The 71,615-nt window shown below is 50.0% G+C and overlaps 2 protein-coding genes across 6 annotated transcripts in view; one reads left to right on the top strand and one right to left on the bottom strand.

Annotated features, from left to right (window-relative positions):
- The window catches only part of crim1 (cysteine rich transmembrane BMP regulator 1 (chordin-like)), a 41,551-nt gene extending 19,024 nt beyond the window's left edge, over window positions 1-22,527 (bottom strand). Inside the window, exons 1-5 of the mRNA XM_028984327.1 lie at window positions 21,872-22,527; window positions 17,144-17,317; window positions 5,525-5,767; window positions 4,997-5,117; window positions 4,024-4,145 (exon numbers count right to left, since the gene is read on the bottom strand). Coding sequence (XP_028840160.1) covers window positions 4,024-4,145; window positions 4,997-5,117; window positions 5,525-5,767; window positions 17,144-17,317; window positions 21,872-22,169 — 958 coding nt within the window. The 5' untranslated portion in view covers window positions 22,170-22,527. The remainder of the gene's footprint in view (window positions 1-4,023; window positions 4,146-4,996; window positions 5,118-5,524; window positions 5,768-17,143; window positions 17,318-21,871) is intronic.
- Window positions 22,528-31,750: 9,223 nt separating this feature from the next.
- Window positions 31,751-61,344, top strand: LOC114801418 (proton-coupled folate transporter). Of its 5 annotated transcripts, XM_028999601.1 has the most exons (9): window positions 31,751-33,744; window positions 33,847-34,093; window positions 41,875-42,010; window positions 43,058-43,835; window positions 44,337-44,434; window positions 50,373-50,511; window positions 52,335-52,418; window positions 53,596-53,752; window positions 61,133-61,344. In XM_028999601.1, the coding sequence occupies exons 3-9, from the start codon at window positions 41,894-41,896 to the stop codon at window positions 61,182-61,184; spliced, it is 1,425 nt and encodes a 474-aa protein (XP_028855434.1). In that variant the 5' UTR covers window positions 31,751-33,744; window positions 33,847-34,093; window positions 41,875-41,893; the 3' UTR covers window positions 61,185-61,344. The 5 variants fall into 5 exon arrangements, with proteins under 5 accessions (XP_028855434.1, XP_028855435.1, XP_028855433.1 ...); XM_028999602.1 differs by lacking the exon at window positions 33,847-34,093; XM_028999600.1 differs by lacking the exons at window positions 31,751-33,744; window positions 33,847-34,093 and adding an exon at window positions 40,824-41,598.
- Window positions 61,345-71,615: the final 10,271 nt, after the last annotated feature.

Genomic DNA, 71,615 nt, shown 5'->3' with positions numbered 1-71,615 from the left:
GCTGCGCTGCTTTATGCAAAGAAGGATTTCTGTCCAGACGTGTCGAGTACAACCATCTGTGCTGCTCAGCACATCAGCAATCTTTCCCGCTCATGTAGATTCCTTCTCTACAATATCAGACGAAGCCGCCCTTATCTGTCAACCCAGGCCACCCAACTACTGGTTCAGTCCTTAGTAACCTCACGACTGGACTACTGTAACTCCCTTCTAGCTGGTCTACCACTATATACCATCCGACCTCTACAACTCATACAAAATGCAGCAGCACGACTGATCTTCAACCTTCCCAAGTTCTCCCACACCACCCCTCTGCTACGTTCCCTCCACTGGCTCCCAGTAGCTGCACGCATCAGGTTCAAAATACTGATGCTGGCCTACAAAGCCAAACATGGAGCAGCACCATCCTACCTCACAGCCCTCATTACACCTCGCACTGCACCTCGTCTACTCCGAGCCTCCAGTACTGCTCGCCTGGTCCCTCCATCTCTGAAGGTAAAAGGAAGACGCTCATCTAGACTCTTCTCCATCTTGGCCCCTCGGTGGTGGAATGAACTTCCCCTCGAGGTCAGAACAGCTCAGTCACTGAGCACCTTCAAACGACAGCTCAAGACCTTCCTCTTTAAAGAATATTTAGATTAAATTGTAATTTTCTTGTTGTCGAACTTTGTGTACAGAATCTACAACAGAGTGAATAAAATAGATGTATTCATAGTTGGGGTCCTAGTGAACCGGAATTGATCTCTTCATCGATGGTAACTTGAAAGCACGTTGTAAGTCGTTCTGGATAAGGGCGTCTGCCAAATGCCGTAAATGTAAATGTATGCTGTGAGGAACGTGAGAAGTTCTGGAAGAATGAAAGGGAACTTGAGGGCCCTCTCTTCTCCACCAACTGAGCCCAACTAGCCTCTCCTGCCTCACTTCGTTTCTTTCTTTTCAGCCCTGCAGCCCTCCTCCCTCTCTTCTTCTCCACCTCCTCTTCCTCTCGGCCGCTGGGTTGTTTTGGCTCAGCTGCACAAACGAGACTAAATAATGAGATGAAGAGCCGAGATCTACAGGTGCAGCTCTGCAGGCAACACCAACCCTGTTGACCTCACACACACACACACACACACACACACACACTTCAGTAGTGTCTCCAGTAAACTGGTGCCTCTCAGCTTCAGGTTGATGTTATCCTGCAGCTGCTGGAAAGGCAGCAGCCAATCAGAGAGCAGGAGGAGGACGACCTCCCACCTTCACTGGAAGAACACACACCAAAGGGCTGAAAATACCAAGCTCGCCAAATCCTTAAAATAATTAAAAATAAATACGCCGCGTCTCCTTTTGATCCGAATGCGACTCGCCGTGTTGCCTCTGCAAACTTTCTTTTGATCGTCTTCAGCCACTGGAGACGATTTGACAGTTTAAACAGCAGAAATGTGACAGAAGAGCAAACTAAAAATAACCAACTACACATTGAAAAATAAATAAGAATGAATGCATGAGCAATGAACGTACACACGCACACACGCACACACAGAGTTAAACATACATTTGAATATTTAGTTTAAATTTGACACACACACACACGACTTCACAGCCCCTTGATGTTTCCCCACATTTCAGTGTGATGACGCTGTAAAAATAGATTTAATTGGGTTGAACACAAAGTCGTCAACATCAAACCCACCTGAACTCCAGTAAACACTCCTGAATGCATCTTTATAGCTAATGCAGCAAGGATGAACACACACACCTTATGTGTGTGTGTGTGTGTGTGTGTGAGAGAGAGAGAGAGAGAGAGAGAAGACCCACATACTTTAGAATAAACACACAGACACACACAGAACTGATTGGCTCTGTTAGAGACACTCTTATCGGTCGTGTCTCGCCAGGACAATGACATCACTGTCTCACTGTCCCCACCCCCACGCGTATTCTTCTTATCTTACTGGGCACCAAGTGTTCTCACACAGGCAGGAAACCGGGATGTTTCGTCCAACACGGGGACACCTATTCTGGTCCCCATAAGGCTGCATTTATTCCAACTGATCACACAAAAAAGTTCCGCAGAAACTCCGCGTATGGAGGCTGGAGAGAGAAATGTCTTGTGAGGATGGCCTCGTGCTGACTGCATCAGCGGAGACGTCTGAGGAAAGATCTGGACCTGCAGCAGCAGTGAGAAGCGTGGCCATGTTTAATTCTACTGCGATGCATCGCCAGGCCGTCTACACACGTTCACAGTCGCATCAGACTAGACTGACTGGTGTTTTATTTCAGAGAAGAAAAACGCATCCCTGAAATACATGAGAAGTACGTGCATTTACACTTGTGCAGAGAGTTCCAGAACTTCAGAAACTTGCATGAGGGGCGGAATGTCTTCTGGGAGAAGTGATGAGGGACCCACAATTCATTTGTGAATGGGAAAAATACATTCTTTTTCCTGAACTTAAGTTAAGTCATGATTAATTCATTTCAGCAAACTGGGAATAAACATTTACATTTACAGCATTTACCAGACGCCCTTATCCAGAGCGACTTATTATCAGTAGTTACAGGGACAGTCCCCCCCTGGAGACACTCAGGGTTAAGTGTCCTGCTCAGGGACACGATAATAGTAAGTGGGGTTTGAACCTGGGTCTTCTGGTTCATAGGCGAGTCTGTTACCCGCTAGGCTACCACCACCCAGAGGAGGTGTTGATATCATTAGTAGAGCTGCAACAGAATCCGACTCGACCAAACAAGTACAGCTTTTTAGGGAAAGGAAATGAGCAGGTTTAAAATAATCAAGTCTAGCCTCCGTTTCACCACCTCAGCATCCATTTTCGCATCTCTGTCATGATAATTAAGATGCATCACCTGATGACAGCGGTTGTGAAATACAAATCAAAACAACATTTCATTAAATGTTAAAATTAACATTTAATAAAACAAATTCACAACATGCAAAACACTGTTACCAATTACCGAAGCAAATTTACAAGCAGCGAATCATACGGAAAAGATAGGTACTATAGACCGGAGGTTCGAGACGTTGTCTTCGTTGTCTTTTCTCTCTCTCTCACACACACACACATTGATATTTATAGCATTTACACTTACAGTCAGAAGTTACAGGGACAGTCCCCCGCTGGAGACACTCATCCTTGCTGCATTAGCTATTTACCGCACAATGCCGATTCAACCAAACCCTGACTAAACCGGTAGATATTGAGCCCAAACCCGACTCGAGCCAAGACTTACAGCTCTGATGGTTAGAATGTTTAGATTCTAGGATCACTTCATCTTCTCCATCTCTCGACAGCTGCTGGCCATCAGTTAACATTTTAGACCCTGCAGAATGTTCCTTCTACATGGGCTGAGTGGAATATTCATGTTCGCTCAGAGCTGTGGCAGCCAGATGCTCCGCCAGGCTGCTTTCATGTGGATCCTGCAGCAGAATCGTCGTTCTTGAAAAATCACCAAGAGGACAAAGGGCCATGTTCCTCAGCAGGAGGTGGAGATGACATGGAACTGGGTTCTGCGGCACTTACAGATGTTTTAGTTCAAGCAGCTCTTCCTTCAGAATGGAGTAAAAGAATGTTTTCTGTGTGCAGGTAGGTACATGGTATCCAGAGGTGAAGGATCTTCATGATTAAACCCATATTCTCCCAGTCTCCATGCTGACAGGTGAGCAGTTGATGTTCTGGTTACTGTTTGCCCAGCGTGTTCCGCCTGTTCCGTTTCTGATCTCTGTAACTCTCCAGGAATCAGCTGTGTGCAGCCGTGTTGTTCCTCTGCTCAGTTCCTGCAGGAACCGCCCCTTCATCCACCAGCATCAAGCAGTAAAAACCTTATAAACCAACTAGGTACCAGTGGTTCTACCCCCATGTTCCTCAGACGAACATGCTGAGCACAATGCAACCAGAACAGCGTAAATTCAAGATTTTGATGTGGAGTCACCTGACAGAACCTGGAACCCTGGACTGTCTGGGCCAGGGTGCTGCCCTGAACCAAGAACCAAGAGAGAGAGAGAAGGGTTCCAATCACACGAACGCGACTCACCATTGATGCACTCGAACGCGTCGCAACACCTTCCAGGGGTTCCGTTGCCCCAGGAGACCTGCTGGGGGGAGGTTCCGGCGGCGCACGGCGGCGCGCTGCAGGCCCCCGGTAAACACTCGCACCTGGAGGGGAGCGGAGGAAGAAGAAGCTGCATCACGGTTCTCTCAGCACAGAACGCGGGAGCGGTGCGGTTCCTGCACTCCAAGTTCTCCGTGGAGGCCGAAGACCCCCCCGTCCCCCCCGGAACAGATTTACATTTACATTTCTGCCATTTAGCAGACGCCCTTATCCTTATACTACTTACAGTCAGTAAGGGACAGGGACAGTCCCCCCCTGGAGACACTCAGGGTTAAGTGTCCTGCTCAGGGACACGATGGTAGTAAGTGGGGTTTGAACCTGGGTCTTCTGGTCCATAGGCGAGTGTGTTACCCCCTAGGATACTACCACCCTGCAATGCGGTTCGGTTCTTACGGTGGATTTTACTACTGGCTTGTAAGAGTTGTTTTAGGCAACGAAATGTTTGACGAAATATCTTCATCAACCTGACAAGTGACGTCAAGTGACAATAACTATAATGAAATATATCATGCATTATTGTTGATGAATAAAAATATGTTTCTAAAATAAAAACGAGAGTAAAACGCCTCAACAAGACGTTATTTCCTCTCGGTTTATTGCGTTATTCTTATTTCTGATTCTCCCATCCGGTGGCACCAATGACGTCACGTCCTCAGTTCCGTTCGAGCATTATTAATATTTCAGAATGCTTGTGGTGGGTTATGGATATTTGGTGGTGGGTTATCAGGGAGAGAAAGACGGTTGGGTCGAAAAACTCAGGGAGAAATAGAAATTTATGGATAATAAAAACTAAAAGGACAGTTTGTCACAAAGACTAAACTAAAAGTAAAATTAAGACCAAAAACAACTATACTGAACAGGCCACACCCGCAGGTGCAGGGTCACCGGGTCTCACCTGGTAGGCAGGGTGCAGCAGCCGTCGGCGGTCAGGCGGACCTGCGTCTCGTAGCTGTCCGGCGGACAGTGAACCGGTGGGACCGCGGGACAGTCCACGGTGGTGCAGTCCACGCTGAACACTGGACACACGGGGGAACACACAAGGAGGAAACATGGAGGAAAAACAACGACTAAAAGAACAGACACGCCCACTGCTGATCCGTGCCACGCCCTCGGGGCGGGGTTCATTCAGGTCCCGCGACAGGGAACGGCGTTTTTGGGAACAAAACTCACACAAAATAGCCGCCTCAGACAGGACATTGATTTTGTGAGATGCAAATGCTGAGTAAAGTGAAATATTAATTGGATCATTTTGGTATTTACAGTTGACTGGTTATCGGTGTGGAAACGCATCGATTTCATATGAAGCATTTTGCCCGATTGCCCACAAATAAGAAAAATTGTGTTTTAAAAAAAATCAGCAGTTCCCCGACGTTCGTGATTCAGAAAGCCTGTGTGACCTCTGACCTCCGCGGACCCCACGCACCTGGCTTGCACTCGTACAGGTCGCAGCACTCTCCAGGACGTCCCGAGCCCTTGGACACCAGGATGTTGAGGTATCCGGGCTGACAGACCTTCCGCAGACAGCCGGCGGGGCTGCAGACGCAGCGGCTGGGCGACGGGCAGCACTCGCCCGCGGGGGCGTAGCCCTCGATCAGCACCGAGTCCTCTGGGCAGCGTGGCGAGAACTGGACCTCACAGCGAGCCTTGGAGCAGTCCGGCCTCTCCTCTACACACACACACACACACACACACTTCATCAGCTCAAACTAAAAAAAAAATTCAAAGTGAATTATGATACACAGCAGCACAGCACACGGTGCACACAGTGAAATTTGTCCTCTGCATTTAACCCATCACCCTGAGTGAGCAGTGGGCACCATGACAGGCGCCCGGGGAGCAGTGTGTGGGGACGGTGCTTTGCTCAGTGGCACCTCAGTGGTACCTTGGCAGATCGGGATTCGAACCGACAACCTTCTGATTACGGGGCCGCTTCCTTAACCGCTAGGCCACCACTGGCCCATCCAACTACATCCAGCTGATTAGAAAACAGGGTAAACAGGCAGAATCCTGTTGACTGTCACACACACACACACACACATGCAGAAACACACACACGGTCAGAAATGCGCACACACGCGCGCAGTAGTAAAGCAGTACGAGCAGCTGCTGCATTCTCCCCTTTAATGGCAGAAGCCGCGGCGCCGCGGGCCGCGTGACTAATTAACTCCGGTCTGGAACGAGGAAATACGGGAGTTTCCCCACGAGCAACAACAACACGGCGAGACAGAAGCCCCGTCCACCCGCGTGGACACCGCGTCGGTCGGAATGCGGCGCCGTTTCTGGCTGTTGCTCCGTGTTGGCTCATCTCTCCTCTGGAGTCTCTCCGCAGAACCGCCGCTCATCGAAAGTCACGTTCGCTTCTCTGCGCTCAGGTTGGATGAAGCCGGATCAGGAGAAAGAACCCAGTTCGCCAGAGCAACCCTGAGGTGCTTTAGTGCAGAGAGAAATAAAACCTTCTGTTCTTCGGTGAGTTGGACAGAGTGAAAGTGAAGTGATGGTCATTATGATACACAGCAGCACAGCACACGGTGACACGGTGAAACGTGTCCTCTGTATTTAACCATCACCCTTGGTGAACAGTGTGTGGGGACAGAACCTTCATCAACGGGACCTCAGTGGCACCTCGGCGGATTCGAACCTCCTGATTAAGGGGCCGCTTCTTTAACCGCTAGGCCACCACTGCCCCAGTGGGATGGAGGTTCGCTGGTAGAACCACAGCAAGAAACCGAACCCAGGAGACACATAGACTGCTGGTTATTAAAGATGTGGTTCCTGTGATCTTTTAAAAATGACATCAATCACGTTCGCTGGAATTAAAGCGCCTGATAACCTGCATGTTGGTGTTGGTAGTGGGCGTGGTCACGTACACTAGGAATTAAAGCGCCTGATAACCTGCATGTTGGTGTTGGTAGTGGGCGTGGTCACGTTGACTGGAATTAAAGTGCCTGATAACCTGCATGTGGGTGTTGGTAGTGGGCGTGGTCACGTTGACTGGAATTAAAGCGCCTGATAACCTGCATGTTGGTGTTGGTAGTGGGCGTGGTCACGTACACTAGGAATTAAAGCGCCTGATAACCTGCATGTTGGTGTTGGTAGTGGGCGTGGTCACGTTCGCTGGAATTAAAGCGCCTGATAACCTGCATGTTGGTGTTGGTAGTGGGCGTGGTCACGTTCGCTGGAATTAAAGCGCCTGATAACCTGAATGTTGCTGTCTGTAATGGGCGTGGTCACGTTTGTATACAAGGCGTATTAAGAGTGTAAACAACGGAGGAGAAAGGGAGGAGATGACGTGCAGCTGCCAGCAGAATCTCTCTCTGGGTTTATTTCTGTATTTGAAGGATGAAAACATGATCCATCTTCTTTCCCACCAGTAAAAGCCTCAAACGGTGGTGGTGGTGGTGGTGGTGTGAAATATCCCATAATTCCCCCAGAAGGCGGCGAGCATTGCGCGCCCGTCATTATTCATCCAGCGGCATTTTACAGCCCGCGGGCAAAACCACGAGAAACAACAACGGCGCGCGGTGATGGGGATTTATGGGAAAAACATGAAAATACATGTTCATAATAAACTCTGGAATCAGGAAGATCCCACTTTCAGCCTAGTAGTGGGTAATATTAATTATTATATCATTACGTTTTAAACAGTTATACGTAATTTTATTAATAGTAATATCATCGATTATTTTAATAATATTGTTCATTTTTTTTAAGTATAGACAGTTTTCATGTCTTTAACATGTGAGTGGAGTGCAGAGCCGCCGCAACTCTGCCGCGGGTCCATCATTCTTCTCCACTTCAGATCCACCCTTCATCCTGCACCGCGCTGCCATTCTTCCAGAAGAACGGTTCCGTCGGAAACGTTCCATCGGGCGCCGCTGAAGCCCCGTCTTCCCCGTCCGTTCTCGTATAAACGCAGGAACCAGGAGTCCTGCTCAACTTTTTATCCTCCACGGACACCCGCATCCCGTTACCATGGCTACGTACCGATCAGGAGATCGACTGTAATCTGGCGTACACGCGGTGATCAGGCGGTTTATTTGGAAGGATAACCAGCGCTGCGGCCATCATCATCATCATCACCATCATCATCATCATCATCATCAGCGGCGCGACACACACCGCAGGTGATTTACTGAAAATCCCGGTTCCTGCTCCATAAAACACACACACACACACACACACACACACACACACACACTGTAAACACGTGTACACACATCGTAAATACACACTCACAGACACACACACACACACACTGTAAACACATGCGCGCGCACACACACACCGTAAACACACACCTACACACACACACTGTAAACACACACACACACACACACACACACAGCGTAAACACGCGCGCACACACACACGCCATAAACACACACCTACACACACACCGTAAACACACACACACGCGCCGAAAACACGCAGACACACAGCATAAACACACACACACACACACACACCATTAACCTGCACGCACAAACACACCATAAACACACGCACAGACACACACACCAGCATAAACACGCACAGCACGTAATAACTAATGTACTTGTTAATCTGCAGGCCACACCCCTGACCCCGCCCCCCTCCGGTCAGAGCTCATATCAAGCAGAATCTTTATTAGATAAAATCAACACTGTTCATGTTTTCTACTTGATTAAACACAATTATTTTTGTCAAGAGAACAATGAATAAGTGATGGATGGAGTGTGTGTTGTGATTAGAGTCCGGCTCCAGGCTCCGTATTGATGCCTTTTACTCCAGGGGATTAAAACCAGGTCTGTTGCTCGGAAAAATCCATTTTGTCCTCCGTCACCGTCAGTAAAAGTCACCAGAACCAAAACGATCCCAAACCGGTGCAGAACTGTGCATCAGGTGGCAGCGTTAAAAGGAACGTGTCGCAGTGTGTGTGAGTGTGTGTGTGTGTGTGTGTGTGTGTGTGTGTGGAGGGGGAAGGTCCATTTTTGATAAATAAATAAATATATATATATATAAATAAAGATAAATACATAATAATAAAAAAACAAATGCATCACTGATTATCGTCCAATAAAAATTCACTCCTCGATTCAGGCTGAAGAGCAGCAGCAGGATGACCTTTGACCCCTTTGAACGCAGGCTGTATAAGCAATTTTAGAAAAATTAAAATGAAGCTTCAATTCCAAATGTATGAGAGGCCATGAAATCACACACACACACACACACACACACACACACACACACACACACACACACACACACACACACACACACACACACACACACGAGGAAATAAAAAGTTCAACACAACAGAAAGAAGGTCATTCAATTCTGCTGCACAACAACAAGGAATTAAACTCGTTCCAAAAGTGGTGCCATTAAAAGTGATTACGGTCAAGCGCCCGGCCGGGTGGTTTTACTTCTCTCCTGGGTTCGATATTGACGTAAGATGACCGTGGCGGAGGAACGTGCGGCGTGGAACTCTCCGTTTCCCCCCACGAGCCGGAATGGGATTAGCGGGAATTCCTCGGAGGATTACCCAGCCGTTAGACGGGCCGCCGGCAGCACAATCGGCAGGATCGATTATGGCGATTTATTTATTGACGAGCGAAGTCCGGAACGTGTGAAGAGCTGCACCTCCCGACACGATTCAACTCGACATCTGGAGAACTGGCCCTCAGCCGCAGCCTCGAACAGCCAATCACAGCCCTTCTGGGGCCAAACTCTGAATATATAAAAAAAAAAAAGGACGAACTCAGAGCGGCGAGACGCCGGGTCACGCGCGAGACTGGCGAGAGGTCAGCTGAGGTCAGAGCGGTGGATGGCGAGGACGGAGCGGTGCATTGTGGGAAGTGCCGGGCCCCGGGGCGGCGGTGGCTGCTGTGGCCTACATTTCCACGCGCCTGTGATGCTCCACTTGTTTAAAAAGGCGGAAAAAAAAGGAGACGAATCAAAAATGATTCGAGGGAACGTCTGAGAGGACCCGCGGAACCCAGCGGAGCCGGCGTTCCGGATCTGACTAGAACCAAACTAGAACCGAACACGAACAGTTGTTTTATCCAGGCTGGAATGACGGAGCTGTCACAACCACGCTGACAATGTCATGTTTTCCTGATTGTTCTAGCAATTCTTTACTAACTAAATAAATGGCGACACACACACACACACACACACACACACACACACACTATTCCAACTCCACACGGAGTCTCCTGAGGTGGCGGCGCAGGCGTGGGGACGAAGTTCATTAATTATTCTGAACAGAATCAGAGATCCTCACTGTGCTGCTTCAGCGCTGAGGGGCCTTGAACACACACACACACACACATGCACGCGCACACACAACACACCAACACACACACACACACACACGTCCGTTCAGCTGCCAAAGACAGGAAGACGCAGCTTGGGGGTCCGGAACGCCGCTGAGCCGAAATTCAGCCCCCCGCAACGTCCCCTCCCTCCTACACCCACGGCACACCAGAGAGAAGCGGAACCTCCAAACCTGACCGAGAGAGGGGGGGGAGAGAGAGGGGGGTAGAGATAGAGAGAGAGAGAGAGAGAGAGAGAGAAAGAGGGGGAGAGATAGAGAGAGAGTGAGAAAGAGGGGAGAGAGAGAGAAAGAGAGAGGGAAAGAGAGAGGGGGACGAGAGCCAGATGGGGGAGCTCTTGTCTCGGCTTAGTCGGAGGGGCCCCATCTTCTTGTTCTCTCGCTCGCCTTTTTTTCTTCTTCCGCTCTCTGCGCTCTGCTTTCTCGCGCTCTTTAGTCTTTGTTTCTCTCTATCTCTCTCTTCCTTTCTCTCTCTCGGGTCTCTTCCCTCTCTTGCCGTTTCTCTCGGGAGGGGGAGAGAGAGTGCTGCGTGTGTTGGAATGATTTTACATTTCTGGCATTTACCAGACGCCCTTATCCAGAGCGACTTACAGTCAGTAGTTACAGGGACAGTCCCCCCCCTGGAGACACTCAGGGTTAAGTGTCCTGCTCAGGGACACGATGGTAGTAAGCGGGATTTGAACCTGTGACTCTGTAGTCTTCTGGTTCATAGGCAAGTGTGTTACCCACTAGGCTACTACCATCCCGGTTGGATGTACCTGTTCATCCAAATTCCGTCCTCACTTCAGGCCGAACGAAGACCAGCGGCAGGATGACCTTTGACCCCAGGTCCACAAGAGGAAGCGAGGAACCCTGGAGCGTCGGTGAGACTAGGAGCCGCCGCAACAAAGTACGGACGATTCCATCTGCTGTCGCTGTACTGTAGCTCCGCCCCCAGCAGACGAGGGGCGAGCGAAGACACTTTTTATTTATTTATGTGACTCAAAAACGCGGCGCCTGACGGATGCGTCTGTCTACGGCGCGCTTTGCGGCGTGAATAACGAGCGCGTGTTCGCGCGGCACAAGCGTCAGAGCCCGCCGGGCCACGCCCAGCAGCTGGGGGCCGTTAGATCCTGCGCATTCGTCAGCGCAGACGGACGACAGAGAGATAAGTGCGGCGCAGACGAGTCCATCAATCACGACCAATCACGCGCCACCACAACACCGACGCGTCAGGAGAACTAGCTAAAGAAACACGGAACAAAAGAACACCAAAAATCCGGAGCTGGAGCCGCTGTGATTGTTAGTCGTGCGGAATTCTGAAGATTCACACGCGTCCATCAAACTGCGACTGGATCAATGCGGGTGACCTTCACTGATTGTGTCGCCCTGAAATGCTGAATACTCAACGGTGTGTGCGTGTGTGTGTGTGTGTGTGTGTGTTAGTTCAACTTCACACAGCAATGACTTGTTTTTGCACAGGTGGGGGCGGAGTCAGGATACACACTTCCACAAACAGAGAGAGAGAGAGAGAGAGAGAGAGAGAGAGAGACCTTAATGAATCTAAATGAAAAGAGAAGGAGTCTTAAAAGAAAAAACACATTCCTGCTGTGTCCAGTCTCAACACGCCACACACACACACACACACACACACACACACACACAGCCTGCTTTCACAACGCATCACACCATCATTATTGCACCACAACCGCGCAGTGGGCGGGGCCCAGGTGGACCTGTAGCTGCCAGCCAATCGTCACACAGCATCTCAGAGCATCTTCCGAGACCCGTGATGTGTGAGTTTTTTTCTCCATCACGATAACGATCAATATCCACCAGTCAGATTCATATTGCGGTTACAATATCTACAGATTGATCAATAATTTCTACCTTCCAAAAATAAAATGTCCACTGCAGGTTCCAATTGAATCCTCTACACACACATACACACCTGTAACCTCGTCTCACGTTTCCAGTCTCTTTCGCTCATGTCCATTCCTTCTCTACAACATTAAGTGGATTCGTCCATTTTTATCAACTTCAGCTACTCAGATACTTGTTCAGTCTCTAGTCATCTCCAACCTGGACTACTGTAGCTCAGTCCTAGCGCTACCGGATCTCTCAGACTTGGTTTCAACCTTCCCAAATAGTTCCACCCCACTCCACCGGCTTCCTGTAGGTGCCCCCGAATAAGGTTCAAAATACTGATGCTGAAGGGTCACACCCTCACTCATCGCTCCTCGCTCTGCACCTCCGTTCCTCCAGCACTGCTCCACTGGTGCCACCATCTCTCAAGGTAGGAGGAAAGCGATCATCTCAATCTCTCCCTTCCACCAGCACTGCTCCAACTGGTGCCACCATCTCTCAAGGTAGGAGGAAAGCAATCATCTCGATCTCTCCCTTCCACCAGCACTGCTCCACTGGTGCCACCATCTCTCAAGGTAGGAGGAAAGCAATCATCTCGATCTCTCCGTTCCACCAGCGCTGCTCCACTGGTGCCACCATCTCTCAAGGTAGGAGGAAAGCAATCATCTCGATCTCTCCCTTCCACCAGCACTGCTCCACTGGTGCCACCATCTCTCAAGGTAGGAGGAAAGCGTTCATCTCCATCTCTCCGTTCCACCAGCACTGCTCCACTGGTGCCACCATCTCTCAAGGTAGGAGGAAAGCGTTCATCTCCATCTCTCCGTTCCTCCAGCGCTGCTCCACTGGTGTCACCACCTCTCAAGGAAGGAGGAAAGCGTTCATCTAGACCATGGAATCAAATTCCACTAGATGTTCCAACATCTGAGCCACTAAAGCTATTCAAACGCAAGATAAAAACCTTTTAGGAAAACGTTCCTAATTCTTACGTATGTTTAAAAAGAAAAGTAACGGTATTTACAGACCGGTACCTCGCAACCAAACGAGGGATTTCTACGACGGGTATTTTTAATGCTGTAAATGGTGAGGGGCGGGGCAGGTTGGGGCGGGGCGGGGTATGGTGCAGGTAATGACGAAGATCACGCAGCATTAGTGTTTATTCAGAGCTGCTCCTCATCGTCACCACAACCCAAGCTGTGGCCTCCTGCAGCGCGCCGGTAATCGCTTCCCTTGCACGCGGGTTACGGATGAAACGAGCTTATCGCAAAAACGCCAGTTCTCTTGGCGGAACCGGCGGGGCGGGCGGGGGGTAGAACCGTTACCGGGGAGCGGTGAAATGTCAACCTTTTCAAATTCCAATTGGAAAAAGAAGCAAAAGCAAAAATATAATCTCTCCCTTCGCGTCATAAGGCGTAAAAAGTTTGACATTTGGCCTGAGCTCAGTGCAGAACGTGTTCCGTGTGGAGCCCTTCCCCTCGAGTGGGTTCCGCGGGGGCCCTGCCAGCCGTTCATTAGACGGGTACCTAATCACGTTCCGACAGCACGTTACCAGCAGCGCTGCTCTGGCCGCGTTGACGGCTTCGTGGCGGGTTCGCGGTGAAATTAGAGACGAAACCTCTTAAAGGGGCAGTGACCGGAAAACCGTGTACGTTTTACAATAGAAAAAATACAAAAAGAACCATAAAAGATCGTTGACAAATGATCTGCTGCTGTACTAGATCCTCTACGAATGTGAAGAAGACTTTACACACATACGTATGTACCAATGTCCTCACAATGTCCAAAGAGTGTGAAATTCCGTCCAAGTGGGCACACAGAAGAACATGTTCAGCCATGTTCGCGGGCAAGTTCCAGTTTGGATTTATACTCGGATTTATACTCGGACCAACTGGGTGGTCAGCAGAACAGCGTCAGATTATCGCGTTTTTTCACGCCCACCCGAAATCTGCGCCTGTCCGCCAACCAAACCGCGCTCCCAGTCCCCACCCAGCCAGGGGCCGGAAAACGTCCGGCTGAACGGAGATGCCAATACCGTTGGCATCTGTGTGACCCGACTGATGGCTGCGGAGAGAGAGAGAGGGTGTGTATGTGTGTAATTATCAGGACAGAAGAAATGTCAGATCATTTGATTGGCTTGTCCCATTTTCACTACTAGCTGAAACCGACTCAGGCGGACCGTGTTCGTGTGTGTATGCACCAATCTACTCACAATGTCAAAAAAGTGTGAATGTCTGTCCAAGTGGGGACACAGCATATTATGTCCAGGTTTATTAACAGAATTATACCAACATGGCAGATATTTATATCCAAAAAACCCTTATAACTGGGCACCTGCATACCTGCTGAGAGGTGCCTGAATATGGCAGGAGAACGAAGGCAGTTCGATACAGCTGGAGACCAAACGAGGACATCTCAGCAGAACAGGTACCTCACCCACACACACCTCCACCCACCCCCTCACACAACGTGCTGTTCCACGTTCCCAATGGACTTTTAATCAATTACTGAACAGCATCTCTTCAACTATTAAACATTTGTTCGACGGATTAACCCAAAGGGGACAAAAACGTGGAACAGTTGGGGTCATTCCGTTCCATTCCTGGTCTCGCTCCCCGCTCCACGCCGCCCTGCCCCGCCCCGCCCAGCACTTGGCTGGAAAACTGGACGCCGTTCTTCACAACTAGTCCCGCCCACTCTCCTGAACAGTGGCAGGCAGGCAGGCAGGCAAACACACACACACACACACACACACACACACTCAGAAGCGGACAGGAATGCGCGGCATTTCCTTTACTGAGTGCTCGGGTCACAGTCACACGAAATCCCTCCCTCGCCGTCCCACCGGCTCCTCGTGTTCTGCTGTATTTTGGTGTCGACTGCGGCAGGCTGCTGGTTGAAAACGGAGTTTGTTCTAGTTCCGTCCCTGCCGAGCGTCCGGGACGGAGAAACCGAATTTGAATTCGAGCGAAAGTGAACTTCCTCTGAGGTTTAACTGTCAGCCTTTACATCTTCCTCCTCCTCCTCCTCCTCCCCCAGTCATTAAATCCAGCGTCCAGGAGACCCTTCACCCTCCCTGAGCATCGTGGTCGGGGGGCGGGGTCACGCCGGAACCCGATCCCACGAAGCGCCTATTCAACTCGATATTTTAAATAACGTTCTCGCGGTGTCATTTTTCGGGGACACTTTTGCACATGAACAAAAGTGACGTGCACGCGAGGGTCCTCGCCCGGCACGCTTCTCCTTGCCAGGGGTCACGGGGGTCAACCGCGGCGCAGTTGGCCCGCCTCGCAGATCTGCCATCGATTAGGAGCGCGGCGCCGGGCCGGAGGTCGAATTACCCAGCATTCCTGGCATTCCTCGGCGGGTTCACCGAGCTCACCTGCTCGCAGATAAACGACCCTGAAGGGCGGCGCTTCGGGTTCCGGGACGGCCGCGGGAGCCACTTACGGCCCCAAATTGAGTTACGGCGTTCCGGATCCCGCCGGCGGCCGCGGGCGGCTCGCGCCGGTAATGTTTTTCTTACGTAAATGATAAGCGGCGAGCGCATACCGTCACCACGGCGCAGGAATGCGCCCCCCCCCCGGCCCCACAAACAGAAAAACAAGAACATAACCAGCCCCAGATGGGACAGCGGCGGCGGCGGCGCCGGCGAACCAGGTGACCTTGCGCGCTGACCTTGGCGTTTTTCCACCCTCGCTCCGAAAACAGGATGTTCCCAATAAACACAGAAAAGGGGGAGTGCAGAGGAACGTGCGCCGTGAATTCTTAACCGGGAAATTAGTCATTAATAATAATTAATAAATGGTGTTTATCCCCACACACGTGCGCCATCAGAACCCCGCCGGAGCCGGGACGGTGGTGGTGGGACGGGGCGTCCCGGTAGTCCTGTTACGGACCTTATCAACATTCCACAAATAAGCCTGTTTGTTTGTTTTATCACAGCCGTACTAAAAGGAAACTTGTCTCACACACACACACACACACACACACACACACACACACTCTCTCTCTCTCTCTCTCTCTCCTCGGAACAGGGAAAGGGGGAAAGTGGAAGGAAGGAAAGTATATCGGAATAAGAATAAAGGGAGCGAGCGGCCCCGGGGACCTCCGGCGCTCGGAATGTTAAACAGGAAGCTGTCGCGCTCGCCGCCTCTTATTTACCCCCAACAGAGCCGAACCATCACAGGTCACCGATTCGCTCTCCGCAGGCCCCTCCCCCTCCACGCCCTTCAAAGATTCCCGGAATTGACTGAGCGCCGCCGGTGGGTTTGATTGCGGCCAGGGCCAATTACGGGGGTTAATGGCACGTAATGACGAGCCCCGAGGTGCGGCAGGCGGACGTGAATCGGGGGGCGGGGCCACCACGGTCCTTTTGTTATTAAAGGAAGCCAAATATCCACCTCCCTTCCCTCCATATTCACGTTCCTGCGCGGCTCGTCGTTTCATTTCTCGTCTCGGTCCGGAGATTTCGATGCAGTAAATATACCGTACGCCGCACATCCATCCTGATTAGAACGCCATTTCAGTAGTAATAATATTACACTCCTCCCATTTTACACACACACACACACACACTGCACACACACACTGCACGCACAACGCTTTAAAACGAATGTTGGTGGCGGCTCCGCCCAGCCAGCCCGCATCCCACCTCTGAAATGGGATCAGACTGTGACGAACGTCTCCGGCCAGAGGACCAGTCCCTCATCACCTGGACACGAGGAGCTCAGGGGTGCGCTCGGCCCCCGCCCGATTTCCTCCGAATTATGTAGCCGGCAGCACAGGGCGGGGCCGCCACATCAGAAAGGGCAGCAAACGTGACGGCACACGCCCCGTCTGAGTCCCAGACAAACATCTGAAGGGACGCGCGAGGGCGGGGCCTACCTTCGATCTTCCTCAGGGCCGCCTGACAGGAGTCCCGGCTCGGGAACTCGAACGGGTTGCTGCACGTCCGCAGGCTGTCGCAGTCGCACCTCCCGTCCACGATGTTGCAGCCCGACGCCAGGTTCTCGTTGCATGGCTCGAACCCCAGCAGCTGGTCGTCGTCCCAGTTCTCGTCTGGAGGGACACGCGGGACACAACACAGTCCGTCAGACGGCCAATCGAAGTTCAGCACTTTCATTATAAAATTACGCACAATTCTGCACCCTTAACACACGCGTATTAGGACGCATTCTAAACCAATCAGAGCTGGTGAAGGGCGGGGCCCGCCTCTGATTGGCCGTGGTACGTTTGGCGGTGTGCGCGGTGCAGTGAGACAGAGAGGTGAGTATCCCGGACCCCTAAGATAGAGGATGTGGCCACGGACTAGAGCGTCCCCGACCGTTATTGTGGCACCGGATGTGGACCAACATGAATGCACCTACATGCTTCACACACACACACACACACACACACACACACACACTTTGCTCTCGTTGCCAGAGCGGCCAGAACGTAATTGCCAGACGCGAGCGTCTGCTTCACCATCACAGCATCCAAAAACGCATCACTTGACCGCTCCATTTAGATTTTTATCTTGTTTTCATTCGAATACGGGACTTTACGTTCACCAGATTGTTAGTTAATCATTTACAAGTAAATATTGCCTATATGGACAGCTATTAAAAGAGGGGAATAAAAGTAAGCCTGTAAAACTGAAAAAAAAAAGGTAGTCTAGAGCGCTGCCGTGTGAACGAGGCCTCAACTTTCATCTCACTTTCGTATTCCAAAACGTGATGGGAAGTAATAAAAAAAAAAAAAAAAGATCCAGTGGCTGATAATCGTAATGGAAAGTTCGCACCTCTACTCAACACCAGGCACTGAAAAACTCGTACATATTACCATACAGGACAAAAGTTTGGACACCTTCTCATTCAACGTGTTTTCTTTATCTTCATGACCATTTACGTTGGTAGATTCTCACTGAAGGCATCAAAACTATGAATGAACACATGTGGAGTTCTGGACTTAACAAAAAAATGTGAAATAAGTGAAAACATGTTTTATATTCTAGTTTATTTGCTCTGATTACTGCTTTGCACACTCTTGGCATTCTCTCGATGAGCTTCAAGAGGTCGTCACCTGAAATGCTTCTCCAACAGTCTTGAAGGAGTTTTTGTTAAGTACATAACTCCACATGTGTTCATTCATAGTTTTGATGCCTTCAGTGAGAATCTACCAACGTAAATGGTCATGAAGATAAAGAAAACGCGTTGAATGAGAAGGTGTCCAGACTTTTGGCCTTTACTGTACATACGCATGTAATATGGACGTTGTAATCACGTACATCCATATATCATCCTCTGAATAAAACCCCAACACTCCCTTCCCATGATGCACTCAGAGCTCTGCCCCTCCCAGCCATGTATGTACAGAGTAAACATGCATTACTGATACGGCTGATACCTCTTGGTGTGTGTGTGTGTGTGTGTGTGTGTGTGTGTGTGACTGATGTGTGTTGTGTTTGCACTCCTGATGCCGCTGTGTATAAAAATAATCATAATAATTTTCATGGCTCCGCGACCTTTACACACCGTGACGGCGCGGCGTTCTACGCTGGCGGCTTCCAGCCCCACAAGGACGAAAGATGCCTCATACAAGCACACGGGACATCCATCCAACTCCCAGCAGGCCGTGCGGCCGCATGGCGTCTTCATGCTCTTATTTTGTACAGGTCACGTTTCAATGAGCCGGCGGTGTCGGAAGCGGCCGCGCCGCTATTCGTCACGGGGGAACCGGAACATCACGATCTCCATCAGAGCCCTGCCGTGATGGATGGAGAGCCTCTCGGCCATCACCACCACCACCAGGACAGAGATCCTCTGGGGCAGCGGTGGGCCCATAGTCAGAAGGTTGCCGGTTCGAATCCCGATACGCCGAGGTGCCATTGAGCTGCCACCGTCCCCCACACACTTTACATTTCCAGCATTTACCAGACGCCCTTATCCAGAGCGACATACAATCAGTAGTGACAGGGACAGTCCCCCCCTGGACACAGTCAGGGTTAAGTGTCTTGCTCAGGGACACGATGGTAGTAAGTGGGGTTTGAACCTGGGTCTTCTGGTTCACAGGCGAGTGTTCACTAGGCCACTACCACTGCTCTCCGGGCACCTGTCATGGCTGCCCACAGCTCACCAAGGGTGATGGGTTAAATGCAGAGGACACATTTCACCGTGTGCACCGTGTGCTGTGCATCACAAATGACAGTCACTTCACTTCACTTTACTCCAGCATGACAGAACCTCGCAGCCACACCAGACCACGGCCAGGTTCTCTACACCCTCCACCACGTGCAACCAGAGTAACCGGCTGGCAAGACGGTCCCGGGAAAACACCAATAAACCTCCTGTCTTCTGATTGGTCCGATTGGAGGCGGAGGCCGCGGGTTGACGAGGGGACCCGCCCCCTCGGACGGCGCGTTGATGCGGTGCTGATTCGGGGGGGTCGGGTCCCGGGTGTTCATGGCACTAAGAGCTCTAAGTGGGGGTCCGGTTGCCCACGCAGCACCCGATCCGGAGCGAATATCCGCGCCGGGCCGCGCGACGGTGTTGTTTATAGCAACAGAGATCAGTTTTCCGGCACCCAGCTGGCCGCAGGACATCTTTTAAAAGCACGACTCGCTTCTGGACCGGGGGGGTCGGCAGCCTGTCAACCAAACGCGGCACAACCGCATTCTGCGGCCGGCCGGGGCCCGGGGACACCTGGATCCTTGACGGAACAATGGGGTTTTGATAAAAGGCCGGCCCCGCCCACCGCCACCTCTGTCCCACTGAGGGCCGCTTGCACAATGCGCCAATCTGATCACGGCGCCAGATTACGCCGCGCGAGAGGACGGGGACGCCATAAACACGGGGCCACACTTCCAGTTCACAGAGCCCGGGGCCTTCACCTGAAGCACTTTAAAGCATGATGGGTAATAATGAAATATTTCCCGAAATAAACACACGACAGACGTTATCTACGAAACGTGTGTTGTGGATTCTGACACAAGACGTCAGGAAGGATTCAACATTTCTGCAATCATCATCATCATCATCATCATCAAGAGAGGCGACTGACGAATTCTCCAAGTCGAAGGTTAGAAGCTCCATCAGCCAGAGCACCCGTGGACGAGGAGGAAAGACATGACACCGCCACAGTACTGATGATCGTCACGCACAAAACTTCTGTTCTTCCTCGCAGGGATTCAGGTCACATGACATGATGTTACTTTCTAAATAAAAGGAGGATGAATAATCCCTCTGGTCCCCCAGCGTCCCGGTTCTAAATGTCCCCTCCGGTGGCCAGTGTGGAGACGTCTGCCGTAAACACGCAGCAGGGGGGGGGGGAACTGATCGCATCAGTAGCTAAAAAATGCGAAGTATGCGCTGCGCCTCGCACACGGGCGTCGGCCGAGCAAATAAATGATTATTCCTCTCCCAGGCCCTCATGCCGGAGCACGCAGCACGCTCGAGCGGTGCAGGAATGTTCGGCGCTCGGCAGCCGCGGGGGTCAGGGGTCGCCGGATCCATCTCCAGCTGGACGCACGGGTCGCCTCGTCCGGGCCGCACGCCGCCGGGGGGGGTCTTCAGGAAGGGGGCGCCGAATCGATCCACGCCACTCAGACTGGGGCGTCGTGGGAATAAGGGCCGGCCGATAATGGAAGTCGTGTGTCACTGGGAGTCCCTCAGCCCAATTTACTCGGCAGCACTAACTGGGGAAGTGGGACCAGACAATGAGGGGGACCAGGGTGAACCAGAAGACCCAGGTTCAAACCCCACTTACTACCATCGTGTCCCTGAGCAAGACACTTAACCCTGAATGTCTCCGGGGGGGGACTGTCCCTGTAACTACTGACTGTAAGTCGCTCTGGATAAGTAGGTAAATGTAAATGGTGTCCCCAAGGGGGACTGTCCCTGTCACTACTGATTGGACGTAAGACGATCACATGTCATGTGTGTGTGAGTGTGTGTGTGAGTGTGTATATGTGTGTGAGTGCGTGTGTGTGTGTGAGTGCGTGCGTGTGAGTGTGTGTATGTGAGTGTGCGTGTGTATATGTGTGTGAGTGAGTGTGTGTATGTGAGTGTGCGTGTGTGTATATGTGTGTGAGTGAGTGTGCGTGTGTGTATATGTGTGTGAGTGAGTGTGCGTGTGTGTATATGTGTGTGAGTGCGTGTGTGAGTGGTGTGTGTGTGTGTCTGTGAGTGAGTGTGTGTATGTGAGTGTGCGTGTGTGTATATGTGTGTGAGTGCGTGTGTGTGTGTGTATATGTGTTTGTGTGTGTATGTGTGTGTGTGTGAGTGAGTGTGTGTATGTGAGTGTGCGTGTGTGTATATGTGTGTGAGTGTGTGTGAGTGTGCGTGTGTGTATATGTGTTTGTGTGAGTGTGTGTATGTGTGTGTGTGTGTATATGTGTTTGTGTGAGTGTGTGTATGTGTGTGTGTGTATATGTGTTTGTGTGAGTGTGTGTATGTGAGTGTGAGTGCGTGTGAGTGTGCGTGTGTGTATATGTGTGTGAGTGAGTGTGTGTATGTGAGTGTGCGTGTGTGTATATGTGTGTGAGTGAGTGTGTGTATGTGAGTGTGCGGGTGTGTATATGTGTGTGTATATGTGTTTGTGTGAGTGAGTGTGTGTGCGTACGTAAACACGCACCTTCGCAGAGCCCGACCTCGTACTGCGTGACCGAGGCCCCGTCGAGCGGCGGTCTGATGACGCAGCGCAGCCCGCGGTCGCAGGTCCCGTACAGCCCGTACACGCCGCCGCAGCTCTCGTTCTTCTGCTTGGCGCAGACCGGGCAGCAGCCGCACACGCCGAGCAGCACCGCGCCCGGGCAGCGGCGGGGCGACTCGCACTTGGACTCGTCGCAGGGGAGGCAGAGCAGAGCCCGGCCGCCCCCCGCCATCAGGACCAGCAGCTGGAGGAGCAGCGCGCATCTGGCCAGGACGCACATCGTGGGGGACGAGGAGGAGGAGGAGGAGGAGGAGGAGGAGAGGAAGACGACGATCGGCGGCCGAAAAGTTTTCTGGAGGCGGCGGCCGCTACCCCGCGCTGGAGACGCGCTGCATGTCGCTCCCTGCGCAGCTCGTCCGTTCTCGGAAACGCAAACTTTTCCCGTCGCCTCCCCCTCCTGTCCGCGACCGCCGTACAATCCGAGCGCTCCGCCTCCGCGTCACACGCACGACGCGGAAGGAGGAAGAGGAGGAGGAAGAAGAAGAAGAGTAAAAAAGAGAGAGAGAGAGAGCGAAACCGCGGCTCCCGCGTCCGACGCGCAGTGCTGCGGGACTCCGGTTCCTCCGCTACGCGCTGCGCCGCGCTCCTCCGCCCCGCCCAGGCCACGCCCTCTGTCCCGTGACGTCACCGCGGAGCCCCGCCCCGCCGGCGTTCCTGCGCACTCTCCGCTCCACATTAGGACGAGTATTAATATCTACTCATCTGACCCGGACGGGCCACAAACATTCCACTTCTTACCCACAAACACTGTATAATATACATATAAACTATATATATACACACACAGTATATATATATAAATATATAAACATTAAATAAAAGTCGTATATAAAAAATAAGACGTCTTACGTCTAATTACGCGGCCGAGCCTCCACTTGCGCTTGATTCCTACGAATAACATCGTCATAGTCACTGTGCTTTTTATTTTCACCACGAAATTTCCCAGTTTCGCATCACAGCTAATTTAGTATTATCATATCGTATATATTTTCAATTGTCCAAAACCTGCCGCTTTTTCTACGGGAGCCCAGAGGGGACGAAGCGGACGCGTTTTGCTGGGTTTTCAGTGCCTGGCGGCCACCGTAGATAGATGTAACGCTCACCTGCACCCCACGCCTGCATTAAGGTGAGAATACTGCTGACAGGTATTTATTTACTCCGTGCATGTAGGTATAGGTTATAGACGTCACTTGGGGAAACAGGGAGGGGTAATTGTTGCTAATTGTTGTCAGGGGCCGTGGTTTATTTAGTCTGTAAAGCAGGGCCCAATATGGCATTGTAATGTGTGGCCCTCCAGTTGTGATTACAGTACGTTAAGGGCCCGGACCTGGAGTAAGGAAGTGCGGGGTCCCTGGCAGATGTGGATTTAGACACAACGACACCTCAGTGGCACCTTGGCGGATCAGGATTCGAACTGGCAACCTTCTGATTACGGGGACGCTTCCTTAACCGCTAGGCCACCGAATCCAGAGCCGCAGAATTTCATATCGACACCTTTAGCGTTTGAAACATTTTGCTAAATGGCGCCGTAAGCCAAGTAGACCTCTATACATTTTCTGTAGAGGAAGGAATTGGTGTAAGGTGTTTTATGTAATATTTCAGTGCAAACACAAATAATTGGCACATATAAGATAGTTCGTACACTCAGATTTAGTCCATTAATTTCTATAGGAAGGAAATACCAGTTTTGCCACATTTATATTTTTTTCCTGTCTGAATACATAAATAATATTATATATCTACTAAATAATATTACAATCCAACGGCTACTCAGTACTTGAGTAGTCTTATCACTACATACGTTTGCACTCTTACATGAGATGACTACTTTTTTATTATCTACCCACCTCTGGTCACTGACATTTTATTGTAAGTTAAAGTTTGGTCTGTGCATTGTTCCCGTGTTTTAAACCTCATATTTCGAACAAAATGTCATATTTCGAAAAACCTCATATTTCGAACAAATCGTGCAAATCTGGTTCCAAGTTCCTACTATGTTTTTCTTCACGAAGAAATGTGTGTGTGTGTGAAGGAGATCGCAGACCTTGTGTTTCCACATTGATTTCTTCTTGCCTTTGCAAAGAAATTGCAAGGGCGGCTAAAAGGCCCATAATGCACTAGTGCACATCCACCGTAAGAACAGGCATTGAACTGAACCACGGCCCGTCTGTGCGTGAATAAAGCAGCGGCTCAGCAGGCGCTTTGTTCGGTCTGCTTCCATACTGGCGGCTTTTGCTTAAATGAAATATACAGATGAGGCTGCAGCATTTATTAGATGAACTGTATTCACTTTTTCTTTGTTAATAAATCTGCAAAAATGTCGACAGTTCTGTGTTTCTCTGTCAATATGGGGTGCTGTCTGTACATTTAAGGGGGTCTGAATACTTTCCGTACCCACTGTTATATGATCAGACGCAATTTGTGGGCAAAATTAAACAATTGTCTTTGAACAAAAAGTTTCATTCACCATGTTTGGCATGAATGGGATGCTTGATATGAAATGCTCCAGAATTGACCTGGGTATATCATTTTGTTTGGGTAGCAAATAAATCAAATTGGAACAGAGGAGGAAGGGATGACAAAGGACCCGGTGTTGCCAGATTGTGAAGATTTGAAATTGAAATTTTGGGGAAAATGTTGTTATTTCTTATTTTAGTTAAGTGGCTGTTGCAGTTACATACTTGTTGGATATAATTGGTTATTTAATGTTTATTCTGGCACATTTTTGGACTATTTAGGTCTGAAACAATCATCAACACAGCTGGCAACAATTTGACAGGAGGGGTTTATATCATCCAGAATGAGGAAGGAGGGTGTGTGAGGGCTGTCATTCGTGCCTACAGGCTCTCCGCACCACCAAGCTATGTTCATAAAAACACCCTCGTCCTCGTCTTCCTCCGCTTATCGTGTTCCGGGTCATGGGGGCAGCATCCCAAGTAGAGAATCCCAGACAGCCCTCCACCATCTCTTTCAGCAGGACCCCAAGGCGTTCCCAGACCAGACTGGAGATATAAATTCTTCAGCGTGTCCTGGGTCGACCCGGGGTCCTCCTGCTGGCAGGACATGCTCGAAACACCTCCCCAGGGTGGCGTCCAGGAGGAATCCTGACCAGATGCCCGAACCACCTCAACTGGCTCCTCTCGATGTGGAGGAGCAGCGGTGTGGAGGAGCAGTCTCGATGTGGAGGAGCAGTCCCTCCCGAATGTCCAAGCTCCTCACCCTATCTCTAAGCCTGCACCTGGCCAATCTAAGGAAGAAACTAATTTCGGTCGCTTGTATCCGCAATCTTGTTCTTTCTGTCATTACCCAAAGCTCATGACCATAGGTTACGTAGATTAACCGGTAAATCGAGAGCCTTGCTTTCTGGCTCAGCTCCCTCTTCACCATGAGGAGGAGGCAGACGCTGCCCCAATCCGCCTGTTGATCTCCTGCTCCCTTCTTCTCTCACTCGTGAACAAGACCACGAGATACTTAAACTCCTCCACTTGAGGCAGGACCTCTCTCCCGACCCGGAGTTGGCAAGCCACCCTTTTCCGGTCGAGAACCATGGTCTCAGATTTGCTGATCCTCATCCCAGCCGCTTCACACTCGGCTACGAACCTACCCAGCAAGAGCTGAAGGTCAGAGCCTGATGAAGCTAGGAGGATCATCTGCAAAAAGCAGAGACAAGGTTCTCCTGACACCAAACTCGACACTCTCCACACCACGGCTGAACATAGAAATTCTGTCCATATAGGTTATGAACAGAACCGGTGACAAAGGGCAGCCCTGGCGGAGTCCAATCCTCACCAGGAACAGGTTCTACTTACTGCCAGCTATGCGGACCAAACTCACGCTCCTCTGGTACAGGGACTGAATGGCCCTTAACAAAAGGCCATCCACCCCATGCTCCTGGAGCACCCCCCATAGGATGCCCCTGGGGACATTCTCCAAATCCACAAAAGACAGGTGGATTGGTTGGGAAAACTCCCATGCCCCCTCCATCACCCAAGCAAGGGTAAAGAGCTGGTCCACAGTTCCACAGCCATGACAAAAACCACATTGCTCATCCTCAATCTGAGATTCAACTATCAACCGGACCCTGTTCTCCAGTACCTTGGAGTAGACCTTTCCAGGGAGGCTGTGATTCCCCTATAGTTGGAAAACACCCCCTGGTCCCCCTTCTTAAAAACGGGGACCACTACTCCAGTCTGCCACTCCACCAGATGCAGAGACGTGTCAGCCATGACAGCCCTACAACATCCATAGCCATGAGATACCCAGTAGCTGTTTGACTACCTCAGGAACTTCTGCCCCCAGCCCTGGTTCCTCCTCGGAATGCACGTTGGTGGGATTGAGGAGCTCCTCAAATTCCTTCCACCGCCCGACTATAGCCCCAGTCGACGTCAGCAGCTCCCCATCCCCACCGTAAGCAGTGTGAGCGAGTTGCTGCCTCCCTCTCCTGAGGCGTTGGATGGTTTGCCAGAACCTCTTTGGAGCCAATCGGTAGTCTTTCTCCATGGCCTCACGAAACTCCTCCCACGTCCGAGATTTTGCCTCAGCAACTGCCACTGCTGCACCCCACTTGGCTGTCCAGTACCTGTATGCTGCTTCTGGGGGCCCACAGACCAGCCATACCCTTTAGGCCTCCTTCTTCAGCCTGACTGCTCCCCTGTCCTCTGATGTCCACAAGCTCCAGCTCCTTCCCCGCCAGAGAGGTGATGTTCCATGTCCCAATAGACAGGTTCCTTGTCAGGGGATCGACCGCCAAAGCTCCCGACTCAGTCTGCCACCCGATCCACATTTCACCGGACCCTTGATATTCCTCCTGCGGGTGGTGGGTCCACAGTTGTATCTGGTTTGGGCTGGGCCCGGCTGTGCCCCATGGGCAAAAGCCCAGCCACCAGGCGCTCACTCACGGGCCCCAACCCCAGACCTGGCTCCAGGGTGGGACCCCGGTAACCCTCCGGGCCAGGTACACTGACTCTTTGTTGTTTTTTCCATGAAAGGTCTTCTGAACTGTTCTTTCTCACCCTTCACCTAAGACCAATTGTTTCATGGGGGACCTTACCAGGGGCACCAAGTGCCCCAGACAACATAACCTAGGATCATTATGGCTCTCAAAGGTGACTGTTCAAGGAGGAGCATAAAAACATCATTAAAGTTAATTTTCTGTGTGTCAGAAATAATTCTGTTAGTTCCTCCTCTCAGATGTTTTCTGCTGGGTTTATATCAGGTGAATGGTGTTTTTGGGACATTTATAAAGCCACAATCACAGTCGCCATTGTCCCCCCGAGTACTTGGCAACGCGGCGTATTTTCGTCACCTGCCGGGCGTTCCTTGCTGTTTCTTGTGGGCAAAGTGGGTCTCAAGAGGCCACAGGCCGTAATTACAATTTCACACATCTTTGAAATAAAGGCTGCAATCAGGACAGATGACGTCATGTGATGACGAATGACGTGTTGTGCGTGTTCTTATTTTCGCTACATGAGCTGTGCATGTGGGCAGTGGTGGCCTAGCGGTTAAGGAAGCAGCCCTGTAATCAGAAGGTTGCAGGTTCGATTCCCGATCCGCCAAGGTGCCACTGAGGTGCCACTGAGCAAAGCACCGTCCCCACACACTGCTCCCCGGGCGCTTGTCATGGCTGCCCACTGCTCACTCAGGGTGATTGGTTAAATGCAGAGGACAAATTTCACTGTGTGCATCGTGTGCTGTGCTGCTGTGTATCACATGTGACAATCACTTCACTTTTGTATCCATTAGTCTCATGGCACACTGTGCAACGAGAGTGTGAGAGAAGTGCACACTTCACTTTTACCGCTGGTGTGGCATCGACTGCCGTCGTCTCCGTTTCCTGCTTGTTGCATCAGGAAGGTCTTCGCTCGAAACGCGTTTCTTCTGGTGTCTGCGTGCGGATTGTTTGTAAATCTCGAGCGTTTTGGCGGGCGCCGACTCGTAACCCCACTCCAGTCTGGAGAGCTTTAATCATTTCCCCGACTCAGACAGCCACGCCGACCCCTGCGGGGAGTCCTCAGAAGGGGTTTAAAGTGTCTCTGCGCAGGGGTCCTGGTTCTCATGGATCAATTGACTGGAGGTGCTTTTCACGGGGCGGGAATCAGCGGGCCGCCTGTTTTCCCGCTCGCCGTCTCAGGTGCGCCCCCCCCCCCCGGCGGACCTGCAGGTGTCAGAAGATGCAGAATGCTGCTGGACCTTCTCACAGCTGGAGGCCTGGTGAACGGACATGCATTATTCATCAGCTCTTACTCAACTACTGGAGAAAATCCATGAATGTGCTGTTTTTAATTGAATTAAATAGAGTTTGTTGTAAGAGTGAAAGATCATGTAGATCATGGTGCAGGATGGGTAACCACTGAATTATTTAATAGTTTTACTCAGAGTAAACAATCACTGGAAAATGATTGAATGAGTTAATTATCAAACCAATTAGGGCCTTTGGACTTGATTCAGTGCTTCACATTAACTGGTTTCCAAGGCCAAAGTGAGCCAGTGAGGTGAATATCGGACAATACCGATTTTCATCCAATATATCCGTACATTTCTAGCGGTTATCTCCATACAAGCACAAAAATATCTGCCCTGCACGGGTTGTACTGGTTTTAAATGCATGTCAAAGTACTCTGGTGTTGGAGCTGATTGGAAACCTTGTGTAAATCCGAGTTAAATTGTACAGAGTACGTCCGGGAGCCCGTAATTCCACTTCCCTTGTCTAATTGCATTGTCTCCGTTTTTAACAGCATTAAGGCATTACCGGACCCCCGCTGGCTGGAAGTCCTGCTGCTGGTCGGACTGGTCCTCGCTGAGATCCTCCTAGTATTCCTGCGTCTGTCTGAATGATTGAATTAGACTTCTAGTAATTAGAAATGTATCTTTTGTGAGGAAGGTGACTTCTGACAGTCATGAGGGCATTTCCAGAAGTCCCTTGTGACTCTGAAGCTCATGGGCGAAATTTATGCTAACTGATCAAATTAAACATGAGAAAATCTGGGTTCAGTTATTACTGCCGCTCCAGAACTTGTTCTCCTCAAGGCTCCACCAAGTCACGACGGTTTGGTCATGGCCATTACGGTAAAAAGAGAATGTTGTAAAGGAGCGTTGTTTTGCTCTGTGTGTCAGTAAAATCTGAGGTGTAGGGACTCCAGTGTTGCTCATTGGTTCTGCACATTTCATCATGAACTGTGTCACCTTAAATGCAGAACATGAGGGGCTGAATTTCCCTCATGGAGGGTAAGACGGGAAGAACCGATTTGGGTGTGTTGTGCGCCCTCCCCTCGCCGCAGCAGCATGCCAGGTCTCTCTGATGTGTTCTTTTGTCATGTAAATCCAGCCCCCCTTTTAAAGGCCGTGTAATTTAAAGCACCGCTCAGATGCTCCATAACGGCATAATGCAATCAAGGAGCGCTTCCTGTCTTGCCGCGCCGGCCCAGTCACCCTGAAGTGGCGTTGTTCAGCGCCGCCCGAAGATGCCCACTGGCTGCTGGCTGGCCGAGCCAATTTAAATGCAGCGTCGGTGGGAGCCGCTTCCGAGATGGACGAGGGGGGGGCTGCACTTACAGATCATCAGCTGGAGCCGCCGCTGCCGCTGCACATGTTTACGGGCGCGTAGCGGGCGCGTGGGCGCGGCTGACTTCGTCCTTATCTCGCACGCTGTCATTATGCGCAGGCCATGTGTGCACACGCCGGGCCCACTGAGACGCGCACGAATTACAGGCAAATGGCCCACATTTGTGTTTATGTTTGCTGCCGGACCCCCAGGGCCGCGTTGGCACCTGAGGCCGGCGTTGGTGTATCTTAAACGAAATGAGAAATGCCGACGCCAACGTTCCGTGTTTGTAAGCAGGCGGGTGGCGAGATGCGGTCTGGTAATGGATGTTGTGCGGCCGGCGCTGCGCTGGATGAGTGTGGCCGGCTGTAAATGCCCCGGCCGCTGGGATGGGGCCGGCTGGCCTGGACGTCTCTGACTGCTGTGTGGGCTCCACTGGCTCCCTGATAACTGATCCATTAATCACTGGAGGAGAAGCAGCTCAAACCGAGCTCAACCTGCCAGAGCTGGAAAGGGCAGGCATTTATCGCCTGGTGAAAAAGAGCAAGAAATAAATGGGAGGGGCTCTGAAATTGCTGATAAGGTCTATAGAGCTCCTTTAAAAGCCCTGTGTTAATTACACAAAAATGTGACTAATTAATTACATAAAGTTGTTTTTCAGGTGCAGTTGCTGCAGCAGGGGCTTAGCTGTTTAGCTGCTGAAGTTGCATTAGCTGCAGTAGCAGTTTAGCTGCTGTTTAGCTGCTGTAGTTGCATTAGCTGCAGTAGCAGTTTAGCTGCTGTAGTTGCAGCTGCTGTAGTTGCATTAGCTGCAGTAATTCTTACTGTGGTTGTAGCTGTTTAGCTGCTGTAGTTGCAGCCGCTGTTTAGCTGCTATAATTGCATTAGCTGCAGTAGCAGTTTAGCTGCTGTAGTTGTAGCCGCTGTTTAGCTGCTGTAATTGCATTTGCTGCAGTAGCAATTTAGCTGCTGTAGTTGCAGCTGCTGTTTAGCTGATGTTGTTGCATTAGCTACAGTAGCAGTTTAGCTGCTGTAGTTGCAGCCGCTGTTTAGCTGCTATAGTTGCATTAGTTGCAGGAACTGTTTAGCTGCTGTAGTTGCATTAGATGCAGCCACTGTTTAGCTGCTGAAGTTGCATTAGTTGCAGTAGCAGTTTAGCTGCTGAAGTTGCATTAGTTGCAGTAGCAGTTTAGCTGCTGTAGTTGCATTAGTTACAGCCGCTGTTTCGCTGCTGTAGCTACGGTAGTTGCATTAGTTACAGGAACTGCTTAGCTGCTGTAGTTGCATTAGTTGCAGCCACTGTTTAGCTGCTGAAGTTGCATTTGTTGCAGTAGCAGTTTAACTGCTGTAGTTGCATTAGTTGCAGTAGCAGTTTAGCTGCTGTAGTTGCATTAGTTACAGCCGCTGTTTCGCTGCTGTAGCTACGGTAGTTGCATTAGTTACAGGAACTGCTTAGCTGCTGTAGTTGCATTAGTTGCAGCCACTGTTTAGCTGCTGAAGTTGCCTTTGTTGCAGTAGCAGTTTAACTGCTGTAGTTGCATTAGTTACAGCCGCTGTTTAGCTGCTGTAGCTACGGTAGTTGCAGCCACTGTTTAGCTGCTGAAGTTGCATTTGTTGCAGTAGCAGTTTAGCTGCTGTAGTTGCATTAGTTACAGCCGCTGTTTAGCTGCTGTAGCTACGGTAGTTGCAGGAACTGTTTAGCCGCTGTAGTTGCATTAGTTGCAGCCACTGTTTAGCTGCTGAAGTTGTATTCGTGGCAGGAGCAGTTTAGCTGCTGTAGTTGCATAGAAGCTGGTGGGTTCAGCAGTTGAACTGGTAGTTGTGTCCAAAAGTGAGCATGTTGACATCGTATCCCTGCTGGTGACTCACAAGCCCCTCAGACTGGAATGTTTCCATGAAAGGTCTGAAAGGTAACGTTCTGATTTGATTGTTGCGGAACGTCGGTGGGTTTTAATAAAAGGCCAGTTAGTAAATGTTTGTTTCTGACTTTTTTACCGGAAGCCCCCCGTCCCGCGTTCCCTGCGCACAAAAGGACTTCAGTGAAATCAATAGGGTCGACGCTCTGCAGTTTCACCCCCGCCGCACCCGCTCTGCCCGTTTTGTCTGTGTTTCTCGTGCGCGCATGCTGAAGGCATGCGAGGAATGTCAGTGACTGAGGCACGGCCGGTGAGAACCGGAGGGCCGACGGGGGCGTGAGGGAAGTGACGGCCTTTTTCCATATAAAGGGACCCTGGCTGACCACCTCCTTCTGAGTCCTCTAGAATAATGGCCGGCGTTGCTGCCCAGCGGTTTAAGGAGGGATTGTCAGACTGAGCAAATGTCAGATGTTTAATGAAGTCAGAAATCGCAGCGCCACGGAGGCTCATTAGCTGCTGTTCCTCGTTAGCTCCGGCACGGCGAAGATCCGCCGCTCACCCGGTGAAATCGCTGCTATTTCCTTTGTTTGCGGTCAGAGTCGTTAGCGTTAATGTGGTCCCGTCTCGCGGTAATGAACCTCCCGCCGCATGGAGGCTCGCGTGCGCCGATTTGTGAAGGCCGCGGCACGATCTCCCGCCGCCTCCTCCTCGCGGGCCCGTCGCGGTGCCGGCTGGATGGAAATTTCCGTCTCTCCGCAGATAAAAGCCCCGGTCTGGTTCCTCCCCGTTATCCGCTCCTCCTCGAGCTCGTGGCGTGGAAAATCTGTTTCTCCTCGCGGTCCGCGCCGAGGTTCGTTTTGTACCGTCTCGGGGCCGTAATCTGTGCGCGAAGTGAAACACGCCCTGTCTGGCGAGCGGAGACGGCGGGCACCGCCTCTTATCTGATGCCCGCGTGCTTGCGCTCAAGGACGGCTGGGACGAGCCGACGTTGATGGTAACCGGAGGGCGACGGTTGCGGCCCTGCAGTCCGCCAGTTCGGCACTGAACAATTTCCCGCCACGGCGCCAGCGCTTGTTTGTTTGCTGGGGGGCAGGGAAACTGAAACGAAGGCCGCGATGCTCCACGGAGCGCCTCTTCTCAATTCTACCAAACGTCTGGCTGCTGCATTTGCTGTGGAACCTAAATAAATAATTTTTTTTTAAAAAGTCGTTTTTACAGAGAAGCGCCGCGCCGTTCATCGTTTCATAAATCGGAGGGGAGAAGTCAGTGGAACTGGCACAATCGTCCAGTACGCGTCATTTCCCCGGAACCTTGGCAGCGATGTGATCCATTGTTGTGACAGCCGGTCGTTATGGCAACTGCTTTGTCGAAAAGGTTGGCGAGGGTTAACGTTCATCGATTCAGACCAGAAACACCATCAGCACGCACAGCTCATGCTGCACCGCGGTTCTAGAAAGGGCCTGTGACCTCGGGGAGACGCTTGGAAATAAAACGAGGCCGAGGGGGGCGGGGCTAATGATCATACCATCGCGTAGCATAACCGGAAATACCATACATCACATTGTTGCACGTTTTGGCTGAATTTGACCTCTGACCCATACCCAACCTCAGACAGTACAACAATCTCCGGGTGGTTTTGTTACACTATAGAAAAACTGTGTGTGTACGTTCCCATTTCTGATTTGAAGCCGTCCTTTGAGGCTTCATCCTTTTTACACACACACACACACACACACACACACACACTTGTAAAATGTCCTCGACCGCAGTGTTGTCAGAGTGCAGACGTAATTGACTGACGTCTGCAGAAATCGCCGCTCTGGTTCTCCAGTTGTCTAATGATGGTATACGTTCCCGCTGAACTTTCTCGGAAGGCGCGACACGTTAACTTAACGCACAATTGTCCACCGTTATTGGCACTTGGAGAGCTTTCGACAGCTTAGATGAGCGTCCGCTGTGTCACACGAGGGCCAACATGCGGATTTCAGAAAGCGAGAAAGCGACGAAACCCTGTGCATGGGACACCAGCTCCATCTGGGTTCCGTAGAACCGTCATCAAAGACCTTGACGAATGTTTCTTTAATTTGGCCGCTTTCAGAGTTGCGCGTTTAATCTTGCGTTGCTGTTCCTCTGGTCAGAAGGCTGTAACCATGTCTCTGTTCTCCGAACGCTGCGTGTGAAGTTTCCAGATGCCATCTTCGGTTGCCATCTTCAGAAACATGCCGAGGCTTTAAACGCGGGCTCACGTGCTGCAGATCTTCCGCGGTTTCTGCAGTCAGCGGGGACTCCATTAGCACCAGGACCAGAACTGCATTTTCCGGGCCACAGCAACGCGCACGGGGGCTCCATTAGTGCAACGTGTTCATCAGCTGCCGGTGGCACATCACGCTCCTCCGTCGGTGAGGAAACATCTCACCTCACAGCCACACGCGCTCGACTTTCCTCATCCTGAATCCAAGCTGTCGCCGGAAGAAACGTTCAAAATCCAAATCTTGTTTTAGGACCGCGCAGACAGGACAGACACTTAACCCTGAGTGTCCCCAGGGGGGGACTGTCCCCTGTCACTACTGATTGTAAGGCGCTCTGGATAAGGGCGTCTGGTAAATGCAGTAAATGGAAATTAGGCTCAAGCAGATTAAATATGCAACTTTTGACCACAACTGTCAGTCTTGCGGCAAAACAGAAGAGGACCAAGTGCTGAGGAGATGTGGATTCTGTCCACGTCACCTGGTGTGAGCCGTTTTTAAGGTAGGCATCAAGACACCGCCATGCTGAGCCACCAATTCCGAGAGTCCTCTGGTTGTTGTCCACGTCAGACGTCCAGAATCTCTGGAATGTTCCGCTTTGACGGCAGACTGATTAGGATCTGAAACTGTAAAAGATGTCTGAGGGATCAAAAGTGCAACACTTCTGAATGAACAAACAACATTAGCGATGCAACGATGCGATTGTACGGGTCATGCTGGTATTTATATAAATTTTTAAGTGCTGTTCACATGTCCAGGTTTAAGGTTCCTGATTGAACCTGACGGATCCACATTGATGCACATTTTTTTTTTTTCCTGCCACAGACTTTCTTTTGACCTTCAAGTAAATCCCCCATGAGCCTCTGCTGCACTAAGCTGAGTGTTTTTCTCTTTTTCTGTCGCTGCCGTGCTCACGTCCTTATGCGCGGAATACAGAAATAACAGAGCGCCGCTGTTAGCATAGCAGATGCCTGAAAATAACTCCATCTCTCCACGGAGAACCTGGTCCTTGAGTCCATTACAGCTGTTCACGACCACCAGATCATAAACACCGGAGCCATAAAAGCTCCACATCCCACTTCAAATGGCATCCCTTCTGTGCTGCTATTGGTCCAGACAGTGATCCCATTTGATCGTTGGGAAGGAATCATCTCTGACCTGCCTGGACCCGGCGTCACGTGCTGTAAAGTCTTTCGGAATTGCGGCTGTACGGAGGTTGTGCGGAGGTTGTATGGGGGTTGTACGGAGGTTGTGCGGGGGTTGTGTCGGGAGCGAGCAGCGAGCCCCCCCCTCTCTAATCCTCTAATGAAGGCCAGCGTTTGATGTGTTGAGGAACTGGGAGTCTCGGAGGAGAGCGGATCAGGACAGCAGCTGCCGGGAACCCTCTCCTCCTGAACCGCAGCCCCTAATTGATAAGTGCTTATTACACGGCGTGCCGAGTGTCGTCTCATTAAATCATAATGAGAGTTTAATTAAGGCGTGGACACGAGTGCTGCACTTGTGTGCGCGGAGGCTAAAAGGCAAAAAAAAAAAAAGTTATTCAAACGGCGAGTTGTTTGGTATCAGATTAAGGTGCAAAATGTCCCCGTTACACTTTCATTTCTAACCGTAATTTAACTTCGTTCGGAACATTCATGCCGCCTGATGAGCTACGTTGGTAGGAACACGCGCACTTTTACTCTTCCCCCTCGATCTGAGGGCCGAGGTTCTCCTCATCGTGGAGAAGTCCCTCATTAAGAGTCCCTGCGGTGGCGCCTGTTTATCTATAAAACCGCGGCGTAATTAACCCGGCCGATACGTAGCATCTGCGCCCCAGTGGCCGGTTGGCTCTTCCTCTGACGGTAAAACGGGCCGAGGTCTTGAGCTGGAATCGTGTCCGGTGCAGATTTGAGTGTTTCCTGGATCATGTTCGATTGACGTTGGGAGAAAAACGTTAAAACAACGTTTGATGCTAATAGTTGTAATATGATATATTTAAAACGTTGACAGGAGACCTTGGAAGATGTTCTAACAGTGTTTGTTTGGATGAAATTCATCAGTGATTAATTCTGGTAGCTGGGGACCGAGAGGAGGAGGAAGGTCCTCCACGTCCTGGCTAACGCACAACAGGAGAGGACAGCTCTGCTTTGCGGAGACGAGGATGACTGTCTTCCGTGTTAATCTGTCCTTGGCTCGGTTTTACAGATGGAGCGCGTCCATCAGTCTCAGAGGACACTAAAGTCCATCTCTGGCGTGATGTTGCCATTCTGCTCACTTTGGGCTCCTCACAAGCTGCTGCTTTCGTGGACCCCAGGGTCCCCGCTGAGGGATTTTCAGTGAAGGACAGAGCATTAATCTCATAATTCAGTATATCTGTCACCATCCCAATGTCCCGCTATTCAACCTGTTTGCAAGCGAGTTGCTGTCAGTGGTCCAGAACCTTTTTAGAGGACATGCCGTCCTCTTGACGGCCGGGTGGTGCCCCGGTGGTGGATCTGTCAAACGCGCTGCACAGTGATTGAGATCAGTGGGAGCTGATCTGCTGACGTCCTGTCAGGACCACCCTGCGGACCTGAGGTCACCTCCATCACTGTGTAAATGTGTCTGTGAAGGTTCTCAGTCATCCAGGTGAATTTGTCTGAAAGTTGAGTCGTGGCAACTGGACTTTCTGTCTTCAACGTAGAGACGTTTCATTCTGCATCCACAGAACTTCTGAGGGAGGTTGGCTTGTGACCACAGATTTATCCTCCAGGTTGGTTTCACCTCACTCCCACCTTCAATAGGCTCATTAACTGAAACCAAGGCTGGGGAGGGGGTGGGTGGATGTGACAGCCCCGCCCTGGCACCTCCTCCTTCCCCATTTAAGCGGGTCGTTAAATGTGGACAACCTGGTGGACTAGCATTATAGGTTGGAGATAGGTTGTGTCTGAGGCCTCCACCTCTGTTGAGTGAGGGTTTGTTGAGTTGCACATGCAAAGCTTCCCTCACTCCTCTCTCAAACCGCCTATCTTCTCTGTCCAATATTTGAACATTCTTGTCCAAAAATGAGTGTCCTTTGTCCTTCAGGTGAAGGTACACCACTGATTCTGGCCCTGAGGTGTTGCTCCTTCTCCCGCGTAGCAGCTGTTTACATTTTACATTTACAGCATTTACCAGACGCCCTTATCCAGAGCGACTTACAGTCAGTAGTTACAGGGACAGTCCCCCCCTGGAGACACTCAGGGTTAAGTGTCCTTCTCAGGGACACGATGGTAGTAAGTGGGGTTTGAACCTGGGTCTTCTGGTTCACAGGCGAGTGTGTTACCCACTAGGCTACTAGCACTGTGACTGGTTTCCCCCGATGTACAACTCGGGACACTCTTCACCGCACTGGACAGCATGCTCTTCTTCCGTCTTGGTGTGCGGTCTTTGGGTCTCTGTCTCAGTGTGCTCGCAGGTTTGTACCGAAGTTCACCTGCTGTTGACGTAATGGAATAATGCCGTGCGAACATGCGGTGCCACGCCGGAGTGCGAACACCGGAAAGCCCCGTGAGAGGGGGCCTAGATACGCCGTAATTCCGATGAAACGCGCCGCCGCCGCCGGATTTAGACGCGACTGCAGCGAGGTGCTGCGCTCCTCTCCAGGAGGGAACGATCTGAGGGGACCTTTTATAACGGCGCGCCGCGTTCCCCGCCAAAATTGGATGCACCCCATTAAGAGAGCTCGGCGGCGGAGATCTCTGTTTTGTCACAGGGAAACAGTGGAACGTCGGAGCTCCGTCTGAAAAAAAAGCAGCGTAATAACCCGCACCGCGAAGGTTCTACGCTCCCGCGTTCCCCTTTCAGTGGCAGCTCTAAAATCGTTCCTTTTTTTATTCGTCCGGAAGTGGCCGGAGTTCCATCACAACCAGTCGTGTAAATGAGAACCTTTATTCATATTTCTATGTTTTAATTTTTTTAAATGAACTACTGGCTGGATAGAGACTAGCAGTGGTGACCTCTGACCTTTAGCAACAGGAAAGCGACTGTGACACAACAAAATGGCTCCTCTGCCTTTAACCCATCACTTTATGGGGAAAAATAACGTTCACACGTCCCTGGCCGTACGTTCCCACGCGTTCCGTTACGTTCCTGGCCGTACGCTCCCGTGCGTTCCGTTACGTCCCAGGACGTACACTCCCACACGTTCCGTTACGTCCCTGGCCGTACGTTCCCACGCGTTCCGTTACGTCCCAGGATGTACGCTCCCACGCGTTCCGTTACGTCCCTGGCCGTACGCTCCCACGCGTTCCGTTACGTCCCTGGCCGTACGCTCCCACGCGTTCCGTTACGTCCCAGGACGTACGCTCCCACGCGTTCCGTTACGTCCCAGGACGTACGCTCCCACGCGTTCCGTTACGTCCCTGGCCGTACGCTCCCACGCGTTCCGTTACGTCCCAGGACATACACTCCCACACGTTCCGTTACGTCCCAGGACATACGCAGTCACGCGTTCCGTTACGTCCCAGGACATACACTCCCACACGTTCCGTTACGTCCCAGGACATACGCAGTCACGCGTTCCGTTACGTCCCTGGCCGTACGCTCCCACGCGTTCCGTTACGTCCCAGGACATACGCTCCCACGCGTTCCGTTACGTCCCTGGCCGTACGCTCCCACGCGTTCCGTTACGTCCCAGGACGTACGCTCCCACGCGTTCCGTTACACCCCTGGCCGTACGTTCCCACGCGTTCCGTTACGTCCCAGGACATATGCTCCCACACGTTCCGTTACGTCTCTGGCCGTACGTTCCCACGCGTTCCGTTACGTCCCTGGCCGTACGCTCCCACGCGTTCCGTTACGTCCCAGGACGTACGCTCCCACGCGTTCCGTTACGTCCCAGGACGTACGCTCCCACGCGTTCCGTTACGTCCCTGGCCGTACGCTCCCACGCGTTCCGTTACGTCCCTGGCCGTACGCTCCCACGCGTTCCATTAGGTCCCTGGCCGTACGCTCCCACGCGTTCCGTTAGGTCCCTGGCCGTACGCTCCCACGCGTTCCGTTAGGTCCCAGGACATACGCTCCCACGCGTTCCGTTACGTCCCTGGCCGTACGCTCCCACACGTTCCGTTACGTCCCTGGCCGTACGTTCCCACGCGTTCCGTTACGTCCCAGGACGTACGCTCCCACGCGTTCCATTACGTCCCTGGCCGTACGCTCCCACGCGTTCCGTTACGTCCCAGGACATACGCTCCCACGCGTTCCGTTACGTCCCTGGCCGTACACTCCCACGCGTTCCGTTACGTCCCTGGCCGTACGCTCCCACGCGTTCCGTTACGTCCCAGGACGTACCCACTCACGCGTTCCGTTACACCCCTGGCCGTACGCTCCCGCGCATTCCGTTACGTCCCAGGACGTACCCACTCATGCGTTCCGTTACGCCCCTGGCCGTACGTTCCAACGCGTTCCGTTACGTCCCAGGACGTATGTTCTGTTACACCCCTGGCCGTACGTTCCCACGCGTTCCGTTACGTCCCAGGACGTACCCACTCACGCGTTCCGTTACGTCCCAGGTCGTGCGTTCCCACGCGTTCCGTTACGTCCCTGGCCGTACGCTCCCACGCGTTCCGTTACGTCCCTGGCCGTACGTTCCCACGCGTTCCGTTACGTCCCAGGACGTACGCTCCCACGCGTTCCGTTACGTCCCTGGCCGTACGCTCCCACGCGTTCCGTTAGGTCCCTGGCCGTACGCTCCCACGCGTTCCGTTAGGTCCCAGGACATACGCTCCCACACGTTCCGTTACGTTCCAGGACGTACGTTCCCGCGCGTTCCGTTACGTCCCAGGACGTACGCTCCCACGCGTTCCGTTACGTCCCTGGCCGTACGCTCCCACGCGTTCCGTTAGGTCCCTGGCCGTACGCTCCCACGCGTTCCGTTACGTCCCTGGCCGTACGCTCCCACACGTTCCGTTACGTCCCTGGCCGTACGTTCCCACGCGTTCCGTTACGTCCCAGGACGTACGCTCCCACGCGTTCCATTACGTCCCTGGCCGTACGCTCCCACGCGTTCCGTTACGTCCCAGGACGTACGCTCCCACGCGTTCCGTTACGTCCCTGGCCGTACGCTCCCACGCGTTCCGTTACACCCTGGCCGTACGTTCCCACGCGTTCCGTTACGTCCCAGGACATACGCTCCCACACGTTCCGTTACGTCTCTGGCCGTACGTTCCCACGCGTTCCGTTACGTCCCTGGCCGTACGCTCCCACGCGTTCCGTTACGTCCCAGGACATACGCTCCCACGCGTTCCGTTACACCCCTGGCCGTACGTTCCCACGCGTTCCGTTACGTCCCAGGACATACGCTCCCACACGTTCCGTTACGTCTCTGGCCGTACGTTCCCACGCGTTCCGTTACGTCCCAGGACATACGCTCCCACGCGTTCCGTTACGTCCCAGGACATACGCTCCCACGCGTTCCGTTACACCCCTGGCCGTACGTTTCCCACGCGTTCCGTTACGTCCCAGGACATACGCTCCCACACGTTCCGTTACGTCCCAGGCCGTACGTTCCCACGCGTTCCGTTACGTCCCTGGCCGTACGCTCCCACGCGTTCCGTTACGTCCCTGGCCGTACGCTCCCACGCGTTCCGTTACGTCCCTGGCCGTACGCTCCCACGCGTTCCGTTACGTCCCAGGACGTACGCTCCCACGCGTTCCGTTACACCCCTGGCCGTACGCTCCCGCGCGTTCTGTTACGTCCCAGGACGTACCCACTCATGCGTTCCGTTACGCCCCTGGCCGTACGTTCCGACGCGTTCTGTTACGTCCCAGGACGTACCCACTCACGCGTTCCGTTACGTCCCTGGTCGTACGCTCCCACGCGTTCCGTTACGTCCCAGGACATACGCTCCCACACGTTCCGTTACGTCCCAGGACATACGCTCCCATGCGTTCCGTTACGTCCCTGGCCGTACGTTCCCACGCGTTCCGTTACGTCCCAGGACATACGCAGTCACGCGTTCCGTTACGTCCCAGGACATACGCTCCCACACGTTCCGTTACGTCCCAGGACATACGCTCCCATGCGTTCCGTTACGTCCCTGGCCGTACGTTCCCACGCGTTCCGTTACGTCCCAGGACATACGCAGTCACGCGTTCCGTTACGTCCCAGGACATACGCTCCCACACGTTCCGTTACGTCCCAGGACATACGCAGTCACGCGTTCCGTTACGTCCCTGGCCGTACGTTCCCACGCGTTCCGTTACGTCCCTGGCCGTACGTTCCCACGCGTTCCGTTACGTCGCAGGACATACGCTCCCACGCGTTCCGTTACGTCTCTGGCCGTACGTTCCCACGCGTTCCGTTACGTCCCTGGCCGTACGCTCCCACGCGTTCCGTTACGCCCCTGGCCGTACGTTCCACACCCTTTCCTTAACCCCTAGACTTAGGAACGTGACAGTGGCCACTATTTCACTATTCTCCGGAGCCGCCACAGCTCCGGTTCTTTATCCTGACTCCCACTGCAGAACGTCCCAGGTTCGAACCGAATTGACTGCCATCGTGTCCCTGAGCAAGATACTTAACCAGGGGGGGAATGTCCCTGTAACTACTGACTGTAAGGCGCTCTGGATAAGGGCGTCTGGACGTCGGATGCCCAAATTCTGTTGGGAACCAGGTCAGGTTCTTGTTGTCTAATGGCCTTCAGTTGCCTGCGTCTTCTCTCGTCTCACATGGAGCTTTTCGTCTCCTGCTTTTTCCCGCCTTAATGAGGTATTCCCTGTACATGTGTCCCAAACCCTCCCTCATCTCTCTGGACCTGGCACATGTTTGATCCTGGACCCGTCAGGGGATGGGACAGTGAAGGACAGTTTAGTGTGGTATGAGATGGGACGGAAGCCACGATTCACCCACATGGGCGTTAATCTTCCATTTGCTGCATCAATCTGCTCGTTGGAATTCCTCAGGATTTCTACACGGGCCCATGTGGATTATAATCGATTCCAACCATTATAAAGGGATGACAGTCTGTACTTTCCCATGATGATGATGATGATGATGATGATGATGAGGTTGGTTCACTACGCCTGCGATGTTCTCAGCCCGTCATGGTTTTAAGCGTTTATGAGCCACATAAAGACCATGTCCTGCGCTGATCTGCTTCACAGTGAGACCATACGTCGCAGCGCAGTGTTTATGGGAAGTGGTGCATTATGGGAAGTGTGAGTCAGTATTACAGCTGCTGACAGCAGCGACTCAGGACCCGGAGATAAGGAAGGTAACACATTAACCCGCGCTGCTCATATGATCTGTGTGTGTGTCTCTGTGTGTGTGTGTGTGTCTGTAAGGACCACTCGGAGGGACATCATGCGCGACTGCGTGGACCGCCTGGGCAGAATCGTGACCGTGGAACCGGTCATTTTCTTGTTCATGACCAGCACCTTCATTGTGACGCCGGCGTACCAGCAGCTGATCATCAGCAAGGTGAGGTCCGGTCCCCGTCTCCCTCTCAGGACGTGAAGGGACATTCATCAGCTGGCTTCGCTTTTGGACGACGGGCCGCGGCTCCAGCGGCAGGAGACAGGAAGTGGCAGGCGGGGGCCGGACAGCGGCGGCCACTCTGAGCTGTAAACAAAAGAGAGCCTGGCGGCGGCCATTAATCACCTGACCTGAATCTTCAGGGTCTGCTTTATCTGCCCCCCCCCCCGTTTACTGCCGGACAGGGCAGATTAATCAACCTTTGACCTTTGGGAATATCGTGTCTTTTTTTTTTTATTACGCTGGAGGCCCTGAGAGGTGGATGAAAGCGATGGGGGGAAAAAGTCCAAACGAGGGGAGGGGTGTGGCGAGGAAGAACTAGTCAGCACTGCACTTCACGTCCCCACGGAAACCGTCTATAATCCCGTGTGTTCCTGCGGTTCTAAGGATGCGCCATGAAAGGCTCCAGAAAGGGTCCTGAACGGAGTAGCTCAACTTTGTAACAGTGCATGTTTTTATTGCCATTTTTTAAGATGATGGTTGCGTTTGAAGCCCCATCGTTCATCATGTGCGTTCAGTTTCCTCGGGAACTGGCTTTAAAGCCCTTATTACACCTCGCACTGCACCTGGTATACTCCGAGCCTCCAGTACTGCTCGCCTGGTCCCTCCATCTCTGAAGGTAAAAGGAAGACATTCATCTAGACTCTTCTCCATCTTGGCCCCTTGGTGGTGGAATGAACTTCCAGCTCAGTCACTGAGCACCTTCACACGGCAGCTCAAGACCTTCCTCTTTAGAGAAGATTTAGATGAACTTGTAACCTTCTTCTTGTCTGACTTCTGTATAGAAACTAGAACAGAGTGAATAAAAAGATTGTATTCATAGTTGGGGGTCCTAGTGAACCAGAACTGACCACCTCATCCATGGTGACATGGAAGCACGTTGTAAGTCGCTCTGGATCAGGCCGTCTGGTAAATGCCGTAAATGTAAATCCGTAGAAGAATGTATTCAGTAGCGGGTTATAGTCGTGAAATGTCCCTCTCTCTCTCTCTCAGGTGTGCTATGAGCTGTTCCAGGATAAATCTGCGTGTGGGGACCCGGAGCGCCGGGACGGCGAGGAGGAGGTCCAGCGGCGCTCCTCCTACATCCTGCTGCTGTACATGGCCATCCTGAGCCTGGTGTCGGTGCCGCCGGCGCTGCTGCTGGGCTCGTGGTCGGACCGCGCCGGCCGCCGCGCCGTCATGCTGCTGCCCTCGCTGCTGTCCCTGGCGGCCGGCGCGGTCCTGCTGGCGGTGGACCTGGTGGACTGGGTCAGCGTGTACTGGTGCCTGGCGGCGGCGGCGGCGGTCGGCCTGACCGGGGGACACGTGTCCATGTTCCTCAGCTGCTTCAGCTACCTGGCGGACGTGACGGCGGGCTGCGCCACGCAGCGGACGCTCCGCATGGCCGTGGCCGAGTCCATGATCTTCGTGGGCGGGACGCTGGGCTTCCTGCTGGGGGGGTTCCTGGAGCAGAAGTTCAGCCTGATGCCCGCGTTCGCTGCGTACATGACCTGCCACGCCCTCACGGTCCTCTACATCCTGGTCTGGCTGCGAGACCCCCAGCCGTCGAGGTCCAACGCCGCCCCCCCCATGAAGGAGGTCACGGCGGAGTGTGAGGAAGGCGGTGGCGAGGAGGAGGTGGGCAGCGTGCCGAGGGAACGTTCCAGACTCTTCATCCTCACCTACGGCAGGAGAACGTTCCACACCGTGTTCTGCCGACGGCCTGGGCAGGAGCGGCTGAAGCTCCACCTCCTCATCACCTGCTCCTTCCTCAACAACCTCGTCGCCATAGGTGAGAACCGTAGACCAGCCGAACCTGGACCGTCCTCACATCTCCTCACGCTCCCAGAAAAGCAGGAGAACGCCTCAAATGGAAATGGACACTATGGCGCAGACCCGTCTTCTGTTTTAGGACCTGATGGAGCACAGGAACCCCTGACCTCCACCCAAAACACTGATTTCTGTTGAACATATTTTTGCATGAAAGGTTCCTGTTACGGTTCCTCAGCAGAAGGTTGTTTGTAAATGAACAGAAGGTCCTCATGCAGGTTGTGGAACCAAATTCAGTATAAAGTGTCAAATAGAGCTGAGTAAGGACGCCTGAGAAAGATCAGTTCCTGAAAAGGTTCTTGTACTGGAAGGTGTGTGACTGGCAGTTTAAGGAGTGCCCGTGGCTCGTTATTTAGATGTCATTGTTCTCCAACGCTCCTCCAGACTTAAATGTTCCTCCTCTGTCCTGAAGGTGTGTGAGTTCCTCTTTAATCTGGTTCTTCTGTCTTGGATCTTTCCTCAGGGGAACAGTCCATCCTGCTCCTCTATCTGATGTACGAGCCTCGAGAGTTCAGCACCGAGATGTTTGGGCTCTTTAACTCGGTCAAAATGCTGCTGCTGGTAGGTGGTTCTGTCTCTCCGCGTTCCTCAAGACGACCAGGCATTGGTCTGCGCTCGTTCCTGATCTTTCTGAGCTTGGCCGTGGGGTTGGAGAAGAACCTGCTGACATTTTAGATCATTTTAGTTGCCAGCCGTCATAAGCTGCACAATTTCAGGTCTGACCCCGAGTTGAAATATTCTTTACGACGGTGAACCTGTGAAGGGAAGAGGCAGTAAAGTTCATGTGACCATCACATGCGTTTTCTCCTCAGCCCAATAAAAACAGGAGGACGTGACATCTACACATGAAGATCACACATTCGGGGGATGGGTACCCAGATACTGTAATGCAGAGACACAAACCTGATATGATTTCAGCCTCACTGAGACAGAATGAAAGAAAATGGCGTAAGTTGTCTTGTAATTTGCCTGTTTTGTTTCTGGAATATTGGTAAGAATTGTGCTGTAGCTCCAGAATGAACGTCCTCCGGTCTTCTCGCTCTTTATTGTAAACGTGGCTCTCTCCGGCTGTGGGCCCCGCTTCACTGAGACAGAATGAAAGAAAATGGCGTAAGTTGTCTTGTAATTTGCCTGTTTTGTTTTTGGAATATTGGTAAGAATTGTGCTGTAGCTCCAGAATGAACGTCCTCCGGTCTTCTCACTCTTTATTGTAAACGTGGCTCTCTCCGGCTGTGGGCCCAGCTTCACTGAGACAGAATGAAAGAAAATGGCGTAAGTTGTCTCGTAATTTGCCTGTTTTGTTTCTGGAATATTGGTAAGAATTGTGCTGTAGCTCCAGAATGAACGTCCTCCGGTCTTCTCGCTCTTTATTGTAAACGTGGCTCTCTCCGGCTGTGGGCCCAGCTTCACTGAGACAGAATGAAAGAAAATGGCGTAAGTTGTCTTGTAATTTGCCTGTTTTGTTTCTGGAATATTGGTAAGAATTGTGCTGTAGCTCCAGAATGAACGTCCTCCGGTCTTCTCACTCTTTATTGTAAACGTGGCTCTCTCCGGCTGTGGGCCCCGCTTCACTGAGACAGAATGAAAGAAATGGCGTAAGTTGTCTTGTAATTTGCCTGTTTTGTTTCTGGAATATTGGTAAGAATTGTGCTGTAGCTCCAGAATGAACGTCCTCCGGTCTTCTCGCTCTTTATTGTAAACGTGGCTCTCTCCGGCTGTGGGCCCCGCTTCACTGAGACAGAATGAAAGAAAATGGCGTAAGTTGTCTTGTAATTTGCCTGTTTTGTTTTTGGAATATTGGTAAGAATTGTGCTGTAGCTCCAGAATGAACGTCCTCTGGTCTTCTCGCTCTTTATTGTAAACGTGGCTCTCTCCGGCTGTGGGCCCCGCTTCACTGAGACAGAATGAAAGAAAATGGCGTAAGTTGTCTCGTAACTTGCCTGTTTTGTTTTTGGAATATTGGTAAGAATTGTGCTGTAGCTCCAGAATGAACGTCCTCCGGTCTTCTCGCTCTTTATTGTAAACGTGGCTCTCTCCGGCTGTGGGCCCCGCTTCACTGAGACAGAATGAAAGAAAATGGCGTAAGTTGTCTCGTAACTTGCCTGTTTTGTTTTTGGAATATTGGTAAGAATTGTGCTGTAGCTCCAGAATGAACGTCCTCCGGTCTTCTCGCTCTTTATTGTAAACGTGGCTCTCTCCGGCTGTGGGCCCAGCTTCACTGAGACAGAATGAAAGAAAATGGCGTAAGTTGTCTTGTAATTTGCCTGTTTTGTTTCTGGAATATTGGTAAGAATTGTGCTGTAGCTCCAGAATGAACGTCCTCCGGTCTTCTCGCTCTTTATTGTAAACGTGGCTCTCTCCGGCTGTGGGCCCCGCTTCACTGAGACAGAATGAAAGAAAATGGCGTAAGTTGTCTTGTAATTTGCCTGTTTTGTTTCTGGAATATTGGTAAGAATTGTGCTGTAGCTCCAGAATGAACGTCCTCCGGTCTTCTCAGCTCTTTATTGTAAACGTGGCTCTCTCCGGCTGTGGGCCCCGCTTCACTGAGACAGAATGAAAGAAAATGGCGTAAGTTGTCTTGTAATTTGCCTGTTTTGTTTCTGGAATATTGGTAAGAATTGTGCTGTAGCTCCAGAATGAACGTCCTCCGGTCTTCTCGCTCTTTATTGTAAACGTGGCTCTCTCCGGCTGTGGGCCCCGCTTCACTGAGACAGAATGAAAGAAAATGGCGTAAGTTGTCTCGTAACTTGCCTGTTTTGTTTTTGGAATATTGGTAAGAATTGTGCTGTAGCTCCAGAATGAACGTCCTCCGGTCTTCTCACTCTTTATTGTAAACGTGGCTCTCTCCGGCTGTGGGCCCCGCTTCACTGAGACAGAATGAAAGAAAATGGCGTAAGTTGTCTCGTAATTTGCCTGTTTTGTTTCCGGAATATTGGTAAGAATTGTGCTGTAGCTCCAGAATGAACGTCCTCCGGTCTTCTCGCTCTTTATTGTAAACGTGGCTCTCTCCGGCTGTGGGCCCCGCTTCACTGAGACAGAATGAAAGAAAATGGCGTAAGTTGTCTTGTAATTTGCCTGTTTTGTTTCTGGAATATTGGTAAGAATTGTGCTGTAGCTCCAGAATGAACGTCCTCCGGTCTTCTCGCTCTTTATTGTAAACGTGGCTCTCTCCGGCTGTGGGCCCCGCTTCACTGAGACAGAATGAAAGAAAATGGCGTAAGTTGTCTCGTAACTTGCCTGTTTTGTTTTTGGAATATTGGTAAGAATTGTGCTGTAGCTCCAGAATGAACGTCCTCCGGTCTTCTCACTCTTTATTGTAAACGTGGCTCTCTCCGGCTGTGGGCCCCGCTTCACTGAGACAGAATGAAAGAAAATGGCGTAAGTTGTCTTGTAATTTGCCTGTTTTGTTTCTGGAATATTGGTAAGAATTGTGCTGTAGCTCCAGAATGAACGTCCTCCGGTCTTCTCGCTCTTTATTGTAAACGTGGCTCTCTCCGGCTGTGGGCCCCGCTTCACTGAGACAGAATGAAAGAAAATGGCGTAAGTTGTCTCGTAACTTGCCTGTTTTGTTTTTGGAATATTGGTAAGAATTGTGCTGTAGCTCCAGAATGAACGTTCTCCGGTCTTCTTGCGGTCAACCTTTATTGTGGCTCTCTCCGGCTGTGGGCCCAGTGACCACCACAGAAGGACCGCTTCTGTGTGAAATCGTTAGACGGAATATCGATTCTCGTGTTGAGGAACACCGTAGAGAAGTGGCCGAGGTTGAGCTGTAATTACGGCGCCAAGCGAAGGCCATCAGGGATCCGGCGCCTCGTCACGCCACCACATCGCCCGCTGCTCTCAATGGCACAGACACTCGAACAAAGGGTCCTTGTTAAGGTGGCGAGATCCTCGATGTGAAAGGTGACTCCGCGGGCCGGTCACCGCGGGCTCATCGATCGGCGGAATGGTGTTAATTACCGCAGATCGGAGAAAAATGAGTGTTCTGGAGACGTGAGCGCCGCTGAATTCTGATGAGGCTTCAACTCTGGCCGTTAAGCACCACGTGAATCATTTGTTTGGGGAGTGAGGTCTTCTCCTCGTGGCTTTGATGCGGCAGCACTTTCATGGTGAGAACTTGATGCTTTCTCCGCTGGAGTCTATTCAACATCACACATGGCCAGTAATTGTACATAATGTCAAAATTACCATGAAAGGATATTTAATACAGCAATCTGCAGAGTGCTCTGGGACTGACTCTCCAAAACACCAAAAAATGAGAAGGATTTCTTACCATTACAGTTGGTGTTTTAAAGTTTTTTTCCTCCCAGTGAACCTGTACAGAAAAGAACGGCAGCAACGAAACACAATAGTGGATCTCAGTTAATCTGGAAAGGTAAAAAAAAAATAAAAAATTACTACATTTGATGAAATTCTCGACCTTTTTGACGTGATCAGGACGAGATGTAAATGCTGGTCACGTGACAGATAACTCGGCGTGCGTGCACTGGCAAGGATCTCTCGATTCGATACCCGTATCACAATACACAGGGTCACAATACGATTCTATCATGATATTTCAAAAAAAAGGGTGGTAGTAGCCTAGTGGATAAAACACTCGCCTAAGAACCAGAAGACCCAGGTTCAAATCCCGCTTACTACCATTGTGTCCCTGAGCAAGACACTTAACCCTAAGTTGCTCCAGGGAGACTGTCCCTGTAACTACTGATTGTAAGTCGCTCTGGATAAGGGCGTCTGATAAATGCTGTAAATGTAAATGTAAATGTAAAACTGAGCTGATGTACGAGATGCGGTGTGAAGAAGCCAGTATGGGTGATATGTGTGCCGGTCAACAGCTGCAGCCCCTCTTACTCCTGTGTGTAGACTATTACAATAGTCCAAGCGAGATGAGATGATATCAGAGGAATGGATGTCGAGTATTCGTGAGTCTATAAGGTAACAGTAATACAATAATAAGATAATAATAAGGAATAATAATAATAAGCAATAATAAGATAGCCTTGTTTTAATGGTGAGATGGGTTTGACTACAGGAAAATGTTGTTTTTGTTGTTTCTACTTGGTACTATATTGACTGGGTCAAATAGGATTGTATTACTAAACATTTACATAATTTATCAGACATTTACATTTACAGCATTTATCAGATGCCCTTATCCAGAGTGACTTACAATCAGTAGTTACAGGGACAGTCCCCCCTGGAGACACTCAGGGTTAAGTGTCTTGCTCAGGGACACAATGGTGGGATTTGAACCCGGGTCTTCTGGTTCATAGGTGAGTGTGTTACCCACTAGGCTACTACCGCTAAACAAACACTAAAACACAATTTTTGTTAAAAAAAACTAGACTAAAATAGTTCTGACTAAAGACTAAGATGCTCCGGTTTTTAGTCGACTGAAACCTGACTAGACTAAAATAAGTCGTGACGTAATAAAAATTAAAAAGACAGCTTGACTAAGACTCGACTAAAAGTGCTTTGCTCACTTTTAGTCGACGGTGCTTTGCTCAGTGGCACCTTGGCAGATCGGGATTCGAACCAGCAACCTTCTGATTACGGGGCCACCACTGCTCCAAATGTACGTATCTTCCCCCTGTGCTCTCCGGGACTGTAATTCCATATCACATGAAACTGATCCGTTTTTCGGCCTGAAGTAATTACAGAGATGAGTGTGGTGAAGAGGCTCAGGCCGTTCTGTAATGCTGAACGTGCCACCGGCGGCGCTGATTTGTGGGTCCATCGTGTCCCGTCGCTTAAAGGGGCTTGTGACAGAAATGGCCAATCGAACAGAATTTTCCTGAAATTGAACGCGTTCGGGTTCCTCTGATTTAAAAGCCCGTGGTGGCGGTGGTGTTGTTATTCCGGGTGTGGTTGGTTCCGGCCCGGCGGGGCGGGGGGAACAGGTGTGTGCCGGCTCCGGACGGACCGGGAATTATTATTAGGCTGTAATGAGCTGATGAAAGTAAAACGGCGACATGATGACCTTTCGGGTGCCATGTTTACAGTTTCCCATTATGTTTCGGGGGGAAATTGTGAAAAAGGCGACTGGGGGTCTGATGGCACAGGGCACCTCGTCACCCCGAGAGGGGATAATTAAATCAGAAAAGGAGGGGCGCACACACACACACACACACACACACACACGAGCACTAATCCATGCTGGTTGTTTTGACTCTGCCTCATCAGGTGCAGGATCAGAAGGTTAATCAATGCAACATTTTTGGTTGGGTAATGAATGTGAAATTCCTAATATTTTTACCGCCTCCGTGTTTGTGGGTCGGTAATTAGCGCAGTGCCGGGCGTGTCGTAATGCACTTTGGTGTTTTTTTTTTTTTTTTTTTTTTTTTTTTTTGAAACCGTGCTGCCCGTGGCACCATGGCAACAGCACGTGTCCAGCGCCTTCTTTTCCATCAGTGCGAGGCGCTCAGGACCGCGCCTGAGGCTACATGAGCATATGACAATAATACAACGTGTGTGTGTGTGTGTGTGTGTGTGTGTGTAGGGATTATTCCTGCTGGGCGTCTTCCCCCTCCTGCTGAAGTGCGTTCGGGAGATGCCTCTGGCCAAAATCAGCGTCCTCTTCAGGATGGCCTCGTACGTCCTGCTGGCGCTCGCCAACAACACTTGGATGGTGTTTCTGGGTAATGAAACCTTTCAGAATTGCACCAGTTTCCTGTTTGCTTTGTTTGATGGGAAGGATCAGCAGTTTAACCTTTGACCTTTTTTTTTTTTTTTTTTTTTTTTTTTTTTAACCTTAGCACCAGGTAGATCTTTCAGAACCCAACTGAATTAGTGCGGAGGTCTGTGGTCATGTGGGCTCCTCGCAGTGATTGTTAAAGATCATGATGAAGGTCTCCTGGACCTTTTATTCTCCACCAGATGAATGGTTATTGTGGCTACCCACAATCCTCTGCTCCAGATCCATGTGCTGAAATCAATCCGGGCCTTTGTGCTGCTGAAGTGTGGTGTGTTGCTTCTCTGATTTTCTGATAATTCATGTTTATCCCATCCCATGTTGGGTAAAGAAATCAATAATATGGATCAGAGACACTGACTCAGTCTTGAATTCTGTTTCTGGGGCCGCATGATGCCGGGATGAAAATGGCCCAATTTTTATTTCATTTTATTTTTTTTTGGGACGACTGCTGGACTGAACAAAAGGTCGTCATCTGCCTACCATCATCCACCAGGTCATGCACATTGTTGTCACGTTCATAACCTGTACAGAAGCCCCGCCCTTCAATGCAGCTCGTCCCTTTGTATGGAATCGGATTTGTGCCAAAAATTTGAAACAAACGTTCATAATATCAAACAAAATAAAGATGTAAAATAAGAGGTTGGAATTTTGACTTTTAGCGATTACGCTGGCTGAGGATCCGGTTGACCTTCTGAGACTGATCTCTCGTGTGGGCGGGGCTGCACCCCATTGGCCAGCAGGTATTTGAGTGACAGCTCTGTGCCTCTGAACTTGTGATGAGCCGACTTTTTCCGCTCCCAAACGGTTCTGAAGAAAGGGCTAAATAGAATTGCATTCCTTAATAAAGAGACAATTGACTAAAATTAGACCAGAGTAGTCATGGATAATTCTGACTGAAAGGCTCAGGCCGGAACTAAAATGAAACTGGATGTTACTAAGACGAATAAAAACTAAAATGAGAACTTTGACTCAAAGACTCGACTAAAACTAAAATGAAGACAGGCCGACAGCAGCAATATTTCAGTTTGAGGATGACCCACGAAATTGACAAAATGTGAGGGCTGCACACTATTCGTAGTGTAGTAGGTCCAGGGCGCACCAGCGATTCTTCCTTCAGTTCGTTGCAGTTCCGGTCTTGTGTTGTGGCTGCTCCAAACCAGACCTGGACCAGCAGCTCCAGTGGAAGACCTTGTTTCTTCTGCTATCTCAGCCACTTCATTCTCTACAGTGTAACCAGGTGTTTGGACAAGAAACACAGAAAAGTGGGTGGAGCTAAAAAAATTTCCTATCAGTGGGGCTGATTTATTCCTGAAACCGAGCTCCGGTGCACCTGAGATGATTGGAGGTGCTAGTCCGTAGGGCTCAGATGATGGACAGGCCTGTATTGATATTCGTAATGAAATAAACCTCGGAGAACATTGTTATTCTAATCGACGCAGAGGAGTGGAGGCGGAGCATCTGCATGCAGCTCTGCACCGTTCTCCAGGATAATGAGGCAACACACACTAGTCATCACCTCCATTCCCACGTTAAAGGGTTTGTGTGTGTGTGTGTGTGTGTGTGTGTGTGTGTGTGTGTGTGTGTGAGAAAGAACCAGTCAGAATAACCCTGGCAGTGGTAGCACCCTCTCTCTCTCTCTCTCTCTCTCTCTACGTTCCGCTAAAAGACCATCGGCACGCAGTCAGAATGCCTCACAGTAAACAGTGACGTAGAACCTGAAGTAGACACACAGTAAATGAAGATTATCTTCTCGCCTCTTTTCCCCAGTGGCGGCCGTCGGCGCTCCGGCTGGGATAAACCAGGCCGTCATTCGCTCCTTGTCCTCCGCCATCGTCGAGCCAGATGAACAAGGTGGGTTCTTCAACAGAGGTCACGACCCTCACAGCCCTGTCACCGTGCCACTTTATATGTCACAACCTAGAACCAGAACAATCATGGCTTGTTCACGGCGTCATCATGGCCTCACTTATATCACCATGGCCCTATGTATGGGCTAAAATTCAACAATTATCTTTAATTTAATTTCTCTAAATCCATTCAATCTTGCATATATTTTATTTTCTCCATATTTAAAATATTTAAATTTAAAGCTGTAAACATTTGTTTGCTTCTTTCTGGTAATATGATTATGACCAAAGCTGTGAAGGAAGAAAATAGTGGCCTAGTGGGTAACACACTCGCCTGTGAACCAGAAGACCCAGGTTCAAATCCCACTTACTACCATCGTGTCCCTGAGCAAGACACTTAACCCTGAGTGTCCCCAGGGGCGGACTGTCCCTGTAACTACTGACTGTAAGTCGCTCTGGATAAGGGCGTCTGGTAAATTCCGTAAATGTAAATGTAAATTACACCTAAATGCTCGTTTAAAATAATACGGTTCTTAAATAATCCTATAGACACACAACACATACAGATGTTTAAATATTAGTCAAAGAACAACACAAGTTAACACAAAAATGTTTTTTGGTTTTTTTTAAGTGAATGATTTTATTATTGAGGGAGCAGCTTCACTAACTGACTACTTTCTCGGTTTAACGAATTCACGTTCCTTATTCCTGCCATCTGTTCCACATGTTCCCTCTGGCTGGTCATAAGTCGTCTTTACAGGTCTGGGCCTTCTCCTGTGCTGACTGGTTGGTGGTTTGATTGGCCACAACATGCAGCCTTATCAAGGCCGCTGTTCACCTTCTCTCTCTTCCCTTTGGGGTGAATTTCTGTAGTCCAGCCTCTCAGCAGATTGAACTCGAGATCAATATGTATTAGAGGCAGCTCCCGTTGGACCCCACTCCACGTCATTCCGCTCTAGTTGGTAGGAAAGACCGAATTTCCCTAAAAGCTGAGTGGTGCTGAGTACTGGTGTGTAGACACCATCCCACCTCCACCCTTCATCAGGCCCTCAACATGGACGAGCTGCGAGTTCCAGGCAGGAGGAATAAAACCGACGATTTACAAACGTATTATAATTGCAGCCCAGATGAAAGCGCTGAGAACATGGAGGTGTCGACCTTCTCACCCTCTGCCCCTCCAGGTGCCATGTTCTCCTTCAGTGCCTCGGTGGAGGCCACCTGCCTCCTCTTCGCCGCCGTCATCTTCAACGGCCTGTACCCGCAGACTCTCCCCACGTTCCCCGGGATGCCCTTCATCGTGATGGCGGCGTTCTGCCTCGTCGTCCTCATCCTGCTGCAGTGAGTATGACTGGTTCAACAGCAGACAAATGAGTTTGGACGGAGTTAAGTGGTCATTTTTATCTCAACGACCGCGGTCAAATGAGCCGCGGAATTAATTAAGTTCGTAAAAATGCTGATTGCTCCTGGGTGGTTATAAATTCACTTATTATTTTCCTAATTAAAGCCACGTTAAATAGCAACACATACATTAATTCAATTGTTGAGCGTCTCCCTAAGTGTGCTTTTCTGATGATCTTTATCTGCTCTCATTTGCATGCATACACACGTACACACACACTCTCCCTCTCACTAAGACAAACAGTAGACTTAACTAACTCTTAGTGAAAGATTTAAAGTTGTTATCTTTGTGTGATTTAGACAAAGAGGTGGAGTAATGAGGCGGAATTGTTTCTCTCACACACACACACACACACACACACACAGTATTCTGAAGGCTGAATGACACGAGTGCTCTGCATTGTGTAAATGTGAGTGCTGTCTTCTTCATATCTGAAGACGTGGTTGGCCTGGTGGGTAAATAAATGGACACGTAATCGGAGGGTCGCTGGTTCAAATCCCAACTCGCCAAGGGGCAGTGGTGGCCTAGTGGTTAGGGAAGCGGCCCTGTAATCAGAAGGTTGCTGGTTCGAATCCCAATACGCCAAGGTGCCACTGAGCAAAGCACCGTCCCCACACACTGCTCCCCGGGTGCCTGTCATGGACACATTTCACTGTGTTCACCGTGTGCTGTGCTGCAGTGTATCACAATGACAATCACTTCGAGGTGCAACTGAGGTCCCCCAGGCGCCTGTCATGGCTGCCCACTGCTCACCAAGGGTGATGGTTAAATACCACCGTGTGCTGTGCTGCAGTGTTTCACAATGACAATCACTTCACTTTCACTTTCTTCATTCTGCGTGGGGTTTCCGATTATCAGGCCGAATCTCCGCTTCTACCCGGGTTCTGCACACACGGCTTGCTGGAACTGGAAGGAACTAAACGCGCATCTGCAACTTTGCCCTGATGATCAGCAAGCCTCCATTTCCATGATGCTGTTGGACCCATTTAATCAAATCCTTCACCCGGCCTCCAGAACATCTAGAACCGTCTGACTGTGTGGGAGCCAGTCTTCACACTGATTTCAGATATTGGATTTTTGTATAATGAAAAGAAATTTAAAAAGTTTCAAATGAGATAATGCAGTAAAAAAAAAAAAAAGTTCAAGGATCACCTTCCCGTGCAGGTGTTCTTGTGTTTGATCCACAAATGTTCAAATCTGCATTCAAGTGACAAAATCCATTTTTTGCTGATGGTCAGGATCCAGATGTGGTCTTTATTTTATTCTCCTGGTGAAGATACTGGCCGTGCGTGAATGGAATTCTGTCATTTTTATCAATTTTCCCTATTTGTTTCTCTGTGGCTCCAGGTCAAGTACCTTTCATTTGTTTCCATCAGCCTTCAAGGGATCTTCTACGAAACTGCAGTGCTGCTATAGGAGGAAAAGGGTTGTGGTGAACATCTCATCTTCAGCTTGACGATGAATGGATCTTAGCCGCTGCGTCTGATGCTCCATAATGAAGCGGTTGTCATGGTAATGGAGGTGTTTACCCAGAGGCACCTCCTCTGTGTGAGTTTGGATCGGTTTTCACGCTCAGCCTGTAATTAGTGTCCTAGGGGATCACCACTGTCCTCACCACTACAGCAGGGTCTCTGAGGGCACGTGTGGTTCCTCTGAACTTGATTCTCAATTAGCCGCCGGTCAAGTGACATGTGTCACTGGGACGATTCTCGCCGCGGCAAAGCGCAGGATATTACAATATCCAAACAAAGACTAAAATACATTCCTCACAGTAAGGAGATGATGGCCAGGTTGGTGCAGGTGGTTTCTCATCGTGCTGTGGAGCTCAAGTTGGAGCACCCTGAATTGGAATCTCTCTGCATTGTCATGAGGATTATTCTTTGAGCACCATGTGGAGATAGATCTTGTTTTTTTTATGCTAATGAACCAGCACTGCTCCTCACATAGACTGCATCAGACTAACCCCTGAACAGAAAACTGCTGTAGATGGAGATTTTTCTCCAGCTCACCTCCGGCCATCCAGGTGTAATAGTTAAGAAGAGGAAACGTGAGTTGAAACCAGCAGAGCAAATCCAGCTTGTGACATCAGCATCATCAAGGCTGGTTTCATTCTGCAGCCTCTGGACAACGATCTTCACAAACCATACCACGCTTGAGGCATCACTGCAGGTGACCAAGCAGCCACTGAACTGGGCTTCTGATGCCAGTTCAGAGGACCTTCCTGCACAAGCTGCACCAGTGGGAAAAGTCCTTCAAAGCTTCCTTCTGACTGTCCCATAATCCAGTGGCTCCAACCAAAAAAACCAACAGAAATCTGCAGGTCCTCCTCGTTCCACCCACTTACAATGATGCAGCAGTGAAGCTCAGAGGCGAGCAGACTCCATGGAAGACTTGCCATCAGCTATATCAACCAAAGAGCAGGAGGCAATGCTGCACTTCTGCACATTCTGAAGGAGAACACGTCCCACACATGCCTTGCTAATGAAGAAAAGGCTGGAAGGTGATTCATGACCCTAAATGACCTTTTGAGGAGGAATTTCACTTAATAAAAAAAACACCAGCCTTCCATTTTTCTTCCTGCGGTAAATATAATTAAATTGCGAATTAAACGCATGTGTCGGATCAGGAACAGCAGCGGTGAACATCATGCCTCCGCTCGGTAGAACAGCTGCTAAATGGAGGTTGCTGGGCTGAGGGGTGAAATTGGTTTTCTGTTTTGGTTCAAGTTCCCCGGGCGGGCGAGGACCTCTCAGCAGGGATTCGGACCTCAGATTGATCCTGACCTTTCTGGACGTCCACACAAATCCAAAGTTGACCTGTTCTTTTCTCCATGTCAGTCGGTCAATACACTTCCACACCTTTATTTATTTACATTCTCCCAGGAGACAGGCTTCTTTCATCGTGATAGAATTGTGTGGTGATGGACACTAAGCGGCAGAGGCTGAAAGACCAACAATGGAATTTTCACGATCAGTTCTTGGCACACATGTACAGAGATCAGCCATAGCAATATGGTGCTCATTTTACCACATCTGAAGGTATCTCCTGTGGTATGTGGTACCGAGCTGTCAGTAGCAGAAGTTCTAAGTTGTTTTCCGGGCCAATTCCACAGATGCATAGATTTGAGAAATGTGTTTTCTGTCTGCCCTTCTAATAGAACGAGCATGAACCCTTGCAGCTACAGAAGCTCACCTGTTAAATCAGAGTACATGGGACTACATGCACCTGACTATGGACCAGGAACACCTCAAATTGCTGGATGTTGTCACAGTAACTGTCAAGGTTATACGTTGCCCCCTTGTGGTCTCCAGACTTCAGGAAATGGAAGGACAACCTGAATCCATTACAAAATGCTCAATGTAGTTTCCATCAGTGTTGGGCACATTGCTTTAAAAAAAGTCACTAGTTACTAGTTACTAGCTCTTTCAAAAAGGAACTTTGTCATCACAAGTGGAACTAGTTAAAGTGGGGCATAAAGTGGGGCAGTGGTGGCCTAGCGGGCCAGTGGTGGCCTAGCGGTTAAGGAAGCGGCCCCGTAATCAGAAGGTTGCTGGTTCGAATCCCGATCCGCCAAGGTACCACTGAGGTGCCACTGAGCAAAGCACCGTCCCCACACACTGCTCCCCGGGCGCCGGTCATGGCTGCCCACTGCTCACTCAGGGTGATGGGTTAAATGCAGAGGACAAATTTCACCGTGTGCACCGTGTGCTGTGCTGCTGTGTATCACATGTGACAATCACTTCACTTTATTTATTATTTTATTTAGTTACCAGGCACAGTCATTTAAAATGTAAAAAAAAAGTGGCTGTCGTGGCTCCGCCTCCTCCTTCGTTAGCGGAGCTCACGTTAGCCACGCCTGGGTTTGTGCTGCTACCAACTTCCATGTTGTTGACCGCTAATTTTGATGAAGTGTGAAATGATGAGAGGAGCTTCGTCAGATTTCAGTTGCTCATTACTGACGTGATTAAAGACTTAGTATGCGCAAAATGTATATTTTATATATATATATATATATATATAAATAAAAATATATATAAATAGGGTGGTAGTAGCCTATTGGGTAACACACTCGGCTATGAGCCAGAAGACCCAGGTTCAAATCCCGCTTACTACAATCGTGTCCCTGAGCAGGACACTTAACCCTGGGTGTCTCCAGGGGGGGGACTGTCCCTCTAACTACTGATTGTAAGTCACTCTGGATAAGGGCGTCTGGTAAATGCTGTAAATGTAAATATTTAACATTTACATTCTTACCTTTAATTCCAACATGTCTGTATTACCCCTGCATAAAACGGTACTTTTGAAATTGCCGTTGCCTTAGCCAATCGTCATCACTTGCAGTTGTCTCTATTGTCAGTAATGGTAGTGTCGTTGTAACCATGGAAACCTGTTACTGAAAAATGACTTTTTATTCCCATCACTGTTCTCCAAATATCTCATTTACATGAAGTTTAGTTACGTCTCATGGCATTCATGAAACGGATGGTCTGTTTGTCTTTTGTCCTGGACAACTACCAGTCCTTCTGCAGGCGGTCTTGGAAACAGTGTCTGATCTAAGATGCTGAAGGGGCAAAAAACCTGAGGCATGCTTCCAAAAATTCGCACCATTCCAACTGTTAGCGTTGTGCATTCTGGAGCACTGTCCTCACACTGAAATGTTCCAAACAGGACATGCACAACACAGAAAAGGCTTGTTTTGAGTGGCACGTATTAAATATGCATGGCGTTGGAGGATCCCATGCTTGCCACGACTCTTGTTTTATTTTGCAGCATGAATAATGATGATGTTCCCCAAGCCAAACAGTACAAACCAGTTCCAGCGTGCACATAAGCATCCCACAGTAGCCGCATGCAACAAAACGCTGAAATATTTAAAGACGTATGAATTAATGTAGCTGCTGTTGCAGCCAAGAGGGGGAAACAATGCATATAAAACAACCTGCATAAACACAGGAGAACATTTCACTTTTTATATGCTGTAATCACGCCATTATCCATGTTCATTTGTATTTATTGATTCATTTAGGTTGAGCGTGTGAGTCCCAGACCAAGGTTGGTGCAGTCGGACTTAGACCAACAAAAGCTACTATTTCCATCAGAGCCTCATGTATCTGGAACCGAGAACCCAGCTGCAGCAGAGAGAGTTGAATCTCCCAGTTATACAGATGATGAAAGGTGGTTCTTTTATTAGGGCCACAGGTGATGTTCAAGGTGATGAATGCTGGTCGGGGAGCGCATCCAGCAGGAACCAGTTCAACTTACGTCCTGACCTTTAGCAGTGTCTCCACTGCAGTGGAACATACAGAAGATAAGCGCAACAAATGCATTAAGCAGAAGCTGAGATATATTTTCTCACTGTGGTACTATGACTCTCGGCATGCCAATCGCTCGCTGCAGCATCTGCTCTCAATGCATGTCATAGCCTCCACAATCACTGGTCAACCGACAAGGTCACCCGCCGAGCCTTCAATGGGCCGCACACACCGCAGTTCATTTCCTCTTGACGGTGACCTGAAGAGCAGCTCCCACCCTGGGCACGCGGCGCCTGGAAACAGCTCCTGGCCGTTCTGGTTTTGTTCGGATTATTCTGAGAGATGTAAGGGCTGTCAATCATCCCACTTTCTCATCTGCTGCTGTAGATTAGATTCAGCTTCACTGTCAAATAATACAACTGACACAAATATACAATTGCATAAAATTGTACATTTACGATATGCACAGAGATACTCACTCGTGTTCATAAAGGATTTTTAAAAACTACATGATCCATATCTGACGGTGAAAACATCAGTGATGGTGGTCATACCCATCTCATCTTTTACTCCCCAACAGCCAATCGTCTTCATACCATCATTCTCAGCCCTTACTCTTCAACAGCCATTCATCTTCATACCCATCTCAGCTTTTACTCCCCAACAGCCAACTGTCTTCATACCATCATTCTCAGCCCTTACTCTTCAACAGCCAATCATCTTCATACCCATCTCAGCTTTTACTCCCCAACAGCCAACTGTCTTCATACCATCATTCTCAGCCCTTACTCTTCAACAGCCAATCATCTTCATACCCATCTCAGCTTTTACTCCCCAACAGCCAACTGTCTTCATACCCATCATTCTCAGCCCTTACTCTTCAACAGCCAATCATCTTACATTTACATTTACGGCGTTTACCAGACGCCCTTATCCAGAGCGCCTTACAATCAGTATTTACAGGGACAGTCCCCCCTTGAGCAACTTAGGGTTAAGTGTCTTGCTTAGGGACCCAATGGTAGTAAGCGGGATTTGAAGTGAAAGTGAAGTGATTGTCACATGTGATACACAGCAGCACAGCACACAGTGCACACAGTGAAATTTGTCCTCTGCATTTAACCATTACCCTGTGGGCAGTGGGCAGCCATGAAAGGCGCCCGGGGAGCAGTGTGTGGGGACGGTGCTTTGCTCAGTGGCACCTCAGTGGCACCTCGGCGGATCGGGATTTGAACCGGCAAATTTCTGGTTACGGGGCCGCTTCCTGCCCCAGAACCGCTAGGCCACCACTGCCCCAGAACCGCTAGGCCTCCACTGGGCGAGTGTGTTACCCACTAGGCTACTTCCACCCTTCTTTGTAGTAGCCAAACTATGAACATGGTTATTCAATTAATAAATGTGGAATTAGAATTTTGCTCCTTCAGACTGAGAGATGGACAGGAAGCTGCTCTCTACTCTCTAATCCTGTGTGGAGTCTTTGGACATAATTTAGTTCAGCTGCAAATCTTCTCCACTTTGTCTAAATCTGATCAGGGGTTACTGTGTGTGTCCCAGACAAGATGTCTCTCCTGCTGCTTCCCGCTGGACGCTCAGTAATGTGAGCATCAGAGGATCTTTAGAACAGTAATGGAGTGAGACTGGCCACTTAAATAAATTAACCTAGCTGCTGCTGTGCTTGCTACCACGTCTTGTGAATCGTTTATAAAAAGCACCTGTTCTGACCAGATTAGTGACCACAGAGTCAGAGTCACTACTGTTAATGGGTGGTAGTAGCCTAGTGGGTAAGACACTCGCCTGTGAACCAGAAGACCCAGGTTCAAATCCCACTTACTACCATTGTAGTAATGGTAGCACTTAACCATAAGTTGCTCCAGGGAGACTGTCCCCTGTAACTACTGATTGTAAGTCGCTCTGGATAAGGGCATCCGATAAATGCTGTAAATGTAAATGTAAATGACTGGTGGGGCTGGTGAAGATACCAGCAGGTCTCAGGACTAGGTTCAGACTGGTGGTGGTAGTTAGATTGTTTAGCCTTGTTTTCTGGTTGACCTTGGAGTTTGTCTCCCACAGGTGGATCAGTGAGATGCAGGCCACCCAGCCACGCCTGATTCTTCAGGACTGACACCCAGAGCCCTGCCTGCTCCCTAAGGGTTGACCTGCTGTTCCTGGGGGAGGAGCCACATTGTGCTACTTTATCACTATGTTTGTTTCCTTTTACACTTTTAGGTCAAATACTGAGCACTTTCTATATTCTATATCATCTGTACATACATTTCTATAAATAAAACACAAATCAATCAAGAGAGTGATGCTGTCATTTTTAATATTTGGTCTACATACCCACAGTATGCTGAATAATATTAAAAATACACATCTGACTGTGTGTAGCGCAGAATTATTTCTGGAAAGTTGTTGAAAGACACGGCTGTGTAGAGTGATTTACATTTACATAAGTGTTTTCAAATTTCCATCATTGAAATCCCTCATTTCGTTCACTAGGGCCGGATCTGTAGAGACACGTTTGCTTTACAGCTCAGTGTACGTAACAGCTCTTTTCAGTATTTCTTGTGCCTGAAGGTCCTTGTACCTTGAGAGATGGTGGTAGCAGTGGAGCAGTGATGAGAGGTCTGAGATAGGAGGGCATGACCTTTGTAGGCCAGAATCAGTATTCTGAATCTGATGTGGGGGCAGCTATAGGAAGCCAGTGGAGGGAAAATGGCAATGGAGCGCAGTGGGAGAATTTGGGAAACTTGTAAACCATTCGTGCTGCAGTCGTTCTAGATCAGCAGGTCGAGTAGTAAATGAGTAGTGCTGTAAATGAGTAGTGCAAAGAGGAAGACCAGCCAGGAGTGAGCTATAAAATAAAAATGGACGAATCCTTCTAATGTTGTAGGGAGGAAAAGTTCAAGTGAAGTGATTGTCATTGTGAAACACTGCAGCACAGCACATGGTGACACAATAAAATGTGTCCCCTGCTTTTAACAATCACTGACCTTAGTAAGCAGTGGGCAGCCATGACAGGGGATGGTACTCAAGGGGGCTACTTGGTGGTTCTGATGTTAGGAAAGAGAGGGAGTTTCAGGTGTCACTGCATAGCAGTGATAGGATAACCCATGCAAACATATGACCTCACCAAGTTATTTGGTTTAAAGGGATAACAGGAGAGGGCCAAGGACTGTGCCCTGAGGGACACCAGTAGAGAGCATGTAAGGAGCAGGTGTGGTCCATGTCACCTGATAGATCTTATCATACAGATAGGAAGCTATCCACTGTCATGCTGAGCCATTAATCCCAAGACTCCTAAGGATGGTCAGGAGACTCTTGTGATATTGGTTCAGTAGCATGTTTCACAATGATTTCTCAGCCAGTCATCTATATTAGACACAAAAGTGTTTTTTGAAATTTTCAATCTTTTTTTCCTGAAGTAAAATGACCAATCTGGAGATATATAGTGAAACAAAGCATTAATGGAGAGAACACCATGCTGCCTTTATATTAAAGTGCAAATAAAGGTCAGCTTGCGAGCGGCCCACGGTAATTAAGAACAGCCGCTTGAAACCATTCGTCCCAATAAGGCCCAGGACGACAGGACAATTAGGACAATGACCCTGAGTGCCGTCCTACAATTACCATCCGGACCAGCTTGCTGTAAAAGCATATTCTTATTAAATGGATCAGCCAGCATGTTCTCCTACTAAATGAGCTCCGAACAAGAGAAAGCAGAGAAATATGAGCAGCGGCCGCCTTAATGGTCCAATTCAGCAGTGTTGAACACGCCGTGTACTGGTGCAAAACATCTTATTCATAAAGCCTTTTATAACATACAGAACATAGAACCTCATAGAATCAAATTAAATTGGTCTAATTAGTAATCAGTGGACTTTATAGTATGAGGACACAATTATCCCAGTGCTTTATAAAATTGACTGTAGGGGACATAATTATTAATATAGCAGCACTGATATCTACAGGATTTATAGAAATAGAAAGAAAAAAGATGTTAACAAGAAGTGGCTGCTTGCCAGTTGTCCGTATGATGGAGAGGAGGAACTCCCCTAATTATTTCTGACACCCGGAAGATGAAATTTATCGATGCTTTTTTAAACGAGTTTTAAAAAGGGAGGAACCTTTAGGCATGATTGACAGCTTTCACACCCCCTACTTCCTCATTCTGGAGGATTTAACCCTGTTACACCCCCCTGTTTCCTTCCGTTCTCTGCACTCCTAATACCCCTTGTACACAGATGCGACCACGCCCACTACCAACACCAACATGCAGGTTTATCAGCAATAATTCCAGCGTCCATCGTGTGGAATTAGTGGAAAAGACTGAAAATCATAGCGTAAGAAATGTCAGAAGAAACTGGATCTGTGTGGGGAATTGTTGGGGTTTCACTCATTAATTTCAGTGTCAATTATTTTTTTTTGTTCATAATGAATTTAGAATAGTTGCTTAATACTCATTCTTTTAAAAGCTAAACGTCTGGACCCGAACACGTTTGTGACTGCAACTCACGGCTGATTTTAAGGAGGCGGTGTTATTATAAAGTTGGCTCTTACGTGAGCCTGTTGTTCCTTTTGAATGATGAAAAATGAAACTCTCCATGATAAGCAGTACTCTGACCCGAGGGCCATTAATCCTTGTTTTTCATGAATAGTGCAGGTTGCAATGAAACTTCCCTTCCATTTTCTGCAGTATAATATGATTGCAGAGCAATCAAGCAGGAGAACGTTTCTTTCAGGCGAGGACATTTCAGCCAACATGTGAACACACCATTTAACGGTGCCTGATGTTCGTGGGGGTTCGTGATTCTGTACTCTGGGGATGAACATCCAGCCGGTGAAGACAGGAGAGGAACCGCCTGCTGACAGAAAGAAGAAGACACGGATGGAGACGAGCTTTTCTTTCACAAACCACTCAATGAAGAGTCCATGAAGAGTCTCCCAGTCCGGCTGAAACTCGACTCATCAAACCCATCCTGACAGTGGGTTCTGAAGGACGTGGGAGGACGGAGTTCCATTGGGCTCCACAAACAATGAATTCTAACGTGACTGTGATCCCATCATCACCACAGTAAATGTGGCCTTCATTTATTTTCTTTGGGCCCACAGAACACGCTGGCCCCGCCCAGATGGTCATTATGTACCTGGATGAATTGTATTTAATGTCAGATTTGTTGTAGTGTAATGAATGATGTATTCTGGAAATAAACATTCTTCTCATCACTGGTGGAACGGCCTCCCTGTGTTAAATGGCCCTGAACATGACCAGTTTCTGACACTGACCTTAATGTCCTGCTGTAAGTGTATGATGTTCCTCATGGTTGTGAGAAGGTGAGTAAATAACTTCTGACATCATGAAGAGTAAAACGTTCCTGGAATCCAGGAACCCAACAGAGCACAAGGTCATTAATGCTCCATAACCGGACTGCACCACCTTCTACTAGAAATAAGGACAGTGCCTACAGGGATCTGACCTTCCATCGCCTTGTGTGGGCAGAGTTTGCACGCTCTCCTCGTGTCTGCGTGGGTCTCCTCCAGGTTCTCCAGTTTCTTCCCACCATTTGAAGGCATGTAACAGAGATTTACATTTAAGGCATTTGGCAGACCGCCGTATCCAGAGCGATTTACAACGTGCTTACAAGTGGTCAGTTCTGGTTCACTAGGACCCCCAACTATGAATACAATCTTTTTATTCACTCTGTTCTAGTTTCTATACAGAAGTCAGACAAGAAGAAGGTTACAAGTTCATCTAAATCTTCTCTAAAGAGGAAGGTGTTGAGCTGCCGTGTGAAGGTGCTCAGTGACTGAGCTGGAAGTTCATTCCACCACCGAGGGGCCAAGACGGAGAAGAGTCTAGATGAACGTCTTCCTTTTACCTTCAGAGATGGAGGGACCAGGCGGGCAGGACTGGAGGCTCGGAGATGGACTGGCAAACTGTGAATTGTGTGTGTGGGTTGGGCAGGAGCACCACCCGTTTAAGACGCACGTTCTGGAGTAGCTTGAGCAGCTCTGTGTCTGATTGTGGTGAAAGGAGTTAAAAACACGTAAAAACCATCAACGGAACGTTCTGCTGCTGGGTAATTAGCGCTCGGCTGCCGTCTGGTATAAAAATCCCATTACTGTACATTCATCTCCCTCTCCAGATCCAGACTCCCATCTCCGGCGCGTTGGCAGTCTGCGCTGATAAACGGCTCATGGTTATTCATCTTCCTAATTGTCTCCAGCTCCATCACGATCTTCTCTTCTGGCAAATCCCTCTGAAGGCGTCCTGCTCCGATCGGCGGTGACTCACCTGCCCGCGGCGGCAGCCAGCAGGGGGCGTCACGGCGGTCTCCGCCCCCGCCACGGCGCTGCGCCTTTGTTGGGCCGAGTGGAACGTAATCAGATTAGACGATGACGGGCGGGAGTCCGCACCGTCACAACGTGTCACACCGCGTCACACCGCGCTGGCTCGTGGCCGTCCGGACAAAAGGGCCGCGAGATAATGGGTGTGAAGAGGCCGCCGCCAACTCACCGTCTTCCGGTCGGAGATGACAGCTTCCATCACCGCATCCACCAGCCCTCCAGGAGTTACGCGCCAGGCTCCACATCTGCCTAGACGAGGGGAAGACAGGAGGAGAAGGAGAGGAAGATCTAAAGAGAAGTTCCAGCATGTTTCCCATTGTGTGGACCTACTGGCGTCCTGAGAGGACAACATCCAAAGCATAATGTTCTATGAAGACCTGCGTCCTCCCATTTACATTAACATTTACAGTTTTTACCAGACGCCCTTATCCAGAGCAACTTACAACCATTAGTTACAGGGACAGTCCCCCCCTGGAGACACTCAGGGTTAAGTGGGTGGTCGTAGCCTAGTGGGTAACACACTCGCCTATGAACCAGAAGACCCAGGTTCAAACCCCACTTACTACCATTGTGTCCCTGAGCAAGACACTTAACCCTGAGTGTCTCCAGGGGGGACTGTCCCCTGTAACTACTGATTGTAAGTTGATAAGGGTGTCTGATAAATGCCATAAATGAAAATGTAAATGTAAATGGGGGACACGATGGTAGTAAGTGGGATTTGAACCTTGGTCTCCTGGTTCATAGGCGAGTGTGTTACCCACTAGGCTACCACCACCCCTGTTTAATGGTTTGGTCTGTCAGTTTATTAAAAGAGAAGGAAAGCCGGAGCAGGAGAACCAATGAAACGCTGGTCAGAGGTCAGGAGGTCAACAGACAGGTGGACCATTCGGAACTTCTGGCCGTTGAGATGTTCTTCTTCCCCTGATGGATTTAAATAGCGCGAAATCCGTGCTCACTGTCAGGGAGAGCCTGAGCTCCGTGGTTCTGCGACGGAGCGTGTCCTCGAGCACCTGGTTCTGCGTCGGTGCCAGGCGAGGCGGAATGGGCCGGTTCTGCACAGGCCAGTGCTCCAGAGCGGAGTTTAGCATTATGAATTTCATGAGAGTGTCGCCCGCCATTTTGTTTATACATGGCGGCTTCTGGTGCATGAAATTGCTTTCCTCGGCCCCCGCCACGCTTCCCGCCGGAATGGGGCGCGGAGGCGCTGGGAACCGGGGGAGTTCCACGCCAGCGTTCACGCCCGCTCCATCTCGGCTCTCGACGCATCATCCCTCCATCCCCATTCCGTTCACGCCGCCCCCGTTGTCCCCCACGCCGCTATCATGACAACCGGTCCCCAAACCAAACAAGGCCATTAGCATAAAAGTCATTTGGATTCTTGTCCCCTCACAGGTACGAGGCAATCAGACATGATGCCAAACAGACTAATGAGTTTGTGCTGGAGTGTTGCGTGAAGAAAGAAGCATGTCGCAGGCAGAAGAGCGGAGATAACGCCCGTCAACGCGACCCCTCGCTTAAATCTGAGGGCGCGTCAGTTCCGCACCAGCGAAGTCCTGTCCGCTCTGGCTCGGCACAGAACCTCACGCAGCTGGAGACCGGATGCTCTGTGAAGATTGAGACTTTACCAGTTAAAATGACTTGTTGATTGTTCTGGTCTAACGTGGTAGTAGCCTAGCGTGTAACCAGGAGACCATAAGCACAGCACATGGTGCACACGGTGAAACGTGTCCTTTGTATTTAACCCATCACCCTTGGTGAACAGTGGGCGGCCATGACAGGCGCCCGGGGACCAGTGTGTGGGGACGGGATTCAAACCAGCAACCTTCTGATTACGGGGCCGCTTCCTTAACCACTAGGCCACCACTAGGCCTTACTTACTACCATCGTGTCCCTGAGCAAGACATTTAACCCTGAGTGTCTCCAGGGGGGGGACTGTCCCTGTAATTCCTGGTTGTACATGTCTAGAGTGACGACGATGCTGGGTGACAGAGGTCACATGATCGGGGTCTCCCCTGCCTTGGGGTCGACTCGGACCCCATGTTTGTGGGTCGGTGACGGCGCTCTCGCTTTGATGTGAGAAAATTCGACTGTAATTTGTTCCTACAGGACTCATTCCACCCAGCTGGAAGAGAGGAGATCTCAGGAGACGACGTGAAGCTTTCATCTTTCCTCCATTTTCTCCCCTGACGAATACTGTTCTCTTCTAACGATCGTGCATAAATGGTGCAAATGCGTTAGAACAGGGAGGGAAGAACATGCGAGAAGAACAGGGAGGCCAACTTCCAGCACTTCCTGTCTCTCTCATCAGGAACATGCAGAGAACGTCCCCCGTGCCCAGCTCAAGCACCTGTCCTCGGACAAGCTTCTTTCTCCTGTTCTAATGATCATGGCTCGTGGGGTCCAGATTGGAATAGTGAGAGATCGTGCAGGACCAGCCTCTCCTTCAACTTCCCATACAGTTCAAATTCTGCTAAAAACCAGCCGAACATCTGCGACCGCATCGTTATAACAAGCCAAACATTCTGATTCCGGTTCTCGATCATCTCCCATAGTTCCACGTTCTGTATAAATGAAAAAGATGTCTGTGAAGGTGGTAGAACAGCGAGAGGATTTCATGTCATGGAAACAAAAACAGAAATTAGGAAGTGTGTGTGTGTGTGTGTGTGTGTGTGTGTGTGTGTGTGTGTAATTGAATGAATTACGCACACACATGAAGCCCCAAGCTTGAGGGACCGGAACACACACACACACCCACACACACACACTTCTGCATTGTTGCCATGGGTTTCCCCCCCCTGCTGTGGCCGTGTGACCCCCCCGACAGTCATGGTGGGCGGGGAGGGGCGTGGCTGTTGAAAGGAAACACTAATGATGCTGGCTGCACCAGTGTGGGTCTGGAGACCGAGGTGAGTGTGTGTGTGTGTGTGTGTGTGTGTGTGATTCCCTCTGATCTTCAACAGTTGTGTCTTCTCCAGCATCCCTGGAGTGTGACTGCAAGACGTCTAAATGATTTAATTAGTTTTCTTGCAGACACAAAACCAGTGGAACATGGAGAAATGCATGATGGGTAAAGGTACTAAGTTGTCTCTCTCTCTCACACACACACACACACACACACACAAATGAAAAAATCCAGGTTGATCTGTGGACCTATTATGATCTCCTTGTGCTTTTGAGGAACATCTCTCACTTGTTCTCTCTGCCAGTACTGTCTCCTTCTAACTCTCACACACACACGCACACACACACACACACACACTCAGAAGCCTCTGCTCTGTTAAGGCTGGAGACCAGTGGAATATTTATGAGGGAAACAGAGCAACTCAGTTCACTGCGTCTCAAAGAAACTTTTAATGACATCAGTAAGCAGAGCGGAGGGGGTGGAGCAGGGTGACAGAGATGGAAGTGAAATGTGCCACGCGCACACACACACACACACACACACACACACACGCACACACATCACAGACAAGCAAGGAAAATGATGGTTTTACATCGACTCTGATGACGGGAGCCAGAGTGTCAGAGCAACACACGTGTCAATCAGACTGATTTATGGAGGTCATGAGTCACGCGGTGGTGGGCGGAGCTATCTGTGTGATGGGGTACGGTGATGCAATACAGTTATGTGTGTGTGTGTGTTGTAGTCTTTTGTAGATTCTCAGACCCGCATTCTCAGTCTCAAGATCCCCACACACACAAAAACTACAAAGACACATGCGAACAAAGACACATGCGTAGACATTCGAACACACCAACACCTCTTCAGTGTGACAGTTCAGCTGTTTAGGAGGGTGACAGCGAGGGGACAGAAACACTTCTTCAGGCTTTTATGTTATTGGCCTGCATGAAAGTGAAAGTGAAGTGACTGACATTGTGAAACACTGCAGCACAGCACTCGGTGACACGGTGAAATGTGTCATCTGTATTTAACCATCACCCTCGGTGAGCTGTGGGCAGCCTCAGTAGCACCTTGGCGGCTCGGGATTCGAACCGGCAACCTTCTGATTACGGGATTGCTTCCTTAACCGCTAGGTCTGTGTCCTTGTCACCTATGTGTGTTTGATGCCATCGTGAATGTGTAAGGATTTAATACAAATACAATAAAAGAATCTTGGTCCATTAAAAATGAAACCATGAACTTCACAGCATCAGATCTTTTCTCAGTGAAGACCTGTCACTCAGTAGAATAACATGGAGAACTTTCTAGTTAAATGTTCTTCACTTTCAGTCGGCTCTTTAGTGCAAAAGTTCACTGTAACGAGTTCCCTGCCCCTGTCTTTCTTTATCTTTGTCTTTACAGTCTGGAATTCAGCATCGTAAATGTTCTACTGTTCCCAAACTTTGAGGTTCCTCTGACCTTCTGTGACCTTGCAGGATCTGAGGACCGACACGGAGACATCACAGAGACTTTTTTTTTTTCCGAACTCACATTCACTGTTTTATTTTGCTATTCTAGGACTATTTATATGCTTATTTGTACAATGAACTTTTATATTATAAAGTCCGCATGGTGTCTGTACTATTGTCTTTAGCTGCTCTTATCATGGATTGTGCACTTCCTGCCGTGACAATGTAAATTTCCCACTTGTGGGACTAATAAAGGATCATCTTATCTCTCTTATCTCTCCTATCTTATCGTATCTTATCAGACTGGAGTCAGGCGGGAATGGAAATGAGGGAATGTACAGTGAGAACCAGAATTAATCAATCGATCAACCCATCATGGCTGCTTAGATTGCAGAAAGGCGGGGTGAGTTCCAAACGCGAAGAAAGCAGGTGTGTGTGTGTGTGTGTGTGTGTGTGGGTGTGTGTGCGCTTTAAGAGTTTTCTCAGCTCATTAATCTGTGTTTATCAAATGAGTGCAAACGAGCGCCGTAATCCAACCTGTGAAGGACCGACCGCAAATGAACCATTCACGCGTGTGTTTCTGTTTCTCTGAAAGCTTCCACTCTGGTGTGGAGCATCTCCTCGGTGTCACGGTGGAGGTGACCTTTAATTCTCAACATGGTCACAATTACGCTCCGCTGCTCGCTTCGCTGGCTTTCATTTAGTGGCGAGAACGGTTCTAACGGCCGCGAATAATTCAGAGCGCTGCAGATACCGGCCGACCTTATCGTTAATTACAAGTGTGTGTGTGTGTGTGTGTGTGAGACCTACATGCACATTGCTAAACTGCAAACGTTCCCTCTCTGGGCTCCTGTTCTGTTTGATGTGGAACCTTCTCCACTCCTTCTCCATTTCAAAGTCAACGTACAGATCTGAAGACTGTGTGTGTGTGTGTGTGTGTGTGTGTGTGTGTGTGTTTGATTAGGTTCAAGGCAGCTGGTCTTTTTTTGAAAGGTCTTTTAAAATCCCCTGAAATAATTTCACCAGCAGTAATAATAATGATGATGTCATCCCAAGTAAATAGATCAATAAAAAAGTAAAGCAGCGAAGCGGCAGCCTTCCTCGCCGTTTTCTCTGGGAAAAGGTCACATGCATTAAGCGCCGTTCCCATCATCCTCTCTGTCGCGCGCCGTGAGGCCAGACTCTGTTCCAACTTTCACCATCAAGCCCGTACATTGTCTATAAAACATTTTAATATCCATCAGTGCAGCAGTCACACGGAAATCTTCTCATCTGCTGTTAACGCGGCGACTGAACGTGGATCACGAGGCTGGGATCGGCTGGAGGCCATTTTTCCGGACGGTGAACGGAACCTCTGTAGAAGCTCCGCGGTGAAAAGTCTGACCGGCGCTCCACGTCTCTTCGAGCGACCAGCAAAATATTTTTAAAGATTCGAATTTCCTGACCACTTCTGACACCCTAGGATGAACAACGTTTAAAAAGGGGAGGGGCCAATGTGCATGATTGACAGCTCTCACACCCCCTATTTCCTCATTCTGAAGGATTTAACCCCCCTCCCAGGTGTAGCGCATTATCCAGGGGCAGCGACTCAGAATCAGAAGGTTGCCGGTTCGAATCCCGATCCGCCAAGGTGCCACTGAGCAAAGCACCGTCCCCACACACTGCTCCCCGGGCGTGGCTGCCCTCTGCTCACCGATGGGTTAAATACCGAGGACACTTTCATGGTGTCACCGTGTGCTGTGCTGCAGTGTTTCACAGTGACAGTCACTTCGCTTTCACCATCTCCCCCCTCTGATTTGTGATGGAGATGATGATGATGAATTTGTTTGAGTCTGTGACTGTTGCTTCATGTCGT

This window comes from Denticeps clupeoides, chromosome 1, assembly GCF_900700375.1.
Source record: "Denticeps clupeoides chromosome 1, fDenClu1.1, whole genome shotgun sequence".
Lineage (NCBI taxonomy): Eukaryota > Metazoa > Chordata > Actinopteri > Clupeiformes > Denticipitidae > Denticeps > Denticeps clupeoides.
The sequence above is the reverse complement of the archived record's forward strand: the minus strand, read 5'-3'. Positions and strand labels throughout refer to the sequence as shown.

Excerpts from the sequence above, each read along its gene's own strand:
- LOC114801418 (XM_028999599.1), top strand. The coding sequence starts at position 41,831 with ATGATCTGTGTGTGTGTCTCTGTGTGTGTGTGTGTGTCTGTAAGGACC. Across the intron at positions 43,836-44,336 it reads CAACAACCTCGTCGCCATAG|GGGAACAGTCCATCCTGCTC; the intron begins GTGAGAACCGTA and ends ATCTTTCCTCAG. Across the intron at positions 44,435-50,372 it reads CGGTCAAAATGCTGCTGCTG|GGATTATTCCTGCTGGGCGT; the intron begins GTAGGTGGTTCT and ends GTGTGTGTGTAG.